This window comes from Miniopterus schreibersii, assembly GCF_964146895.1.
Source record: "Miniopterus schreibersii genome assembly, chromosome: 10".
Taxonomy (NCBI): Eukaryota; Metazoa; Chordata; class Mammalia; order Chiroptera; family Miniopteridae; genus Miniopterus; species Miniopterus schreibersii.
Window position 1 is genome coordinate 70,005,938 of NC_138110.1, and position 72,089 is coordinate 70,078,026.

Here is a 72,089-nt window from a genome sequence, read left to right on the forward strand (position 1 = left end):
GGATGTGGTGGCAGCAAGGATTTGGGAACCCTGAAACCATCATGTGAACAAGCCTGGGTTGGCCTGTTGAAGAATGAGAATGAAGAATGAATGGACCATGATGATTTATCCCAACCGAGATCATTCTAGACTAGCCTAAGGCAAGTCAACCACAAAACATACCAGTAAGCCAAGCTGAGATCAACAGATTCTAACCAGGATCACCAGAACTGTCTGGTGGGTATGTAGATTCAGGAGAAAAGGTAAATGTTTATTCCTGAATGCTGCTGAAGTTTTGTGGTGATGTGAAATTGCAGCATAAATGGGGCAGCAGATAACCAGTGCCCGGATTGAGGATTCTCAGCCAGCCTGCACCTCAGGGTGCAGAAGATGTGGAACGGAGCTACAGCCAGCATACAAAGGGCATGGAGTATAAACAAGAAAGAAATCTATGTTCACCAAGTTAAGTACTTGAATGATGACAGGCAATATTTCTTGAGCTTGTATAAGGTGCCAGGTCCTGTTCTACATGCTTACATACTTTCTACATCACAACTCACCATTGCACAGGTGAGGAAACAGAGACTCTGAGGTTCAGAGAATGTCCCAAGGTTGTCCAACTTGCAGATGATGAGGCAGCTGGCTCGAGCACCTGAAGTCCTAATCATCACAATACGCCAGCTCTTACATGCTGTATCATTTAATCCAGCGCTTCTCAAACATGCCTGCATGGGAGTCACATGGAGGGCCTGTTAAACAGATCTGAGCACCTCATCACTAGAACTTTGGATGTGTGGGACAGAATCAAGAATCTGAATTTCTAGCAAGCACCTAGGTTTTGCAGATGTTGCTAGTTCAAACACCACACTTTCAGGAGCAGTCATTTTATCCTCAAGGCATCCCCCTGAGGAAAATGCTATCACCTCCCTATTTTCAAGGGAGGCATAAGGGTTACATTATCTGGCGGGTGTCAATCAATGGATTTTGAATAAAGCCATGAACTGACTTGCTCAAGACCACATACGTTAATGGCTCTGTGAGGATTTACATTTACACTGCATCTTATTTTAGAGACAAGGCTTGCAAGGATTTCACAGTTTTCTTTTTACAAAATGTACCTCTCACATACTAGAACAGCAGGCCAACCAGGGAGCCAAAGCTCATGCATTCTCCAATCCCCACAAACTCTAGGGCAGCTTCCTGCATATAAAGAACACCCAGGAATCATTCGCTAAATTGAACTGAAGTTAGAACACAGTGCCTTCCCCCACTTTCCCTGGAGTTAAGATTCAATTCCCTAATTATGTTAGATTAGGAAATACTTGTTTGTTTTCTTCAGGTCCCTGGTCCTTTCTCTCATCTATCACAATTTAGTTTGTTTGCTACAGTTTGCTCCTGTGTATATTTTAACTGACAGCAGTTACTGTTCTCATTTAGGCTAACCCTGGAGGCCAGAGAAAATGCATAGCGGTTTCTTGTTCATTCCTGTTTAACTTGAGCAGTGTACTAATGTGATCAATATCTAGTTCAATTTCCATCGTTAGTAGCAATAAAACATTGCTGTCCAATTATATGTTTCCTCAGAGTAAGTGGAGGCATTTAATAATGCTTTGTTTCGATCACCCTCAAGAGGGAAAGTGAGTGAGACATTTTGGGGAAAATAAAAATCAATGCATTGAGGTAGAAAATGGAACCCCATCATTTCGGGAGCTTTGAGTTCATACAACGTTAGGGTTTTTGCATCACTTGGAAACTGTTCTAAATAATGCATTTATGGAAAATATAGTTTTCCACACTCTATTTCCAAAGCCAACCCCACCATCTTCCCTGATTTTCATCACTTGACCTAACTTTCCTTCTGGGTGTTCCTATTTCTATTCGTGGTAGCATCATGGGCCCAAGGGAAAGGGCTCAGACATTGGTGCTGCCCTCACTTCATTTCCACCTTCCTCACTGTCACATCCCACCACCGCCCTGTGCGCAAGCTGTACCATCTCCATACCGACACTGTTGCTGAGCTCCCAGATCTGCTGTGTCTCTTCTACCGGTTCTCCAGGTCCATCTCCCAGCTTGTGCCCATTTGGTTTCCAATGGTTTGTGCCTGAGGCCTTCTTCAGAGAACTGCCCTGACACTACTGGAACTCTTACCCCAAATGCCTAAGAGTTTTTATCACCCTGGGGCGGCCTGTACCAAATAAGTGATCATTCAGAAGTATGAAAGCCCAGCTCCCTTGCCTTCAAACTAAACAAACTCCGGGGTGACGTTTGTGATCTAGCTCCTTGTGAGATCGGGCTGAGGTTGGGACTTTCCCTGAAAGCTCACTCTTGCTTAGTATCTTCACCTTCCCTGTTCTGCTTCCTCCTACACCCTTACTGACTTCTCCTGGGAGCAATGCCTCTGCGAATTACTTACCCGTGGACCTTCCCCTCAGGGCTGTCTCTGGAGAACCCGACGTAAGAGTCTCACCTTTCCATTCCCAAAGCGACTACGTTAGCTCACTACCTATTGTATCAGCACTTCCCCTGACCATCTGGGCTGGGATTCTTCCCATTTACCTCCCTGATCACATCATTTGTATAGTCAAAATCTACCAATTGCTCCTCATTTGCTGTGGAGTTAAGGACAAACTCCTTGGCCTGAGATTTAAAGCCTGCCCCACCATGATTCCAACCTACCAATCCTTAAATCCCGCAGGTAAATTTCTAATGTTGTACAGGACTTGTCTCTGACAACCCCCTCCCTGTATTCACGACTCCCTCCTTTGTTCAAAGCTGTTCCTTCAATCTGAGAAGACCTCCCATTTTATCCAAGGAACAAACTCCTGCCTGTCAATAGAGTCCATCTCAAGTGCCTTTTCTATTATGAATATTTTACTGCTCCTCCTTTCTATTAGTTTCCTACTGTTGCTATAATAAATTACCACGAACTTAATGGCTTGAAACACCGCATATGTATTACCTTGCTGTTCTATAGGTTAGAAATCCAGGCAGGCGGCCTCTAGTGCCAAAGCCAGTACTTCTAGAGCTTTGATTGTTAGCTTCCCATTCTGTGGCATCTCCTCTGCCTCCAGCTTAAAGGGATCATGTAAGTAGGCTGAGCTCACCCAGATAATCCAGGACATTCTCCCTGTCTCAAAGTCCATAATCTTAACCATATCTGCAAAATCCCTTTGCCACGTAACATAAAATATTCATAGGTTTCATGGTTTAGGCTGTGGACATCTTGGGGGGCAATTCTGTATACCCGACTTCCCCAAATAAAAATGGTCTCTTCCTATTCTGAAATCTAATAGCCCTTCCTATCTCCCTTATAGTTCTCCTCACATACAAATTAGTAATAGCAAACTTGCTTTAATATGTTCCGGGCACTGTTCTAAGCATTTTACGTATATTGACTCACTTAATCTTCATTACAACCCTATGAGGTCAGGACCGTTACTATCTCCATCTTACGGACGAGGACACTGAGATAGAGAGTTTTATAACTTTGAAGCTATTAAATGGGAGAGCCGGGTATGGCAAAAATGATGCTATGGGTTTGCTAAACTGTTTGATTTTCCCTCCAGTGCCACAGGAAGAATTCACTTCCAACTGTCCCTTGCATCAAGGTAGGACCATGTGACTGATTCTGGACAACAGAAGGTGGGCAAAGGTGATGAAAAGCATTTTCCCAGCCTGGGACCTCCAATATGCAGTGTGATTTTCTATGCTCACTCTCTCTGAGTGGAAACCAATGACCCCCAAGTGGCAGAGCCACACCATGAAAAAGCCTGGACCTCTGAATCACCACCTGCAAGAGAGCACGTCTGGAGGTCTTCCCAAGTCATACTGGACATGGCAAGTGAGCTACGTCACAGTGTGTTAAGTCACTGGGATTTCAGGGATCTGTTACAGCAGCTCGTATCACAAGCCTAGGAAATCTGGTTCTACAGTCTGTGCCCTTAACTGCAGTGTTACTTCTTTCACCTTCCTTTTCTGATGATACTTCTAGAATTATTGGTTGAACCCAACATTCATGGAGATATTATAAGTGTGGTATAATGTGTTCATGGCATACCTTATATGGTGGTGGCTCAGATACTTCTATTCCAAGTACAGCAGGCTGGGGTCTGGTGTCACTGCCCTTTCTGCCCCCTGCTGCATGTACGCACTGTTTAACATACAGGTGATAAACACTTAATGAATTCAATGTAGAAAGTGAGATTTTTCTAAACAAATTAGTTATATAAAATATATATCAGAGAAAATACTCAGTGTACTTAAAGAATTAATCAAGCATTAAGAAAAGCATCCTATTGACACAATGTGTACAAGCTAAAGGGATCTTTCATGTTTTTTTACACCTGCTGTGGTACCTCCTCATAACAAGTCCATCAGGAAGAAGCTTACGTCAATTGGAAATATCAAAATATAGTAAAGATGTGATAAAGTGTTTTACTTAATGGTAGATGTGGTTACTTTATAAATTCAGTGTCTTTCCTGGGCAGTGAAATCAAGAAGGTCTTCTTTTCTAACAATGAAGATCATTACATAGAGTGAGCTCTTCTCTCTCTCAGCCAGGGGAGCATTCAAATAGAACTTTTATAGCTATTTCACTTTGGGCTTTTCAACAATTTACATGCAACATGCTGAGATTTGTTTTGCAGGAAAACCAGCAGAGTGGGATAACTGAACTAATCCTCGTCTAATTCCCCTGGCATCATACTACAGATTCTCGGAAGGGCCAAAGAATAGACATAAAACCAAAGGAACAAAATGCAAACTGTTTGCTTCTAGTAGTTCTAAGCAGAGGGAACAGCCAGTACCAAACTCAGCAGAGGGTGTTGCTGGGTGAGTTCAGGGAACAGGACAGCCAGTGTGGATGGCAAACAATGACTAAGGGATGACAGCAGAGAGGGAGGGGAGTGACCATGGAGAGCCTCAGTTCAATCTCTACAACCAAGGGGATCTATTAGAGAGCTTTAAGCAGGGAGCAATCTGGTCTGTATTATATTTTTAAAAGAATGACTGTGGTTGCTCTCTGGATAATGCAGCCACTGATATACACCCTGTTTCTATGAATTTGCCTTATTTGGGAAATAAGGGGAGAAAGTTGGAGGTTATTATCATCTTCAAGGCAAGGAATGGTACTGGCTTAAACTAGAATTTCTGCAGCAGAGGTGGTGAAACATTGTCAGATATGGAGCATTTTGCTAGAATGCTGAGGGTACTTGTGAATGGAGTATATGGGGAATGAGAGTGTGTGCATGCATGTGTGTGTGTGTTGGGATGGGGGTGGGGGTGACTCCTTCATTTTGGGCCTGAGCAGATGTTTCCCTCCCCCATGGTGCACACTTTAGGTAAGGTTCTCAATATCTCTAGCTTGGACAAAACTGCAGTAGCCTCCTCCTGATCTCCAATTCTACCCTCCCCACAGAATCATCTTCACAATTATCCTCTATGTTATCCCATAAATCTCAGAGTCATTTTCCCTAAAAATTGGGTTAGTCAAGATCCGGTTAGGAAAAAAGAATCCACACTATGTATTGTCAGAGAGGACTTAACAAAGGGGACTTCTTACTCAGGGCATAATGGGGACACTGGGGTAAAACCAGAAATTAGCAGTTTCAAAGCCATCGTCACTTCTAGGGTTGAGGTAATCTAGATCATTGACACCTGAAAGATGCAGGTACTACCCTGAAGGCTGAGATAAACAAGGGAGAAAAGTGAGGATCCCAGAATCCAAAGCTTGGACAGGCTCCTAAATATCCTGGATTCTAGCTCCATTATTCCCTGAAGCCATCAGGTTTTTTAGAACCTTTGCACCTGTCACTTACTCTATCTGGATTTACATTCCCCCTGCACAGGAAACAGCTCTGGAAAGCAATCCTCAAATCCTCCAAGCCAAGTAAGCAACACCCTCGCCTGTGACCACCTCGTGCTTGCACAGCTCTATCTCAACATGAATCATATTGCATGGTCACGAGTCTATTTACAAAGCTCTCACCCCCAGGACTGTGAATTCCTTCCAGGTAAGATTATGTCTTGAAGGCTTCTCTTCATTCCTCCGAAGGTGTTTATTGAATTGACAGTAGCCACAGGATCCACACTTTTTGAAGTTCAAATTGAAGTGAAAGATTAAATACTACTACTTCATCATCCATTAAAAAAAATGCAGAATAGATGGTGGTTATTTTGCATATATGCAAAATAGATGGTGGTCATTTTGCATCTGTATCAGTTAGTTTTAATGCCATAATAAAACACTCCTAAGCTTCACGGGGAGCTCAGATTCTCCAGGCCTGCCTGCCAGAGATTCTGAATCAACAGATCTGGGTGAGGCCCTAGAAGATGCATTTCTAGCAAGCACCCAAGTGATGCCGATGTTGGCAGCTTAAGGTCCACACTTTAAGTAGCACAGCTCCAACCATCTGGGGGTACCTTAATTGCATTGTATCCTTATTTTTATAATGGCAAGGTGTTAATAAATTAAAAACCCATACAAACTAAAGCCACTCTGTGAAAAAGCCCAAAATTATACCTTAGGACTTGACCAATTAACAACTGCAACCAATTTTAAGTACTACAAGGTTCCTTATAGATAATTCATGTTTATATACAGGAGGAAAAAGTTAATCTAGGCCAAAGACAGTAACCACCAGCCAAAGTCAGATATTAAAACATGAAAGCAAAATAAAGAATATACATTAGGCTTTAACTATTAGCCTGTATGCAAAATAAAAAAATCCATCTCAAGGTTTTCTTAAATTAGAAGGTTTTGCTTCTCCTAATTGTGCCATTTTCTAATTCTCTCTAAAATATCTAATAATGGTACACTCATACTCCATGGCTCAAAATAATTTTTATTTTGAACCACATACTCTATGGCTCAAAATAATTTATATTTTCCCCACTAATAACAGATTGCAGATGCTCTCCTGGCAGTCCTCAAGACTTCAGTCTGATCACTAGGGAAGCAGCTTACTACTTAGGATGTACCAGGTCAGATCTGTTGTGATCCAATGAGTGATATTTGAAAAGCATCCTATAATGAGCCTTTGTAAATTATTATAATTAAGCTGGTTATTAGCCTGCCCTTCCTTGATCCTAATTTAATTTCCTTTGGTGATTTCTTTCTTCTCCCCATCTTTCTACTTCATTGCTTAAAATAAAAAGAGCAAAGCACTTCCTTTTAAAATTGCATAATGTACCTCCATTTTATCTCGATCATTTAGATCATACTCCTGTTATTAGCAGAAAGCTGGCCTGAATAACATGTTGAGTCTACTTTAGATGTGGAATAAGCCTCAGAGGCAGGAGACTCTTAAATGGCTGTGGGAGAATTTACATTCACTTCAGTGTCCAGTCCGAAGTCACTGGGGTAAAAGTTAAGTGCTAGCCTCTGTCGTGTGGGACCGCAGAAGAGAGGCCTGGAACAAAAATCCCACACACTCCATGTGCAGACTCAAAGACTTATGAGCACTTACAACTAAACACACACCCACATGCTCTAGCAGAATTGTCCTCACATCTGGTGACATGTTCCTGAAATAAATCCTGTCTGCCAGCCTGGAGTATTAGAATAATGACGAAGTGCTTTGGATGTAGAAAGATCTGGTATACTTCCTGATTCTACCTCACTCTTTCTTCCTTCCTTCTCTCTCCCCCTTTCTCCCTTGCTCCTTACCTCCTTTCCTTTCTTTCTCTTTGGTGCAATTCCTTGAGTAACTTTCCCACTTTTTAGAGCTATAGCTCTTTCATTTTTAAAACAGAGATTGAAAATTCCTACCTTACAAATTTCCCAAGTTCTATTGGGATCACGGTTTGACTGAAACAATTTTCTTTCTACTTTTCTACATTTTCCAAATTTTCTACAATGGATATGCATTTCTAACATACATATATATATATTTAAATATATCATTATTGATTTCAGGGAGAGGAAAGAAGAGGGAGAGAGAGAGATAGAAACATCAATGATGCGAGAGTCATTGAGTGAACCCGCAACCTGGGCATGTGCCCTGACCGGGAATTGAACCCCGATCGCCTGGATCCTAGGTCAACGCTCAACCACAGAGCCACGCCTGGTTGGGCTGGACATGCATTTCTAGAATAAACCTGAGAAGCAATATATAGCATAGCACTGAGCAATATGGTCCTCTTCAGAGCTCCTGGGATTGGGTTTTGCTCCACTACTTACTGGCTGTGTGACACTAGGCAGCTAAGTAATCTATCCAGGCCTTAATTTGTTACTTGGTAAAGTAGGAATGAAACAAGCATTAAAAAGATTAAATTAATTAAATTAAGTGAAAGCTCATGGAAAATGCCCGATAAGTATTAATCATCATCATCACCACTTTTGTTACTTTGGCGATTATAAAATAGGGTGCTATGCATTTAATCCTCTTTGTCCTTGGCATATATCTTATCATAATGTAGAGCCCAATTCTTATTTACCATGTCCTCTGCCTCCTGGAGAGTCACATTAATAGTCTTTTCATAGTAAAGCCTTTGGTTTGATAAATGGTCAAGCTTTCTGCAATCGCCTACCAAATAAATACATACCTTTGAATCCTTGTCTCAGGGTCTGCTTCTGGGAGATCTCAGATTAAGTCATATATTTAAAGCTAAGAATATTAAATTGAAGGAAACACAGAAAAAAATAAAATTCATAAAAGACTACCTAGAAAATAGAAGAGAATTCACTGGAATGAAACAGATATTACTTAACTTGAAAAACAGCTTGAAGGCAAGAATGGGCTTGTTTAGTAAGTTCCTGTGTGCAGGGAATGGTGGGGGGGTGTCACTTTTGATCTCACTAGTAGTTCTGAGATGTAAACTAACTACCAGAGATCACAGTGAGTGGAAATATCATCAGGACTTTTCCTAGAGTACACTTGGTACTATTATCCAGTTTTTTTAAAAAAAGCAGGGAATGTTAATAGGAAATTCATAAAAGCAAAACAAGATGAGTTCATCTGCAGAAGTCATGAGAAACACATAAATTTATCATAAATTTAAATGCCTTTAAAAACAAATGCCTAATTCTTTTCCTGGCAGTATTGAAACTTGTAAAACCAAACTGACCTTAACAAAAACAATTTAAAATGCTAACTAAAATATAAATAACATATTTGTACATGTAAGAATGAATGGGTGAGAAAGTATGGCATTCTCAAGGGCTAAACACTAATTAAGAGCAGAAATCTAGACAGGTTCAGGTGAAGGACATTTGCAAGTCCAAGAGAACTTGAGAACTGGTGGTGGCTTTCACAGCTTGCTTTAGGGATAGGGTTGGCTGGCCTTAAGAGATAATGCCAGAGCTTACCCATATAAAGTGGGGTCCACAAAGGACTACTTTTAAGGTGAAGATAAATGAAAATAATTGTCCCTCCCAAACCCTCCCATGCTTCACATCACATGAATCAGCAAGGAAAGTGAACATCTCAGACTTTGGTATTGGGTGAGAAAGAAAATATCCCCTGAGAGACTACAGTCACAAGATGTTCCTCTCATAGGTTTACAATCTAATTCATATTACCAGAGTGGTCTGAATAGCTTCAAGCTGAGAATTTAGCTTAAAGTTGTATTTTTAGGGTAAGATTAGCAGCTTTAATAAATAAACCTTGAAATATCAGTGGCTTAACACAACCCATATTTACTGCTTGCTTATACCTCATCCAAGTGTCAGAGGGCAGAGGCTGGAGGTGAGGAGCTCTCTAAAAAGCTATTCTATCTTCATTACATGGCTCAGAAGGCTCCCTTGAGCATCTGTATCTACTTGTCAATGAAATAGGAAGAGGATTCTATGTGAGTACATTCAGGGATGATATGGTAGAATATTAAAAATGGCCTCCAATGAATCATGTCTTTTTGTGTCCATGCCTCTTTACAATGTGACTTTGAAGCTCATTCCATGAAAAGGTAGAATCTACTTCATGACTCGTTTTGTAACCAAAACCAAGGTTCAACTGCTGGCAGCCCCAAAAGCCAAACTCCTGAGACAGGTGTTGTTGAAAAAGGAAAGAGATTTATTCAAGTGCCAGTAACCTGAGAAGATGGGGGACTTTTGTCCAAAGCCCATCTCTCCACTTCAGTGCAGGCAGAGTGTTTTATAAGGAGGGAGAAGAAAAGCAAAACAAAGAAATCAAAGAGAGGAGGTTGAAAAATTCTCTCCATGCCAGCAAGTACAGTTTATTTTAATAAGGATCTTGAAACTGGTCAAGTGATGATCCTGGTCTTTGTTATCCTGATTTCAAGGTCGAAGGTCAGAAAATTTCTCATAACTGAGATGACTATAGTTAAGAGTCTGCATTTTCTGAAATTAGTTCCTAGGATTCTTATATAAACATGCTGCTTATCTACAAGCTACATATTAGTCAGAGCCAGCATTTACAGAAACAATGTCAAAAGAATGGTGAGATGGGTTAAATTCCCCAGTGTTACACTTGAATCTATGTTGAATGTAAGATTGTGATAGCTGATAGAATGTGATGGAGGCAACCTTCTGGGGTTTCTGAGCTCAAGCCTTAAGAAGCTAGGCAGGATCCACATTTTCCCTTTTGAAGCCCAACTGCCATGTTGTAAAGATGTCCAGGACATCCTGCTGAAGAGAAAGACCATGTAGAGGCTATGAGGGCTGGGATGTCACATGGACAGACAGACCATAATGGGGAGAATAATGGCATTCCAGACCACAGTGAATAACAAGGACCCTGGTATATGAGAGAGACCATCTTGGGCTTTCCAGCTTAGTCCAGCTTACAAGCTTAATGTAGTCCCATAACTGAGCCCAGGCAAGACTGGCAGAATACTGCCCAGACAACTGACAGTTTCATGAGAAACAATAAAATGGTTGTTGTTTTAAGGCACTAGATCTCAGTGGTTGTTTGTGACATAGCAATTGGGTATTCATTCAGTGGCAAGGTTTTTATGGGCCAAGGTACATGATTCTACTCATATTCCATGGGCAAGTACTTGGGCTCATGGCCACACTCAGCTCCAAGGATGGCTGGGTAATAGAGTCTAGCTCAGTGTCCAGGATGAGAAATACTATATTTTGGTGAACAATTAGCCAGTTCCTACTGCAGAAATGGTCCCTATTCCATAGTTTCCAAGCACTTAGAATAGGCAGAAAGAGAAAGTACATGAAGAAATTTACCTTTACTTCAGGCTTCAGATAATTAGAAAAAATGTTCTAAATAGACATAACTCTAGCTATTACAGTTATTTAAAAAGAATATAAGAGGTTTTCTGCAAAAAAGGAAAATAAACCAATAAACCAATTCCCCAAAATATGATGCATCAACATGGACTCTGAGTGGCCCTAGGATCATAAAGATAGGAATTAGCACTTAAGAGCTTTTCCACAAAGAAAATTCCAGATCCTGACAGATATGTGGGCAAGTTCTAACAAACATTTGGAAAAAATGATAATTTAAACATTAGTCATATTCTTCTAAAGAACAGCAAAGGAAAGGATATTCTTTAACATTTTATGAGGTGAATATAATGATGTCACAAAATCAAAAAGATACTTAGGGAATGAAAATTTATAGTATATTCTTACTCGTGAACATATGTCTAAAAATCTGAAAGAAAATTTGAGCAAGTTGGATTTATTCTAGGAAAGTGAGGCTAGTCTATATGTATATTATATTATTATATTATATTAATTATATATAATTTTTATATATTATATAATTTAACTACATTAAATTATACTCACATAATTCACTATATTGACAGATAAAAATAATCTGGTTTCTGATCTAGCATGTAAAGAGCTTAGAAAACATTACTCTGTCCTACTAATAAGTAAAAAATTAAACAAACGGAAAATCAACAGTTGTTCATAATCCATCAGAGAATTGAGGTCATAGGACAAACTGCTGCCCTAAATATTGGATAGACGGGCAGGTAGAGAGAGTCACAACTTATAGGAGTAGAGACTTCTTTGGGAACCAGTTCAGTGGTAGGAAACCTCAATCTCAACTGAAATTGATGAATTTTTGGAGGCTCAGTGTAGAGAAGACTGAGAGTTAAAACCTCCAGAGAGACACAGTCTTGGGCGAGGGGGAGGGGTACAGAGACCACTATGAGTTCCACCTCCTGGAACTCTACTCATTCTCACAGTGAAGAAGGGAGAAAAATCCCCTGTACTTCCAGCAGAGAGAGAGAAAAGTAGCCATTCTGAAATACAGCAGAACATTTCGTGTTTAACAAGGTCTACCCTGAGGAGAGGCTATTTAACCAGAGCCTAACCCACTGGGGTTTCATCCCAGCCTAACTGACCTGGAGGAAGGGAAATACCCATCTCCAGGCCCCGCTAGCCATCCTGCCCCATCTAAGTAAGGGAAAAAGTGAGGAGCACTTGTGAAGTTCACAGGCCAGGGGCACAGGCTCATTCAAAGACTGAGACCCATCATAGGTTTATAGAATGTTTTCTCTCCTCATCGCCACATTACAAAGGTCTACCTACTGCAGTTCCTTTTACCCAGTACATCATGTCCAGCTTTCAACAAAAATGACCATGCATATTAAAGGCAAAAAAAAAAAAAAAAAACCCACAAAAAACCCACAGTTTGAAAAGACAGAGCAAGCATCGAAACCAGAGTCAGATATAGCAGGAGTATGGGAATTACCAGAATAGCAATGAAAAGTAGCTGTGATTAATATGCTGAGGGCTTTCATGAGAAACAAGATGGGTAATATATGTAGAGAAATGGAAATTCTATGAAAGAATAAAGAAGAAATGCTAGGAATCGCTCATTAGTAGACACGACATGGCTGAGGGAAGAATCTCTGAACTTGAGACTATGTCAATAGAGACTAAAAAGCAAAGAGAAAAATGGGGGAAAAAAACAGAAGAGAATATCCAAGAACTGTGGGACAGGTTCAAAGGTATAACGTACCCATAATGGGAATGCCGGAAAAAGGAGGAAACACTGGAAGAACTACCTGAAGCTAAGCTGATAATTTCCTCAAATTCACGTCAGATACCACACCACAGAGATTCAGGAAGCCCAGAGAACCTATGGGAGTGTCTAGCTCAAAACCATTGCTCCAAATACACTTGAGTAAATGTATGACAGATATACAGGAGTCCCCCCTGATCCCCGCTTTCCAAGTTTCTGTTACCAGCGGTGAGCCATGCTCTGAACATGTTAAACGGGAAATTCCAGAAATAAATAATTCTTAAGTTTTAAAGTGCCCACTGTTTTGAGCAGTGTGATGAAATCTTGTGCCATCTCACTCTATCCCACCGATGATATAAATCACCCCTTTGTCTAGTGTTTCCACACTGCAAGCCCTACCCGCCCCTTAGTCACTTAGTAGTCATCTCGGTTATCAGACGGATTGTCTGAGTATTGTAGTGCTTGTGTTCAAGTGACCTTATTATACTTAATAATATCACATTCACATAACTTTTATTACAGTATATTGTTACAGTTGTTGCATTTTATTATTAGTTGTTAATCTCTACTGTACCTAATTTACAAATTATACTTTATCATTGATATGTGTGTATAGATAGTACTAAACCCTGCATATAAACAGCCTAGGTAGGGTTTGGTACTCTCCTCGGTTTCAGGCACGCCCTGGGGGTCCTGGAATGTATCCCTTCAGATAAGGTGGGACTGCTGGACACCTGGACACCTGTCTGCACTCATTCTCTCTCCCCTCTTCCAATTCATGGCAGCAGTGAATAGAGACTAAAAAGCAAAGAGAAAAATGACTGGGGAAAACAAACAGTCAACCAACCAAGACCAAGCCCTCAACCCATGCTTGAATTCCTAGCCCCTGCCAGTTTTTCGTTTACTCTTTTTTTTTTTTTAAAATATATTTTTATTGATTTCAGAGAGAGGAAGGGAGAGGGAGAGATAAAAACATCAATGATAAGAGAGAGTCATTGATCGGCTGCCTCCTGCACGCCCCTTGCTGGGGATCAAGCCCACAACCTGGGCATGTGCCCTGACTGGGAATTGAACCGAGATCTCCTGATCCTAGATTGATGCTCAACTGCTGAGCCATGCCAGCTGAGCTCTTTTTAATCCTTGTTATCATTACTCATTATCATTTACTCTTTTCTCTTATTCATACTATAAACCACATTCTTCCTTGAATAGTGTTCAAGTCTGTCCCATTCAAAACACAACTCTCCTTAAACTGACATTTCCCCTCCAGCTTCCATCTTTCTCCCTCTTGTCTGCTTCAAAGAATTCTTAAGGAATTATTTATATTTGCCTCCATATGCCCAGGAGAGTCTCCATCCATCCGAGTGGTACCAGCTAGCATCTCATTTTGAAGATCACGGCCTTCCCCCACTGCAGTCTGGCTTTCTTCACCACGACTTTGCTGATACTGTTCCTGGGTCAGGAATGCCCTACTTGGGCACAAATCCAGGAACTTTTTTTAACACCTCATCAAATATCACCCTCACACTACTCGGAGCTCTGGACTGTTTCCTCCTTCTGAAAATGCTATCCTGCCTGCACTTTCCTGGGTTTCCTCATACCCTTGGATTCTCCTTTTCCGACAGGTTCGTTCCATTCTCCTCAGCCAGTAAATACGGTGGTCACGAGGCTCCAGCCAGTTCCCCTGTAGTCCTACTCAAGCCTTACAGTCACAGTCTTAGTGAGTACTTGCAAGTAAGTGACTCACAAGGAGTTTTAGCCCCAGTTCAGGTCATCTCCTGACCCCCAAACCTGAATATGCCAGTGTCTCCCTCCTTCCTTGCATGCCCACCCGCATGTCGCCAAATCCCCCCAAACTCTAAAATCTTTGAGAATTTTGTCTTAGCCAAGTCAGTTCTAAATCAGATAATATATAGTAAAAGTAGAAGAGTCTATCCCTTCTCAGAGTATATTGAAATTTGCTTACAAAATATTGCATGTTGCAGTTTGCTCACCAGCAATTAGTGAAAATTGAACTGATATTAGCGGGACTGATAAACCAGTGTTAAAAGATTTCTTGGTAACAAAGAATATCCCACTCACATCAAGCCTGGGAAGTCCTTCCATCAGGAGCATGGAAAGGTCAGTAGGAATCTATGCAAACCTCACTCCCCATGTTTCATGTCACCAAGTTCTACAGCTGGTTCTACTTCCATCACCTCCTTGCTCCTGAAATCGACAACAGTCCATCACTCACTTCTTTCAGTGACAAAACTGAAGGACTCTGAAGCACTCTTCAAATTCCCACCATAGAAACAAATCTAGAAGCCAAGGGGTCCGTGTACCCTGCTTTCCTTTCTGTTAATTATGGATGACATTTCTCCTACTTTTACTTGTGGTCGACCCACTGCTTGTTCACTAGGTGCCCATAATTTTCACCCTCTCTCCTGTATCCTGCCTTTGCCATACTCTTTATTGAATCCCTCTCTTCAGCATTCAAACGTGCAATTTCTCCCACCTTAAAAACATTTTCTTGGCCCCATTTCTCTCTCTATGTAGCATCTCAGTTTCGTTCCCCTTTGTAGCAAAACTCTATGAAAAACTTGTCTGCTCTTCCTGTATACTGCCTCCAATTTCTCCTTTCTCTCTTGAACCATCGGAATTAGACACTCAGTGGCCAACGATACTGGTATTACAAAAGTCACCTGTAAAGTTTATGAAGCAGAGCAGCATCCAGCACAGGAGAATGACATGCCGGTCAGGTAGGAGAAAAAGCAGGCCCGAGTGCTGTCCTAGAAACCAAGAGAAGAAAGCCGTCCAAACGCAAGAGCGTGATGACCTGATTCAAAAGCTGCCGAGCGGTAGAGGTGACCTTTGGGCTGTGCAGCTTGGAAGTCATGGGGGACCCTGACAAGAGTGGGTTCCACGGAGACACTGGAACGATAAACTTAATGGAGGGCAGTCAAATGAGAATGGGAAGTGAGAACGACAAAGAGCCTCCAAGGCCCCCCACTGTTTCAACCATCTGCTGAGAGTATTCATAGGGCTCAGCACAGTTGTACTCACATCTGTGACTTATTGCACTGAAAGGATACAAAAAATCAGCAAAGGAGAAAGGTGCAAGGGGTGAAGTCGGGGTGAAACCAGGCTCAAGCTTCCAAGGGTCCTTCCCCAGTGGAGTCACACAGAACCACGTTTAATTCCCCCATCAACGAACTGTGACAACATGTGTGAAACTGCCAAGCAGAGCAGCTCATGAGAGGCTCAGAACCCACCGTTTTCAGCAGAGGCTGACCACGCAGCAGTCTCCCCCTGGCGTGTACCAAAATCCCAGGCTCCCAGAGTGAAAGCAGGTGTCTGGTGTAAAACATACTGTTTAAGCAAACAGTTTAGACACAGTGAGCCACTCTTGTAATTAATGGTGGAAGTAACCCCCCGAGCACCAAGCTCCCTTGGAAACAGGCCTTTTCAAGTCAGGCCTGCTATCTGAACATTCTTCACGAGGACAGAGACTCAGCAAGGAGATTATTCCTTTCCCGAATTTGCTGAACAGAGGATAAGAGATATCAGCTGGCGGCTGAAGGGAATATAGACTATCGAAAGCTTTTATTTTCTCTTTCACAGGTGAGATTACAGGACGTTTCAATGCTAAAGAGAATGACCCAGTTAGGACAGACAGTCGGATGATGCAGAAGAGAAAGGGGATACCTAAGTGGGAAACAGGCATGAGATTCAGCACAGACCTGAATAGGGGACCATGGGAAGTTCACCCATCCTTTGAGAGATTATGATGGTTGATTGACATACTAAAGATGCTCATCTTAGTTATAAACTTGATTAACAAGAGAGTTCAGTATGATGACAGCTTATATAATTAAATATACAAAATCATTAGCTGTCCTATTTCAAAAATTTTATAAGAAAAAGCCCCCATCCCCAGTACCAATAAGAAAAATCCATCTAGATAGCATAGACACAATATATGAAGGGCTTTTATGAAAAACACTATAAAGTGTTACAGAAGGGCATACAAACAATATATGGAGAGACATATCAACCACTGTTCTTGGAAAGAATAAATATTGTAAAAGAGTATTTTCTTCTCAAATTAATTTAATCAAAATAAGTCATTCAAATCAAAACCAATTTCATTCTCTCTCTCTTTCTTCCCTTCTCTCTCTCTTATTATCACTTTCATTTTAACAAAAATGGTACCATAACAGAAACGTTGTTTTGAACCCTACTTTTTGGCTTCGTATATGATATATTATTTCTATGAAAAATATCTCATTGACTGACTGTGTCAACGTTTATATAATGACCCATATTTAAGAAAACCTTTAAGTTGTTGCTTTTTCTTGATGGTATGAACACCTCTGTATGCTAAGGATGCTTCTAACTTTGGAATCCCCAGAAAACAAAGCAGGGATTAATAGACACTGGTTAAGGGATGAGGTTTTTCTTTTTTTTTTTTTCTTTTTTTAATTTATTGATTATGGAGAGAGAGGAAGGAAGGGGGAGAGAGGGGAGAGAGAGAGAGAGATTCGTTTTTCCACTTATCCATGCATTCATTGGTTGATTCCTGTATGTGCCCTGACCAGAGATTGAACCTGCAACCTTGGTGTATCAGGATGGTGCTCCAGCCAACTGGGCTACCTGGCCAGCACAGGGATGAGTTTTTGTTTTTGCTTTTTTAACTCACCTGAGGATATGTTTCTATAGATTTTAGAGAAAGAGAGAAGGGGAGAGAGAGAGAGAGAAAGATTGACATGAGAGAAAAACTGATTAGTTGCAAGCCGGGATGGAACCAAAACCTAGATATGTGCCCTGACTGGGAATTGAACCTGCAACCTTTTGGTGAACTGGGTGATGCCCCAACCAAATGAATCGCCTGGCGGGAGCCAGGGATGAGTTTTACACAAAGTAAATAAGCATAACACTGAGAATAGACAGATAGGAGAAAAAGAGTCAATATAACTTAAAACTAAATAATAAATCAAATTTATTTCAATATCAAAAGGTTACTTATAAATCTTAATAGAATTATAACATCAAAGTTAAGCAATAATTTCATGCTTTATTCTGTGGAGAAATGATGTCCTTACTATTTATGAGGTTAGGCCAGTACAGTGGTTTTTAAATAATTGACAAAATTTTAATACTAGAAGTGTTCAAATTGCATTTTTTCTTGAATCCTCAGAAGGTCTGATAACACGAGCCCCTTTATTTCCACATGGCAACTAGAGACAGGGACTGAACAGTAGCTGCTTCCTTTATGAAGGGGCAAACTTCATAGTCCCTAGCTCACCTTCTTTATTCATTTATATCGCCTGCCTACCTTTTGCTCAGGAAAGTAAATCAATCTTGAATTTCCCTATACATTTATATTACTAGGGGAAAGAAATGAGAACTTATTATGGACTCTGATTAACATATCCATTATGGGACAGCAAATATGTTTATCACTCTCTTTAGACATTTTATTTCAGGAAATTATTTTTTCTTTAATATTGCTCTGTTAATTTCTTTCTGACTACCTGCCCAGACAGATGACCTCATGCTGAAACGCTGAGTTAATGCACCATGTAAGGGTTCCATAGATGCCCACTGAATTTTCCATGGTCCTACTGGAAGCGCTTATCTGACCTGTAACATGTAAAAGGAAGCCCTCATCCAGGGGAACGAAGATGATATTCAGGTCTGCCTGAGGAGGGGCTTCTTGATGTTACTTGGTGCCCCTGACTGCCTGGTACCTACTTGCGCTGCCCTGCTCATATGCTTCCCTTTCCGGTACAAGGTGCCTAACTTCCAATTGCCAGCAATTGAGATTCTTTCACTTTATTTGTGGCCACAGAACCACTTTCAGCTCAGGAGCAAGGGCTGACTGAAAGTCTAGGGGAACTGAGTTTCCCTGGGAGCAGCCCTCAGCCTGTGACAGACTAGACAGGAATTGGTGGCCAATGACTCTGGCTCTCTCGTCTGGAATGAAAGGGGGTGAGTGGACAATGGTCCCAGCTCTCTGGACCCTCCGCTGGGATATCCCTGGGGGAAGGGGGTGCATTCCACACTGGCTCCCAGAGCTCCCCTGCAGGACTGAGCCCCATCTGGTAACTTGGCTGCCTCCCCTTCATTGTTTCACTTCCCCACCTCATCACAGTGTTTCCTCAGATCACTTCCAAATAGACTGCTTGTGCCTGAATTCTGTTTGGAGGCTTGGTCCCGAAGAAATGCAAGAGGGTCTGGTGGGATAAGGCTTTGTGCTGTCACTTTAGGTTCCAGAGTATTGCAAACCCACAAAGCTAACCTTGGGAGAATTAAACCCACAGGCCTTCTCCTGGTCCAAGTTATTGGATCAGAAAAATACCTTCTGTAGCTTTCTGGGGAGTTACACAGTAATAACCCTTTTTAAAAGGGCAAGCAGCATAATATAAGTAGGTAGAATCTCTCAGTCTATTTTTTGTCATTTGCTCATGTAGGCACAGAATGTTGCAGGGTAATTCAAAGCTCTATGAACTGTAATTTACTCATGTGAGGTTATAATCTAGCAACAAACAATTTACAATGCCTGTGTAAAGGAAAAAAGAAAAAGGGTTTCTATAGGACTCTGAACCTCCACAGATGCCAAACATGCAACCTCAAAGAAGAAAGTGTACTTGTTTTATTTCTTAAAATATAGTTTAGTCATACACCCAACTGATAAAATACAACGCCTTTTACTTTAATGTCTGGGTTTAAGAATCTCTCCATATATTGCTTTTTAGTGTGTTCTCCTCAAAATTCAACTGAGAATAGTTTGACATGATGAAATGAGCCCTCAGCTGTGAAGGAATGCAGTCAAAAACACACGTGCGAGCTACAGGTGTTCAATGGACAGTGGACAAGCAGGAAGTGAGTGTTTATCAATATTGCATGTATATAAGCACTTATTTACTTGATCTTTTGAAATCAAATTTAGAATTTTGACAAAACATATAGCATTTAAAACCTTTTTGGCTCTCAAGACAATGCATAGTCTTTTAAACTCATTGTATCTGTTTACTGATTGTTTCGTCGATCACAAATTATATTCATTTTTATTTATCCATATAATCAAGTTTAAAAAGAAGTTTAAAAACATAAAATGACTAAACCACGAAGAAACATTCTAAAAAACAGGACACTAATGAAACTTAGAGAGAGATCCCATTTACAACAGGGAGAGATATTCAACACTGCAATAGCTAAATACATATATATATATTTAATGTGGCTGAGTAAGAACAACTGGAAAACAGACTAGAATATGATAGGGCTAGTCAAATAAAACACTGTGCATGGCAGATTGAATGCACTCTGCCTGTCTCCAAGCCCTTTAGTAATGCCTCCTGCACTGACTCTGGGCATGCCCATGTGGCTTCCTTTGGCCAATGAAATAAACACTGTCAACTTGATGCACATATCCTCAGGTGAGGATTTAAAAAAGAAAAAAAGAAAAAAAATATATATATATACACACACACATATATATAAGTTAAATCCTCACCTGCAATTGTCCATGTTACATTTGAACTCATGGAAAGATTAATCAAAGCTTTGGAATTTTATTAGCAATTATTAATTATATTAAAAAATACTAGTGATGTGCATATGCCATGTATGTGATATAGTCTACACCATTAGTATGTTTCAGCATGATTTTTAAATGCTACTGGTTTCAAATGGAAAACAATTGCCACTGGTTTCATTATATTAAAGTTTTGATAATGCTTTTTAAAAATTAAAAATAAGTGAGGCTAGTGATTCCCAAACTTTGCTGCATATTTGAATCACCTGAAGATAGTTGTTGTTTTAATTCCAATACCCAGGTGACACCCCAGAACAAATACAGAAGAATCATGAGAGCATGACCCAGGAATCACAATTTTTTTCAAGTTTCTCAGGTGACTGCAATGTGCAGCCCAGTTCGAGAATCAATGACCTAGTCCTAGATCTGTGCTGTCCATCCAGCATGATAGCCATTTGATTAGTCAAAATTGAGATGAGCTGGAATTGAAAAATACACACTAGATTTCAAAGATGTAGTATTAAAACAAACATTACATATGTCATTAATAATTTTTATATTTATTAGGTTAAAGTAATATTTTGGATACTTGGATTAAATAAAATGCATTATTAAAGTTAATTTCACCTGTTTTGTTTTACTTTTTAATGTGATTACTATAAAATTTAAAATTACATATGTTCCTTGTATTTGTGGCTACCATTTCTTTCAATTAGATAGCACTGTTCCACTAAACTTGAATATAAGGTATGTAAATAATTATTTTGATATTCATGTGACTTTACAAAACCTTGCTTAAGGAAGTGTTTTCATTCTAGAAAACAGGATGTAATGTTCTATAGGAGGCTCATTTTTAAAGAAAAAACCCTCTGTAACCCAATATTGGGTTTGTTGCACTGTTTTTGTCATTGCTTATGCAAAATAATTTATTGGTACTTAATTTTATGATTATAGTCTATTTTCTATTTTAAATGCCATACTGATGTAGTGTATTTAGAATTCAAAATTACAGGTATAACTAAAATGTGCAAAAGTAAGCTTATTGAAAATGTGTGTCAATCAATCACATTTTGTCAGTGAGATAAAATATTAAAGGGGAGAGGGAGGTAGAACCTGTAAAGAATAACCAATATTTTGCCTGCTAACCACCTCATTAAATTTTCACTTCTTCTGATCAAATATGCTTGTAGTAAGAAACCCCTATATTTCCATTCTCTTTACTGAGTAGACAACATTCTACTTCCGATATTGTTCAGGCTGAATTCTTTTGAATAGCATTAATTAAAAAATCGTGGAAAAGAGAATGCTGCATATGAATAGTGTTGTTAGTCTAATTTTAAACCATTAAATTTACAAGGCACTATTGCAGGACTTGTAGCTTTTTAAAAAAATCTGGCCTAGGATGTATTTTAACTTATTTCACATCTATTATCATCATTATTATTCATCAGATGATAATTAACATCCATGGCTGGAGGCCATTCCTTTTGATTTTATTAAAACTTTTCCTTTTCTGGTATAGAGTTTCATTTAATCTCAGATTAATTTATTTTCCATTCACTGTGCCAAAGCTCCTGAAATTAATATCTGCAAAAATTCTCAAAATAATATCCTGGTTACTTAAAGTTTACTAAAATGCTGTGTAATTCCCCCAAATCACTTTCACTTGCTTTTGTCAACCCTGGAGTTGGTTTACTCTCATCCATGGTGGAATATTTCACTCAGCCAAAAGGAAAAAGGTCACATTATGACAACACAGGCACAGAACAAACATGACGGTCATTTTTGTCCACCTGGTTAATGGTTTCCAACTCAGTCATTCCTTGTCCTTTTATAAACCCAACGCCCCACCTTTTGTTATTTTCGTGTTAGCTTTTATGTACTTTCCTCATAAATCTTCATTAGGTCAGGGAAATTTATCTCAGTATTTTTGTAACTCTAAAGTTAAATTTTCCTTTAAACAAAACAAAACAATACAAAAAACCCAGCCAGGACAATAAAGAGAAAACAAAGAACAAAGGAGCTTTTACATTCCAGTGGGTTGTAAATTCCTCTCCTGCCCGTCTCTTACTGTATCCTATAAACTATAAAGCAAGTGAGTCCGTGGAATGAAAGTGTTATTTTAATTGGCATTTATCAACTTTGCTTGAAACATCTTTAAAATCCACTGTTTTGCACTGTACCAAACCGTGCAAAGCTGGTGGCAAGAGTGGAGGCAAGACTGGGAGAGTGAGCCCCCATCACCAGCTTCCTGAACAAGATAAAATTGGCTCATTCCTTTATGTTCCTCCCCTGGCACTTGCCACACTCCGCCTTAAGTTACTGTTAACGGTCATTCACTTTTTCTAGGCTATTTGATAAATGCCCCACGGGCAGGGATGTTGCCTAGGACATAATAAATGGCAATATTTGTAGACTAAATGGAATATTTTACCCATTTTTACATGCTTCCAAAAGCTACAGGCATGCCCCAGAAGAAATTCAATAAACACACTGATTGAGTGCTATATTATGCACCTACTCTGAGACTGGAAACTATTTCAAAAGTAAGCTTTTCTTAGGTTTCTCTTTCTTAGTAGCAAGTAAAGTAAATTGAATTGGCACATATACTGGAATAAAATGCTCAGATGTGAATAAAAATGTTCACATGTGCTTTGCATGTTTGGTGTTTCGAGCGTACAGCTAGAGTCTGTATTTACTTAATGACTCGTTTGGCATTTATTTCCAAATAATTAAAATATTCATACGTTACTACCTTTTTAGCATGTCAGAGCTAAGGAGACCAAAATTTTCTGTTATCTTTTAAATCTGTGTTTTAAACTTAATGTTATTACTCAACAAACTGAGAAAATGCTTTCTTAGTGCTAATATCCATCCTATCGCCTCTTTTGTTTTTGCCTCTGGTATTGGTTCATACATAATAGTTGCCATTTATTCAGCCCCTACTATGTATTGGATGCTTTATGCAGTTTTGTTTAATTTTTCATAACCTTACAAGTTAAAGATTATAATCCCCATTTTTCTGATTCAGGTGATAATTAATTTATATAATCTTTTTAATCTTGCAAGGTATATTAGGGTTCTCCAGAGAAATAGACCAACATCTTTCTTTCTTTCTATCAATCTATCATCTATCTATCTATCTATCATCTATCTATCTATCTATCTATCTATCTATCTATCTATCTATCTATCATCTATCTATCATCTATCTATCTATCATCTATCTATCATCTGTCTATCTATCATCTATCTATCTATCTATCTATCATCTATCTATCTATCTATCTATCTATCTATCTATCTATCTATCTATCTATTATCTATCTATTATCTATCTATCTATCTATCTATCTATCTATCTATCTATCTATCTATCTGTCATCATCATCATCATCCATCCATCCATCCATCCATCCATCCATAGAGAAAAGACACTTATTTTAAGAAATTGACTCACGTGATTATGGAGGATGGCAAGTTCAAAATCTGAAGGGTGGGCTGGCAGGCTGGAAACCCAGGGAAGAGTTGCAGTTCAAGTCCAAAAGCAGTCCACTGGCACAATTCCTTTTCATTCATGGTAGATCATTCTTTGTCTATTAGGGCCTTCAATGACCCAAAGTCCACTGATTTCAATGTTAACTTCACCATAAAAAACTTCCTTCACAGTAATATCTAGAATATGTTGGACCAAATATCTGAATACTGTGGCCAGCTAAATGGACACATATAATTAACCACCAACAAGGTAAACATTATGGTTCCATGCCACAGATGAGCACAGTAAGGCTCAGGATATTAAGTAATTTGCACAGTATCAAACAGTTTATTTTGAAGCATCTGGACTTTATAAAAGGGGTTTCTGTTTTCCAAATCCCTTTATAAAAGGGGTTTCTGTCTTTCACTATATATACCGCCTCTCAAATTAAGTTTTTTGATTGAGTAGAGATAAGTTCTTCCAGGGCCAAATTCATGTGAAAAGAATAATTTAGAGACTGTAGCTGAGTATTTTAGAGGTCTAATTTTATCCACTAATAAATATTTACCAAGGATGATGACCGAGAAATAGGGTCTGTCATAAAGCTAGGAAATCCTCCTGTCCTTCACAATCAGTGAAAACTTTTCCATGTTTTCCATTCCTGGTGCCAACACTTAAATTTTTAACCCCTCTACTTCTTACCTAGAGTATATACGAAAGCATTTCACGTCTCTAGTCTTTACATTCCTAAATTCTGCATTTAATCAGACCACCACAGGCCCCTCTCTACCCAACTTTAGTATCTCTCAATTATCCACTAAAGAAATGCTAAAATTTTGAAGGTAAACATTAAGAATCACTGCCAGGTGAAATTCAACTGCCCTTTCAGCTGTCATTTATGCATTCACTATGGTTAAATTTGTTCCCAACAGGGTTCATGAGCTCACCTATTATTTGATGTCTGGTTGTTATTATTATTATTTTTTTTGCCATTTATGGCTTTGTATTCACCTTTCTTCCCAGGTGGTCTTATCTTCGGACTCTAGCTCTGAGTCCTTCAGGCTTCTCAAGTAAGTCTCCCTCTTCGCCCCGCGAGCAGCAGCGCCCAGACCCGCAGGGCCTGAGCGCAGTTGGGGTTTGCAGCTTTGGGGGCCAGGCATCTCTACTCAGGCGCTCTCCCTGCCTGCGCAAAGGGCGGGTTAGGGGGTCCGGCTATGGGCCCCGAACCCAAATGGAACGGGTTCCCCGCTATCAGAGGGTGCCCTGTATCCTGCACACAGACTCTGCCGAAGTAGATGCTCAATAAATGTGTAACAGGTTAATTAATGAATGAACCACGCCAGGGAACTTCAGTCGGTGGGTCCAGGCAGACTCGCCTCTCCGCGAGGCGGACTCCGGCCTTTCCACCTCCCTCGGTTTCACGGGTCCAGGGTCACTTGCCCCTTTGGCACTGGACCCCCGAAGGGGCAGGCAGCGCGCATGCCCCGTACCCGCATCCCCCTCGGGGAACCCCGCCCGCTTGGCCCCGCCCCGCCCCGCGCTCGGGCGCGCGCGCGCGGCTCCGCGGAGCGTACCCTGCGTGCGGGTGCCCGCTGAGCCCGCCGGGCGCTAGATTCCCGAGTGCCCGGGCCGGGGCCTCAGGAGCGGGCACCGGGCGGGTGGCGACCGGCGGACCGCGAGCGGCGCGGGCGTCGGCGGCGGCGGGGAACGCGGGCGGTGAGTGCGGGCGCCGCGGGCGGGCGGGCGGCGGGGCGCCTCCGCGCGTGCGCAGCGCCGGACCGCGGGCCAGGGGCGCGCTCTCGGCCGCGGGCCGGACGGGCCGAGCGCGGTTCGGCTGGGACGCGGGCCGGTGGAGGGCCCGGGGTTCAGGGGCGCCTGGAAGCCCCGCCGGGGCGTCGGAGGCTCTGGGCGCGCGGGCGGGCTTCCCTGGGGTTTGCAGGCGGGACAGCGCGGGGCCCGCGCGGGGTCCCGGCGCCGCAGCCCCAGGGCCGGCTGCAGCCCCGGGGAGGGCAGAGGCGAGCCCCCCGGGCTGCCGCGGGGCTCGGGCTCGGCTCCGGGGGTGCGCGGGCTCGGGGGGGGGGGCAGGTCCAGCGAGGGGGCGCGGCCGGGAGCCTGGGCGCCGCGCAGGTGGCGGGGCCGCGACCCTCGCCCGGGGAGGGGACTCGAGCAAACTTCCCGCAAGTAACTTTGTGGAGGGGCCCCGGGGACCGCCGCCCAGCCCTGGTGGCCGCAGCACCCCGGTGAGGGTGGTGGGACACTGGGGGTGCGGGCTCCTTCTGGCCCGGGGCTGGTCCCCCAGGCTCTGGGCGCCTCGCGTGGCCCGTTCGCTGTTAACATCGGCGGACGAGCTCGGTGTTTCGGGAAGAAGGGGTTTTGCTCTCTTGGGAAGGAAAGACTGAAACTGCCCGGTCTTTTTATCACAAAGAAAGTATTGTTAGGGCGTGCTGGGGACTCCTGTTTATGAAGCGACCTATTGTCCTGTGCGTGCTGGGGAAAAGCTGGCTAATTCTATTATTAGCCTTAAAAAGACAAAGGGAGATCATCGTGCTTCCTTCTTCTTTTTTTAAAAATACTCTCAGCCGCCTCGCCCCATGATGGGATACAGGAGTCCCCAAACTTGGCTGCCAGGGGGACCACTCGGGAGTTTTGAAACTCTGCTCACGTCACGCCCGTGAGACTCAGAGTGTGTGCGAAAGGTCCCTGGGTGACCCCTCTACGCAGCAGTTCGGGGACCACGGGTTTAATAGAAGAAAGTCAAGGTTTTCGCTTCATGAAGGGTCCCTCGGTTTGTGGTCGGTGCGATGGAACTGCAGCTTCGTTCTCCACGGACAGGGACTCACAAAGGGCGGCTTGTTCCCCACGGGGACGGGGGCAGCGTCTCCGCCGCCCCAACTTCAGCTGCGCCCGGAACGGCGTGCCCACCGGGGTTTGAATTTGTTGGGGTCCCTAAGCCGCTTTCCCGGGCCCCCGCCACAGCCCGAGGGTTTCACCTTCCTTCACCCTCCCTGCCCGCTTCCCTCACGCCCCCCACTCCCCTCTGCCCTGGAGGGTCCCCCCCCCCCCCCGGGCTGGCCTGGCCCTCGGGGCTTCGTGCGCGTCCCCCCAGCCACGGGCTCTCCCCGGGCAGTAGTGGGCGGGCCCGGAGCTTTGGGTTTCTGGAAAGGGCTACCTTTCCCGAAGGTTTTGAATCACCATTTTCAGTTCTTGGTCTCAGCGCAGGTAAGGGTGAGCTGATCCAGGTCTGGTTTTTTTCCAGGTAATCGCAGAATTATTTAATAATGCTGTCGCGCGAGGTGGTGTGCTGGCGGCGGTGCTGTTTCTTGAATATTCATCTCCCCCCCCCCCCCCCGTCTTCGCTTTGAAACTTGTTTAACAAAGTTCCAAAATAAAGTGGAAACAATTTTTTAAAGAAACCAACAGTCTTCCTGCGCGGCACACAGACCTAAGAATGGTACCGTCATTTCTCTAAAGTCCTAAAACCTTAACATTTAAGACATTGTAAAAGTGAAATGTAATCCTGCAGCCATGCAAAAAAAAAAAAAACACCTTTGATAATGTGTAGCCACCCCCCCCCCCGGCCCCCCAAAAGGCAATGTCAGTATCAGCTTTTAATTTGTTTTGTTCCTAGAAAGCACTCTGCCATGATCCTTTACAAAAAGTTAAACGACTTGTAACGTTGTACTCTAAACTAACAAAGGAAAGGCACAGTTTGTCCGCAGATGCGCCCACTCCTCTTCCCCAGGGCGCACACATCCAAACAGAGATACTTTAAAAATGTTAATTCTTTCATGCTCAAAACAGGTAATTGGTAGTCCTCTAATCCCAGTTTCCATTGCAAGGAACGCTTAAAACTGTTCTCAACAAAATAGTATAGAAATATGTCACTTGTCTCAGGCTCATTGTTTTTTGAAACCTTTCTAACTTTACTGTGTAAATAATAGTCGGAGTTCAATCAGTGAATTCCAATAGGCTTCTTAGTAGTCCACTGATTTGGAGCATGTATTGGGTGTTGAAGAGGTTTTTCTCTTGCTAATCTCTTGCTTTATGTGCTAGTTAAATTTCAGTTAACTGGACTGCCAAGCAAGTTCTGTAAGGCTAATTTTTCCAACTTCACTCTGAGAAAAGAATAATGATGGAAAATCCTCTCATTTGCTGGACCTCGTAGTTCAACAGTATTGCCCTCCTGCTAAGATAGTAACATCTCGCCTGATCTTCCCTGTTTTCATTGCTTGTTTAAAAATTAAGGCTTTCTAAGCAGGCACAGTTAAGAATTTCTGTTGTTTCTGTTTTTTAAACATTTAAAAACAAAAAGCATTTATCCCTGTTGTAGACATTTTTCAGAAGTAACCCCCCCCCAAAAAAAAAGGTTAAGAAAATAAAAATCACAACTGCTCATGGGATGAAGTTCTTCCACTTGTCCATTTTTATTTGTCTGCACAGACATATTTTTAAACAAAATTGGCACTTTAATTTCACCTGTAATTTTAAATATTGCCTTTTCATTTAATCTGTTACAGATTTCCTATGCCCTTAAATCTTCTTTGAAAATAAGTTTAATGATGGATATGCCCACGTTTAACTTGTTTCCTGGTGTTTGACATATTTCCATTTTTAGTAGTTGATAATATGGTATTAAACGCTGGTTGCAAATTCTAGCTTGGCTACTTCTGATTGCTACTTACCTTAATTACCTAATTTTTCATTGCATTTCTTTATGATTGCAGGGTAGATTGAGAGTAATAAAGGTGGCCACAATGTAGAGTTTTGGAAAGAGGGAATGAACAATACAGGAGGGTCCTCCACAGAGTCTGACAAAGGAGGTAGGCTCAGAAAGTAACAGACATGCAGGCAGAGCTGGGATAAATGCCCTTGTCTGAAAGTCTCAGTTTGTCTGACCTATTTGGGTTAGATTTAAAGAGAATTCCTCAGGCAGAGGTGAAGTCTTTCATGACTCCTGAGGCATGTTGCCAAATTGCTTATTCCCGGACACACTGATTCCCTTGAGCGCAGAATGGTCTTCCCATGATGTCACCATTCCAGTGTTAAATCTTTCCTAATTTTCTATAAAAATGGGGTCTTATTTTAATTTATATTTTTTGGTAGCTAGTGAAACTAGTATTTCGTTTTTTGTTTTACCCTTTGAGAGTTTATTCAGGTACTTTGCCCATTTTACTCTTAATTGATGATTTTTAGAAATGATTTTAAATGCCTGTTTTATAAAATGTAGAAATGATTTAAATGCCTGCCTTTATATTTGTAGTGATCCCCCCACCCACCCTCAGGTCATAATTGTCTTTTACTTTATGGCATTTTCCAAACAACAAAATATTTTCATTTTTATATAGTCAGCTCTCTATATCTTGTCCTTTATGATTTTTCCTTGTGAACATTTGTTTTTGGAAAACCCAGAGGTGAAGTAAATGAAACAAAATTTTGGAAATATATTGTTTTTACATTTAATTCTCTATTAGTGTATGGATATGAGTTGTCTTGTGCCACCTTCTCCCCTTCCCCACTAGCCAAGTCTATCAGCACCATTTGTTAAATATAAATAGTGTATCCTTTCCTCACTAGTTAGTAGTCTTTCCTTTATTATATTTTAAGATCTTAACTAGTTTTTGGGTCTAGTTCTGTTTTGGGCCTTACTCAAATACACATTGATCTCTACTCTTAATCAATGCCAGATCTTTTTAATGTAGATTTAGAATACATAGAAATACCTGGTAGAGCAAATCCCACCATTTAAAAAACACACAACATAGTTACATGCATCTGTCCTGAGATAAAGAATATTGTCTTGTTATCATTAACACATGCATGAAGTTTAAATCTAAGAATACTAAAAGGGAGGCATCTGTCTGGAATGCTAGCAATCTCTTTGTATAGTCACTTTGGGAAGGTTCCCATGCTTTCAGGGTTGAAAGACTTACCTGTTTTATCTACTCTCTCAAGAGTCACTGTGCAGTCTTGCTGGGTTTGGGACTGTCATCCAGAGCTCTACAGTGAGGAGGTGGGAACGGCAGGCATCCAGGGATGTAGGACTTCTGAAACAGCCTTTACTAACCTTTTATTAGCCTACCCCCTTTCCCCTCCAGTTTTTGAGTAATCTGGAGTGCTGCTCAGCTTTCCTTACTGAAGAGTAGTAACTTCACTCTTTGGGCTCTGCTAAGTTGCTAACTTGTCCCTGCTTTTCACTTCCATGATTGTGTTTCAGTTTCTACTCCAGTTCTTTAATTTCTTGGGAGATGTCCTCTATTGGGTCTGTGTCTTCTATAAAGAACTCTACTGCCATTTTAGTGGAGTTTAGAGAGAGGATGTACTTGAATATTTTGTTAAACCTCCCATCTTCATCTGGAAGACTCTGCCAATAAATCCTTGGAACTAAGAAATGCCCAGTTATGTTGCATTTTTATTCTTTGGCAAGGACTGTCGTCTACAAGTAGAGTAGTCAGTGTTTCTATTAAGGGTCATAAAAGGCTATTCAACCTATCGCTCCTAGCAGAGGTATATATACCTCTTTTCTCCCCCCCATGTAAATCCTAATATTTCTTGTCAAGATTCTTAGGTATTTAAGTTTTTGTTGCTGATGTGATGGGTGCTTCATATTGGCTATTGCTGGTGTAAGATGGTGGTTGATTCTTGTGTATTTATTTTATAGCTGGCTCTTATTCCAAGAGCTTTGCAGTTTACTCTCTTGGGTTTCTAGTTATATAATCAATTACAGATATTGACACTCCTGTCTACTTTCTAATAATCACACCTTTTATTTTGGTTTTATGGCAGGCTGCATTAGCGTTAGCATTTTGGAACATAATCAAACAGTAATGGCGATAATGTACAAAATTGTGGTGTTCTTTATCTTAATAGGAAAAACAGTGCTATAATACTGCCTTTTGGTTTTATCATAACTCCTCATGAGGACAAAAATTATTCTTTTATGTCCAATTTACATAGAGGTATTTTCATTTTTTTTAAGGGACAGGAATTGCATATTAGCAAATTGCTGTTAGTATCTGAAGTTTATCACTGATATTTCCTAACAAACTGCTGATTTGAGTCCCAAATATTAAACTGGAGTGAATCCTTCCTTTTGGTTAATTCTTTAGAAAAACAGATGCAATTCATGCAAAAATTGAAAGATAACACATTCAGTGCATAATCATGTCTTTTGGGGTGGGGTAGGGTGGATTGGGGTACAGTCATCGGCCTTTTTCCAAAGACAAGATTCCAAGTTGCTAAATCTAACAGTGAGTTCTTCATCTGTACTGTTAGCAGCATTGGATACGATGGGTCATCCCCTCTTTTTTATGACATGCTTTCTTCATTCAATTTTGAGGACAACACACTCTCCTGCTTTTCCTCCTATACCACTGGCCTACTGGTTTCGTTTCAGTTGTTTCTTAAAATTTGTGTTTTCTTTTCTCACCAACCTGTTATTTGAGAATGCTTTAAGGCTCAGTTCTGGTAGGATGCTTGTCCCAGTTGTAAGACTTCCATAAAATGCATGTAGTTGCGTAAAACTCCCAAATGTGTATTTCCAGCAGGGATACCTCTCTTAAGCTCCAGTTGCACGTACCTAACGACTTTTTTTACTTCTTTACTTGAGTACGTAAGAGATACCTCAGTTTTAACTGGACTAGACCTGAATAGTTCTGATCTTCCTCTGCAAACCACTTCTTCCTGCAGCCTGCTCTATCTTGGCTTCATTTTTCAGTTTATTCAGCCAAAAACCTTGGAATCATCCTGATTCTTCTTTTCCTCTCTCACTCTACATCCAGGCTGTTAGCAAATCCTGCAGTTTTATCTTCAAAATGTATCCAAAATCTTGTCTTCAAATAAGTTCAGGAGTCCAACCCCTTTCCACCTCTGCTGCTAGCACCTTTGTCCAAGTCTCCAGGACCTCTTGCCTGGATTACTGCAGTGGCCTCTTTCTCCTCTCTGGCTTCCTTTTGATTTATTGCCAGCGTAATAACCAGAGTGATTTTTTTTTTAAGAAAATATAAATCAGATTACACTTAAAATCATCAATGGCTTTCCATGTCACTAAGAATAAACGATTTCTCCTAAAGGTTCACAAAGCCCGATACAATCAGGTTAGCAGTAATTCTGATCTCTTTCCCGCTTCTCTCCCTCTCACCCTCTCCATTCCAGTCATCCTTCCTTACCTCCTTGCTCATCTCCAAATGCGTCAGGCATGTTCCCACTTTTCAATGTTTGGGCTTGATTTTCCCTTTGCCTGAAATATCTTCTCAGATATATTTGTGGCCAATTCCCTCACCTCCTTTGAGTCTTCACTAAAATAGCACCTTGTTAGTGAGATCTGTCCTATTTAAAATAGAAAGCTTCCCCTTGTATCCTTATGATACTTTTCCCATGGCATAGGCATCTATTATTTTCTAAATTATTATATGACTTGTTTGCTTTTGGTGAATTGTCTCTTTCCACCACTTCTAGACTGTAAATTCCAAGTCTGTTCATTAATGTGTTTCAAGGGTCTGGTATGTAGAAGTTGCTCAGTTAATATTTTTGAATGAATAAATGTAGTCTGCCTTCTTCCCCCCACCCCTCACCCATGAATTTCTCATCAAGCAGCATCATAGTGCTTTGGCATTTGTGGCTCCAACATTGATTATTTAGCATCCCACCGGCAAGGGAGAAGTTCCAGAACATGTAAAATTTATAATGGATATAATACATAGAGTGGTTGTGAGGATTAACTGGGATCCCATCTGTAAGGTGCTAAACGGTGCCAATATGTAGGAAAAGGTCACTTAACTGTCAGGAAAGCGTAGCCAGTTGCCTCATTTCACATCTGAATGATGTGAATTGTATTCTACAACCTGCTCTCTTTGGATTTCAGTTTTTAGCCAAGGGTGGGCAGTGGCCTCATCTTGGGAACTTTTCAAATTCATGCCTGAGCCTCCTGGTAAATAGCAGTGATTTACCATTACAATATTTATTCTTTAACCAGCCTGTTAAAGTGGAATGTGACCATTTGTTTTCTCCTTTTGTGCTTTCTTGCTGTTCAAGACATCTCTCCATCTCTCATGTCCCCTTTAATCCTTTTTTCTACTGAGGTTCTAGCTGAAGTAAGTTCTTTTATTAGGTGATTTTGAAACCTTTCAGAGCCACAGAGAATCATATAACTGTACATGAAACTAAATCCACAAAATCAAAGGCTCTCAGTTCTTTACTTTCAGTTTCCCAGACAGGAGTACATTGCAGTCATCCATCCCTAGAGCGGTCATTTTTAAGTTTTGCTTACTGTGTTTCTAGAGTCTCCTTTTGTGTCCTTCAAGCCCAAGAATATCTCAGAAACATCAGACTCCCTTTCCTTCTTTTAATAGAGCAAGAAATGTTTGCATGGTTTGTACAGTTGCAGTCCCTGTGCAAATAAGTGGTGTCGGTGTGCAAGAAAAGATGGTTATTAGAGAGCGTGTAATCGTAGAATAGACAGTAAACCAAATGTGTATCACTATAAATGCAGTATAGCTGCTACGTTAAAGCACAAAAATATGAAAATTACCACTTTTTTCCCTCAAAGCATGTCTAGTTTCTTATTTTTTAAATCAATTTAATTTTTCTGTAATAGTATGGGATGGGGCAAAAGTAGGTTTACAATTAGTATGGAAAAATAATACAGTAGTAAATAATAATACAAGAATAAACTCTGGTGTATTCACAGCTGTAAACTGCTTTTGCCCCACCCTGTGTATGTGCAAGAGCAGCCCCACATTCAGTTAGAGGGTGTAAACATTCTAGTCATGGTTACCATACAGCACCACTATTTGAATGCATCTACATTATGAGTTTGCCTTGCCTTTGAAACTGATTAGCATTGTATCTGGGTTTTGTTATTTTGAAGACTTATTCTTTTGCAAATATCCTTGTTACTGTCTTATTTTATTTTGAACACTTTACAATCAGTCCTATTGGCCAAAGCTGAATGGAAAGCACTGACCTGCATTTCTGTGGCTGAATCACAAAATATCCCTTGTTTAGGCTATTAATGGGTAGCCCAGTTAGAATACACACCTTGCTTTTATAGTTCTATACCTGGTTTGGGGACCTGTGTAAGTATTTGTTTTGTATGTAGATTTTTAAAGATTGACACCTTTCTTATATTCACCCAGTTTTTTGGAAGTGTGATCTTTCCTAACCTGCACCAGCAAACATACCTACTCTGTCGTGAGGGGCTACTTTCGGCCATCACCTATTCTATTTCAGGCGCCTGGATAGACTAGGGCTTTCATATATACATACAGACTGCTACCTATTTTCATACCTTCTGTTCATGGAAAATGTAGTGAAAAGTTGAGTGTAATAGTCAAACTACATTTAGATGTGTTATTTAGGGGCTTATTCGGGAATGAGCTATATTCCTAACTCTTAACTAAGGTTACAGCAGGCATCTCTTCCCAAAATATCTTATCGTCAACATTAAAAATGTTAAGAAGCTACCCAGTAGCACCTCCTGCTCAGTTCAGGCTCCAAACAGCTTTTGCTAGCGACCCCCCCCCCCCTTCTCTTGCTCAGCCCTTGCACCCACTGCCGTGTAAGATACCCATTCTGGCAGGGGCATGTCCCAGAGTATAGCTCTCCCTTCCCCCTCTCCTGTGGCCTCAGGAGACCGAGGAAATGCTAGGAGCCGGCGCCCCCCTGTGCGGAGTGGGCACAGCAGCGGGGGAAGGAGGGAGAGTGCACAGGTGGGTCACTTCGATGCCCACGTCCTCTCTGGGGAGACTGCGCCCCTCCCCCAGGTGGTTCCAGCACATTTTCATAAACATTGTAGACATTCTTTAAGTTAACTAGTAGATTTGCTAGCTAATGTAATGCTATTCAATAAGTGTTTCTACTCAAAATCCTCACCAGGCAGTGATGATAATACACTCTTACCACGTGGACGTTGGCCAGGGATGTCAGCGTGCAGTGGTGGTTGGGTTGGGTTATAGGAAAATCGGGCGCTCAAGATGGCGACAGCCTGTATTTTGATTTTACAGTCTTTCTAAAATAATATATAATTATTGAGTGTAAAGTAATTATGAGGATAACAATCCTACTGACATGCACATCTTCTAAAAATTTTTTAAGAATAAAGCTAAGAATGTGTTTGAACACCAGCTCTTTAGATAAAGGCGACTTTAAAATGAAAAGTTCTATTGACAGATTCAATATTTCTTTTGTGTGGACTTCTGCGAATTCCTAACCTAAACTGTATTTCCAACAAACTGTTTTCTGTTTAATAGGAAGGTTTTGATGTTATATAAAATCAAACATGGTACTATATAGAAACAGTTTATAGGAAGTGTTAAAATGATGTGGAAAAGGCAGGTTCTACCTAATGTGCCTCTCTTAAGTGAAGGAAAAAGTGAACAACAGATTCTTTAAATGTTAGCAGCCTTGCTAGGGGGACAGAGAGGTTGCTATGGAGATGTGATACAGGGGAAAGTAAATTATCAGAGAGAAATATTTGCTTTTTTGCTGGTTTATGTGAAGTTTCTAGGGATAGTTGTCTACTCAGTGTCCATTTAAATTTTTAAGGTCTTTAAAGAAGGTATCATCTGTTGCTGTGTCTTGTACCTTGTAGCCTGTGAATTTTCTGAGGTTGGGGCTAAGCTAAGATACTAAACAATGTCATAGATCAAATAGAATTTAATATGTGCGGCAGAGATTGTCATGTCCCTCCATTCGGTCTGCCTAATGCACACAAAACTCTTAGGATTGAATGGTTGAGGACTATGCTTTGAGAATCAGTCATTGTTTTGTAGAAGAGTAAAACCAAAACGCAGGGTAATGTGTGGAAACCTGGCTCTGATCACTTACACTTTTTATATTTTGTAAGAATCTCTTTTGAAAACCCCTAGTGGCTTACCACCAATCACACAATAAAACCCAAGCTCCTTATGATATCAGTGGTTGAGATTTGATGAAATCAACAATTTCTGCTGCTTCTCTTCCATGAAACAGTACATTGATTATGGCAGAGGAGTGCACAGTACGTAATCTGCACTCACCTACGCTGCTTCACCACTGTTCCTGAATCCCCCATGTGATTGGGGAAGGAAAGGCGACTTGACTGGCCCTTCAGTGCCTGTGTCCTTTGGCTGCTCAGGGTCCTCTGGAGTGACCTTCAAGTGGCTTAGAAACCAGTAGCTTCAACAGTAAAAAAGAAAAAAGCACAGAGCCAGACCATGGACCAGTCCTTATACATAGTTTGGAGCAGAGGGCTTTTCCCATGAGGGCTTTGGTTATATGCTTTACCACTTCCACATGGCATTGGGAGATGTCAGAGGGCTTCAGCCACTTGTGCCAGCTTCAAATACCTTCTTAACCATTGCGATGCAAAACCTAACGTGAAAATCATTCACAGTTTAAACAGCAGGCACAAAGCAGATGTATTTACCTCATTGCACTTTCCAAAACATACACTTTTATAAAAAACCAGTTAAGCTTATTTGGAAATTCACGCTGCCTTTTATTTTTTGCCAACACACAATTCAAGCCATTACTTTACAATAGTTTGTTTACATTATCAACCTTACTAAAATTTTAAAAAATCATTGCTGGTGGTAAAAGTTTCCTTTCATAAGTACGTCAGCCAAGCAAGAGACTTTCCAGTCATGGCTAGGATATTCAGCTATTGATACTACTATTGATATTGCCACCTCCTTTGATTCTTACTCTAATATTTTTAGAGAATATATAGATGGAAGTTGAGAATCCCTTATTTTGGGGGAAAAACACTTGATTACTTAACACTGGTTCTGCATGACCTAGACATACCTGTGGGTGTGCTTTGCTACTTGTGCTGTGCTCTGACATAATTAGAAATGTGACATTGCCCATCCCTGGCAGTGAGGCTTGTTGGCGGGGTAGGTGTGAGTTTCTAGCCTATTCATGTACTCAGCCCTGTACACACAGCCTGCTTTATTACTTTGTTTGAAGATGAGGTGTGTCTAATGTAGTGGAAATTCAACCATTCAATGTTAAGGTCAGATGAAACACATTTCAAAGCCACATATTAAAGTCTCTTTAATTATCCATTTTTTTAGATTATTCATATGACTGTTTTCCTCCTTTTACGTGAATTGCATTTATTACCCTTTCCAGTTCATTAAATCACTAAAATTATCTACTGGTGCTATAAATAAATATGCCAGACCATGAATAGAGACTAGTTGATAAAGGCAGCTTTGTCCTAGTAAGGGAGTCTTGCTCCTGATTTACCCACACTTCTCTTTGAATGTGTGAATATATTACATTAAGTTTTAGACTTCTGATGAAGCAGAGCCTTGCTTTGAGTACATGTGGAGACTTGCTTTAAGTCCTGCTTTAATACTTTCAGTTGGCCTAGCTGCAAGTTCAGTGCAATGTTATAAAACCACATTTGTGTTTAGACGTGTTCAGGAGAGCCTCAGGACACACTTAATAGATGTCTAGATTCTTTACCACTGTACCTTGTGTAGACCTGTGTCTCAGACAACTGGAAACACCATAAACCTCAGTTGCAGACCATTTTAGCCCAGGACCAGTTGCACTCCACAAATGCAATCTGGGGTTCTAGGTGGACTTGGAAGTATTGGCCTTGTTCCTTCTTCCTGTTACTGATTGGAAACCAGGTATGGTTGTGGTGCAGTTAGCTCTTGTCGGGAGATAGGGAGATGCAGCCCTCGGAGAACTCAGTCTACTCATAAGGCAAGTTGAAGATGAAGTGCTGCAGGAAATCTGAAAGTGCAGGAAAACCTTCCTTGAGGTGTCTTTGGACTGCACCGTGAAGGATGCACAGGCTTCTGTTAGGTAGGGCCTGTAGGGAAGGAAGGGCAGTGAGGATGGCAGGAAGCAAAGGGCTCATTCACAATATGGGAATACAGTTGACCCTTGAACAACTCAGGGGTTGGGTACCTGCCCTCTGTGTAGTTGAAAAATCTGGATGTCACCTTTGAATCCCCAAAACTTTACTGTTGACTAGAAACCTTACCAATAACAATCAAATAACACATGTATGTTAAATGTATTATAAACTGTATCATTACAATAAAGTAAGCTAGAGAAAAGAAAATGTTATTTAGAAAACCGTAAGACAGAAAAAATAATTTACGGTATTTATTGAAAAAATCCACATATAAGTGGACCCACGTTTTTCAAACCTGTGTTGTTCAAGGGTCAACTGTAGTCTTGTTTGCACTGTGACTGAATAAAGAGCTTAGAGCCAGGTCATGGAGATCCAAAATTCATTGCAAACCATGTGTCTTCCTCTCCCTGAGAGGTGAGGCAGAGTTCCTTCTCTTCCTGGGTAGATGCTGATTCTGCAGTCCTGGCAAGCGCCCGATAGAGCAGGAGAGACCCCCCCCCCTCACTTAACATGGTAACCTCGAGGAAGAGCAGCATGCAGTAAGTAGTTGGTTAAGACTTGGCCACGTGACCCTTAATAAATATCCTCTTTTATTTCCTTTTTGTTGTGATATTTTAAATTTTATGAGAGAGTGTTATCTTACGAAAATTGACGTCAAACAGGTCTCCCATATGAACTTTTATAGTGGATCATGGCATCCTGACTGCTGGCTAGTAAACAGAGACTGTTCTGCCTTGGCCTTGTTCCACCCATCAGCATACAGTGGATCTTGTATGAGTCCATGTAGCTCATGACTGTGGTGAAATGGTTGCTTCTCTGTGTGTGATTTTTTTAAAAAGTGCTAACAGTTGAGTTCCAGTTTTTTAAGATATAATTTGACTTCAACCCTTTTATCCTGGTCATTATAGTTAAGGCACATACACATGTAAGTACTGTTTGCGTATGGTTTGTTACATGATGCAGAGATTACTTCCATGAATAGTTTTGACTTTCTAAGTGAGACTTATTTTAACATTATTTTGCGAGCAATTGGATTATTTCATTCTGTACCTCTGGGCAGTTCAAGTGCTGACCTACTTATATAGTAGCTTTTAATTAAAAAGAAGACTTGCTGAATATATTATTAGAATTGAATTTTTGTTTGAAAAACCTCATTTTCTTTGTTCTGACACATGCAATGAAGCTAAGTATAGAAGCCTCTCCGTTTTTATTCTGATTTCACTAGCATGAGGATGGAGGCAACAAGGGGGTACTAATCAGTGCAAATTATTTCCTGCAGCAAGTGGGGGCAGTCTCCGAATGTGACTTGGTGCTGAAATAGTTAAGGTTATTCCAGCATTTACAGGACAGTGTGCCTTTATATTGTGTCTTTCACAGCAGTCATGGGGCATTATATACTTTAAAGCTAATAAAAAGTAGCATAAAACATTTTTTAATTTGGACTTAGAACAGATTTTACTTCGAATTTTTGCCAGGAGCTGGTTTCTATAATAACCTTCTGTCACAGGCTTTTAATTCTAGTTGAATTTTTTTGTTAGGCAATATTTTTGTGACTCAGTTTAGAAATAAATGCATGTGCCTTTTTCGTTTTCATTTGGTGGCTTTCTACTCCAGAAAACAATGTCTGGAAATGGCTGTAAAGGTGCCTGTAACCTCATGTGTGTGTGTTTTCCTGCAGCACAAGTTTTCTCATGGTGGTAGATCTCTAACCTTTAGATGTTGTATTGTTTGCTTAAAACAGCTATATTCTAGTCACAGACATTATAAAAATAAAGGAAGGTATTTTATTAAATAGTAGTTAATCGAGGCCCTTTGGTGCATGTGCGCATAATGGTGGTCACATGGCTAAATCGGTAACTGATCTGTTCTATGTGGTTTTGCTAAAATAAGAAATGAAAGGATTTTTTTTCCTGACTTGCTTTTTCTAAGCCTATTTTCTTCATTCTTCATTGATAAAAATTTAAGTCAAAAATAATTTTGTGTCATCCTGTACACCAAGGGGTTTGTGGGTTCAGTCTCCAGTCGGGCGCATGCAGGAGGCAGCTGATCGATGTTTCTCTGTCACATCGATGTTTCTCTCTCTCTTTCCTCCTTCATTGCTCTATCTAAAATCAATAAAAAATAAAAAGACTTTTCTCTAAAAAAGAAAGACTACATTAAAAAATAATAATAAAATAATTTATGTCATAACTTCACGTGTTTTGAGGGGGTGGCACTAAGTTAAATGATAGGAGAGCAGTGTTCATTTCTAAGGCGTGACTAAGAGAACAGCACACACTTGTATTAGGGAGTCTTTATCTTGTAGAGCTTTTTCTCTAAGAGTGGTGGATGTTGGGAAAATTGGTCTGTGACACCCCATTAATAATCAGGATTGATATAGAATATCTGGTGGTTTGAGGGTTGTCTGGATTTTTTTTCTTCCCATTCCGTGTGCTCACTGGAAAGGGTGCCTTTCTCAAATAAAGCTACACATTCTTCAGTTGAGTAAGTGAAGAGGCTTTGGATATTAATGATCTGATTGTGAAGATGTTGTTGTTGGTTATTACCCTCCTAATATCGGAAAAAATAAATATCTCCAGCCAAAGTAAAAAATATCTATGAAAACAATTTTGACTAAAACACATTATTTCCCCATCAACTAAAGCCAAGAAACAACCAGGAGGAAGCCGCAGCAGGTATTGGCAAAGTTGTTCCATTCTAGCATTTCCAGTAGGATCATGTACCCATTGGATCAAAACAGTCTCCCTTTTGGCTTTCTCAGGAGAACCTCCTGAGGCCTGATTTTACTTTTCTTTGGGTAAATTGTTTTCAAGTATCTAGGAGGAAGTAATACATACAGTGATCATTGTAACGTGGTACTATTTCTCCCTCTTAAACTAACATTTTAATATACATTCTATTTGTTTGAAAATAATAATTTCTAAGGAATCCTTTAGCTCCAGGTTTAACCTATGTGTAGTGTTGTTGTAAGTTAATCTTTGATAGATAAAATATCTTTAGCAATATTACCCAGAGAGTTAATAGGCTTTCATTAATCAGTTTTATATACATGTATAAGCTGCATGCCATGAGAAAATATTAGAAACACATTGTATTAATGCTGGCTTTCTTACCAGTCCTGGCAATGGAAATTCTCATTTTGAAATTTTCATCTAGATTTTCTACCATATCATTGGTTGTCATAGTAGCAGTCTCAATTGAGAATTGTGAGTATGTACTTTATCAAATGACTACTTGATGAAAGCTCAATTATTCTAATGCTGTTCAGTCGGAATTCTAAGCCATCATCTTGCCTGGTTAGAGAAATAATTAACCAACCTAAAGAAGAGAGTCCTTTCTATCTCTTGAATTACATATTTCACTGTCTGTGAGGTGCCATCAGTTGTAAGACATGCCATTATTTTATGTACCAACAAGAAAGGCAAAAAAAAGCTTAATAGTTATACTCATGAGATGCCATCAGTTTTAAGAGAAAATCCAATTTCAGCTATATTAAAAAGATGGGGGAGAGGGACGATCTTAAATCAATAAAATATGGCACATATATACACAGTTCTAGTTGAATATTGGACATAATCATAGTATTAAAGTGTAAAGAAAACTATTTTAAATAAATTATTATTTCTGCTGAACATTATATAGATTCTTTAATTCTAGAAATCTAGAATTGGGAAAGATAAGAGATTATGTAGTCAACACTTACATATCAGGAAACTTACTGTGAGATCCTCTAGAGAATGTAAAAAATTTCAGTTGATTACTTTGTTTACCAGAGCATCTTAAATTTTGCAAAAGAATTCATAGTAGCATTTCTTTAAATATATATGTATATATACATATATGTGTGTATATATATATATACATATTTGTATATACATGTATATATACATATATTTCTTGACAAATTTTATGTATTCCTTTTCAAGATAACCCCTTTTAACATTCATGATAGAGAATGATGGATTTAGATGAGTATTCCAAAAGTATACAGACACAGCTATAATTACCAAATATCATGTTAAATACCATATAGAATTTTAAAAAGAGTAGTTCTTTTAAACAATTGTCACATTCTACCTTTGGGCATTTTTTCCAAATTTAAAGTACAATTCAAGGTTAACTGGAGCTCTGTGTGGTGAAAAGGAAATGACTTAGTGAAACTGCCCATGAGCCTGGTCCTTCCAGCCAGCACTGAGGTATGCCTTAGTCAGATGTTTGTCTGTCTTACCACTCTTGATGGTAGAATTCAAACTGGGTCCTTGTTGAGAGAGGCCAAATTGAGTGCTAGTGGAGACATTGCTGGGCGGCTAGATGGACTACCTGCAGCTCCGGGCTCTGAGGAGGTGGGTACAACAGGGTACCTGCAACCAGGTGATCTCATGGCGGTTTGAATGAAGCCCAGGGGACACACAGCTGGAGTGTGACTTCCAGGTACAGATTCAGGCATTGGGTGGGACCTGATCACCATGTACAACACAGATCTTGATTCTTGATTCTTGAACCTCCCCTGCAAAATCTGAGCAACCTGGGACCTGTTTGGCCCTTGGGTGGGGCTGGAGCAAGCCTGGGAATGGATGATATGTCAGTAGCTGTGAAGCCTGGAAGATTACAAGGGCAGGGAGCCAGATTAATCTTTGGGGTTTTTTTTTGTTTTGGAAGATTGTATCACAAGTGCTTCCTGCTTTGGGTACAATTGTTGCTAATAGTGAAAGCTTACCTTTGCAGAATGTTTTCAACTTTTATCAAAGTGCTTTCACAGACATGTAATCTTTCCTTGGAAATAAACCTGAGAGGGGTGAACTGGGTATAATTACCCCATTTGGCAGATGAGAAAATGAAGCTCACAGATACTGAGTAACCTTAAGGTAACTTGTTACTGGTTCTTGCCTTTTTTCACTATACCATGCTGCCAGTGCTTGAGTCCATATTTATTTTCAAATTTAGAAAGCAAATAGTCTTTTCCAGCAGCTGCTGCTCTCTTTAGGGACTGCTAACACTTTGCCGCTTATCTTTTTTACCTCCCATGGCACAAACATAACTTTCATGCAGTATTAAAAGCACAAAAGAAGCAAAAACAAATTACTCCATCATGACTTAACAGGTTAAATCTCTCTCCGCTGTTATATTCTATTAATGATTTGTGGGAGTGATAACTCATTTCTCCAGTCCGCACTCCCTTGTTTAAACCTCAGTGAACCTCACTGCTGCAGCCCTGTCGGTGTCTTGTAGTAAGCCACATGCAAGTCCAGGCAGAGTCCAGAGTGAGAACAGGTTAAACAAGAGCGGCCAGCATTGTCGACTTAGGATTTGTTGGTGTTAACTGGGAATGGCTGGTTTTCAAACTTTCATTTTACCTGGAGAGCCTCTGCTGTTTTTGAGAAGCTCGCTCCTCATGGCTCCTGCGCTTACATGGTCCTTGTTACACTTCCTCTCCATTTCTTTCCAGAAAGTGTCTTTCTAGCGTTCTTCCTACAGGGTGCCTCCTGCAGGGTGCCGAGTATGTATGGTCATGGTTTTCATGTCCCTCAGTTTTGCACATCTTTATTTTAAAGTAGAATCGAAATATGAAGATATAAAGCATTATGTAAAGACGTAGGGTAATTACTCTGGGTGAACATCCGAGTGAGTGGAACAGACAGAATTGGGCAGGCAGTCAGGAAATCTGCATTCTAATCCGGACGTTGTCCCACTACTTAATTGTGGACTTTTCACAAATCTTTTAATCTTTTGGACACCCAGTTACCTTATCTGTGGGCAGAGTTGCATTAAATGATTTCTAGAGTCTCTTTTAGTTCCAGACCTTATTCAAGACCCCAAACTGAACATACAAGTTTCTACTAAATAAAGGTAGATGTCTGGCACACCTCCCGGTGGTGGAGAGGATGATCTAATTAGCTTAAATTGATAATTTTGTTATTATTGGGAATTGAATGAAAAGAGATAAAGGTGACTGAACTTTCTTGCAATTATAACAATCATCTGAAACACTGTTATTAGCTAATAACCTTTTAAGCTTAGTTCCTAATCTTGCTCACCATAATGTGTCCAACACCTAATACACTGCATGATCAGCATGTTGTGTTTTGAGAATACTCTCGTAAAAGATTGATGGGCTTCTTGACCTATTTACTTCATTAGAGCAGATTAACCATGTCTCCTAACAGCCTTAAAATTAAGGACATGTAGGAACAAGTGATACAGTGTTAGTTGGAAAGAAATTTTAGAGGTGACATTTGACAATAGATACAGGGCTGGTATCTTTTCTTACCCTTCAACCCAGTGGGCGGTGTTTCTGGGTTACAAATTTCGTAAATGGAGTTTTAACTATTTATATTTAATTCCAAGAAGAGGGAGAAGAGGCCATAGTTTGTATTTAATGAGGTAGACTTATAGAAATTAAAGCAGAGAGTAAAGTGACATGGATATTTTGTATATTCAAGTCAATCTTAGATGTTTTTATAACATTTTATTGTGTCATAGATTACTCTGAAAGACAGATGACAGCTATGCTATGGCTTTTCTTCCAGAGAAATAAATGTAACGCTCCCAATTTTGCATGCAGTTTGAGGGTGTGTGGGCTCCCCTCAGTTGGTGCAGGCCTGCCTTGTTCCTCACTGGCTGTCCCAAGTGCAGGTGCTTCGTAGAAAAAGACCCTGGGATGTTAAACCTTAAAAGCCTTTAGAAATAATCTAGGTCATTGTTACTTAGACTGTGCTGTGTCATGAAATCAGTGGAAGGAACCAACAAGACCAACATTAAAAAGAAAATGAAGTAGAAAATTTCCGAGTGTATCATAGCATGTTAGGAGTTAATTTTGTGAGCGGTCCTTCTATTTGTGTGTGTGTATTTGTGTGTGCACATGCCACACACACCTTAGTACCAGGTCCAAATATAAAATGTATGTCTTGAAGGTAAAGTCAGAGAAACACTCATCTATTCTTGATGAACCTCTTTGTTTTGTAGCTGAGGAAATTGAGGCGCTTACAGGCTAAATGATTTTTTCAGGACCTCCACCCCCCAACACACACATACTTTAAGTTTCAGTGGCTGAGCCAGGGCTGAAGCAGTTACTTGATTGTTAATTTTGCTGTGCCACAGCACTAATTGTTTAAAAGAAAATTGTGAAGTAGATTATTTTAAAATATTAAATAGCATCTGTTTCACACTTGGCATTTTTTAACCCTTTTATTTCCCACTAAAATCATCTTGGTGGTTGTCCTGGAAAATAATCTAGGCTTCAGCTTCTTCTCCAGAGAATTGAAAAATGTTTGGGGGCCTCTCAGCTGGCTGTTTACACACCTGAATTTTGACATTTAGGGCCTAATCGGAAGAATTTCAGAACAAGACAATGAAGGTGGTTAGGTTTCATGTACAAACCAAATTAAATTATTTTGAATTATTTCTTCATTCACTTGATAATTGAATGCAAAATGTGATGCCAGAGGTTGATACAGGATAATTGGGTAGACCCAGTGACATTCCTTAGTTATCTATAAAAGGTTTTCTCAAACGTGAGTGTCCTACAGTTTACCTGGAGGGTCTTGTTAAAATGCAGATTCTCATCTAGAACCTGGCAGAGACCTGGGTTCTAACCGGCTCACAGGCCGTGCTCCAGCTGCTGTTCCTTGAGCTGTACTTTCAGTAGCAAGGACCTTGGTACGTTTCCTATTGCCTCGATTTTATTAACATTTTCATGCTTTTCAAATTGGCTACAAGACTGTAAATGTCGTTCTTATTTTTTAATTGGGTTACTTTTTGTAGTCAAGACCGTATCTCTGTCAACAACCGAGCTCATCAGTCCCCACATCCTGAGTAATCATGTCCCTCCTCATAGCACCTTTCCCGGGCTTTCGCATTCAGCACTAATTCATGTAACTGGCAGATCTGAGCCTTTCCACAGAACTTAACTTTCTGCTTTCAGAAAGAGCATTTTCTAAAATAGGTAATTTCCTTTCTTAACGGGCTACCTGCACATTTTTCTTTATTTTACTGGAGTCAGGTAACACCGGTGGCACTTGTCGGAGGCTTTCTTAGTAAAGAGTGTTGAACTGTATGCAAAATGAATAAAAATCACAGAGCCTTCTAAGTTCATGTCTGCCTTTTATGCTGTTTCTATTTTGTCTGTCCAGCTGCCAGTTTCAGTGTGTCAGTCTCAAAGCAGCTCATTTCCCTTTCCATTCTAATCGATGACTGTCTGACCTGTCAGAAGGCCCTCCCTGTCATTGTGGCTTTCCTAGGTGGGTAGTGGTCACAAAGTTTTAGTAGCAGTTAAGTAAGAGAGAAAGCCTTTGATTTTTAAAAATCATATCCTCAATACTTAGCTCAAATAGGAACTCACTTGTTTCTTTTTCGTGGTTTTAAAAACTAGTTTCTATATCTCTCTCTCATTGAGTATTAAAATGTTTGAAGGAGACTTGGAAGTGTGTATTTGTGTGGTAGGTAGCCCTGTGATTGGAAACATAATTGTAATAAATAAGCAGCTTTGTAGGGTCCGGGTAAGATGGGGATGAATAACCTGCTAAAAAACCTCAGCCCTTTTACATAGCAGTGGCTTTGCAGACAGTTTTAAGAGTAACAATGACAATAAAGAGGGTATTCCCTGGATCAATTAATGATTTAGGGTCCCAGGGATCTAAGGTCTGATTTCTGGTGTGTTATCTTTGGTAGGTCATCAGTTACAATAGCAGTTGAAACTCCTGCGTGTTGAGCCCTCACTCTGTCCTGAACGCCTTATTCAGATGAATGTGCAACCAGCAGGGCTGTGCTTGTGAAGGGTACATTCAGTTGGGGGGTAGAAACGGCTGTTGCATTGGGGACAAATAGATAGGGGTGAGATTAAATCTCATTAGTCCCTCTTTAGGAAAGAATAAGCATGTGTGGAACCTACAGCAGGTGTTTTTGTTTTTTCTTAGCCATTCTTGCCTATAAAAAGCACATAGTAGTTTATAGTCTCTTGAATCAAAGCAGAGAGAACCTGTTTGCATTTTAACTAGGCACCATCAGAACATTTATCATGTTGAATTAGCCATGTTACAGTTTGTTCTGTTAGAAGTTGTGGATTATATTATTTAAAATCATGACAAGGCTAAATGTAGCCATAATATTTCAGTTGCACTTTGAAACCCTGAAAAGGGGCCCATCTGACATATTTTTAGTGAATTACAACCTTTTTCCCCCTTTATTTTCATTTTATTTTATTTATTTTACTTTACTTTTTCCCATTGCCATTTGTCCCCCCTGTACTCTCTTCCACCTCCCCTCACCGCCCTCTGCAGTCACCACACTGAATTACCCCCTTTAAACACTGATCCCTGGGTTTGGATTCATCTCACTTCAAGCTTATTTTTACATCTAGAATTCATCTGTGTTTCAGTGCAGTTAAGCCTACTGGTATAATCTTAGTCTAATTAACAGTATGTCGTGATCTGGGACTCCTGTCAAAAATCATTACGGGAGCTAGGAAACACCGGGAGGTAAAGTGAATACATGACCTCATCTCTTAGTTTGCACTAGATTATAACTTACATTCAAAGAGGCTGGAAAAAGAAAAAGAACAGTTTTTCCATTAAGCTGTGATAAATGTGTTTAGTATGGTTTTGCTGTTAATAATTCCTCCTAGCTGGTAGGGTGGAGGATTTTGTTTGAAGTATTTGAAAGTAAATGCTGCCGGGATGAAGATTTTACCGGTGATAGAGAGTAGACATCGGCCCCTACCCTTTGTTAACTGAGCCTGCTTGTGTAACTGGGGAAATAAAAGTGTACTGAAGGAAATCTGTGAGCACAAAGTCTTCCTGTTCCCAAATGTATTTCATAGGTTGTTTATCTTATTTAAATATACAGTAATATAGTACACGAGAATGCAACTACTGTTTCTTTAATATCAGAACTGTGCACGTTACAATAGGTGTCACTGTTTTGCTTGGTCCAATCATGATTGGTGACTTCAGCTATTGGCTCCGAGCACTGGCTGTCTGACTCCATCTGCAGGGCTGTAATACCTACTCTGCTCTGAGCCATTCCCCACACAACTTCAGCCGGCTGAACAGACTCGCAGACTCGCGCCGCTCCGGCACATCTCGCTAACCTAATTCAGAAAACAAGTGTTGCGGCTCTCTGCCTGTCGTCTTCGCTCACTGTAGCCTTTTCAGGTGATCCAGGAAACTAGGCTGTTTTTATGAGCAAATAAGAGAAACAGGAATCATGCCGGGCATGTATTTAACAGACCCGGTACTGGATAAAACTTAAAGCCAGTAACTATTCAACATAGTGAAAAGGTCACCTTGCCTGGCTGAGAAAAGAAGCAAAATACCAGCTTGTTGGTTTCTGTTAACATCTTAGCTCGTGCCGGCCTCTTTTCTTTGATGTTTGTACCATCCTGGGATATCTAGCTCTAAAGAGAGACATACTGTACTCATGGTAGATGACAAGGAAAAGAACATGAAATGTCTCACCTTCTTCTTGATGCTTCCAGAGACGGTAAAGAACAGGTCCAAGAAAAGCTCGAAGAAAACAAATACCAGCAGTAGCAGCAGCAGCAGCAGCATCAGCAAGTTGCCTCCAGTTTGTTATGAAATAATTACCTTGAAGACTAAAAAGAAGAAGATGGCTGCTGATATATTTCCCCGCAAAAAACCAGCAAACTCCAGCAGCACCACTGTCCAGCAGTACCACCAGCAGAACCTCAGCAACAACAACCTGATTCCAGCCCCAAATTGGCAGGGGCTCTATCCTACCATCAGAGAGAGGTGAGTGCCGGCCAGCCTGCGTACTTTAAAAGTTTTCCTGTGTTGAAGTTTCTGCTTTTGCACAACCCATACTGTATTTTAACATAAACCTGTGTTTCCTCTTTTCCCGGCAGCTTTATTGCTAATGGAAAACTGCCTTGTGCCTTTTCCAAAACAGTACAGCTGTTTTCCTCTTAGATAAAAATGTTTTTGCAAGCTGTAACATTTAAGTGACAGGGGTATGTCTGTGGGCCGTAGAAGACAGAAACCTTTTATTTATCCTTAGTCTGATGAAAAGTTTGGATAACTTTTTTTTTTTTTTTTTTTTTTTTAGCTTTAGTTACTTCCCATGTGCTTGCAATGATTACAAACACAGTTGTTCAGTTGGAACCTTTATGTGCAGTTTTACCCTGAACTTATTAAACTGTTGCTCAGCTTGCGAATCTGTTTTGGGTTTTGTATATTGGGGAGGGGGTATTAAAAACGCATGCTGCTGTGAATTAATGATTGCTTCTGTTTATAGAAATGCGGTGATGTTCAATAATGATTTGATGGCAGATGTACATTTTGTGGTTGGGCCACCAGGTGGGACTCAGCGGTTGCCAGGACACAAAGTAAGCAACAGCTGCATTACCGGTTTAGTCCTGAGATTTACCGAGAGGGACCCTCTCCTCCCGCCTAGAATTTGGGGTGGGCAGCTTGCTGATGGCAGGCAATGCATGTCTCACCCGATGGTTATAAAAGCTCAGCCTCTCCAAAGGGCTTTGGCCACGCTTAATTTTTTTCTTTGTTCCTTTTACCCTGCCTTATAGCTCACACAAAAACATGCCCTTTTAACTCTCCAGTCATGGGGACTTGTTGTGACAGGTTAGGAAAGTCATATGTTTGCTCTTCCCCTAGAAGTCAGTCAGATAAGCTTTTCTTTTATTTATTTATTTTGTGATGAGGGAACTTGTGCATTAATCTGTTAAAGCCTGGAGATAATTAGCAGCATAGAGACTGATTTGCATGAACATCTATCTTATTACTGTCACAGCAAGATACACTGTACCTTGGCTTTGACAAAAGAGCAGGTTGAGGTGCACTGTGTCTACTAAACCTGATTGTTTAGAGTTGTTTTTCTGGGTTGATTTGCTGAAAATGCTTCAATTTAGAGCATGAAATAAGATTTCCTTTTCTCCACAGTATGTTTTAGCTGTTGGGAGCTCTGTGTTCCATGCAATGTTTTACGGAGAACTTGCTGAGGACAAAGATGAAATCCGTATACCAGATGTCGAACCTGCTGCTTTTCTCGCTATGCTGAAGTAAGCATCATTCGTATGTTTGTAAAGAGTTTGTTTATGCTGTATTTGTACTCTGCCTATTTCACAGTTACATTTAAGTTCTGTGTAACAGAAAAGGGAGATTGATGAAGAAAGAAAGAGGGAGCTGCTTACCTTGTAAATGTTTTTGGAGAAGACTGTGCATCTTTCATTGGAAAGCATGTGGAATGATGCCGGCATTTATAATCACACCTTGGCATAGGATTTGGGCACGAGTGGGTTGTGATTTGATTGTTAACAACTTAGAATTAAAGAAAAATAACTTTATGGCATAGGCATTTTCTAATAGAGGATATCATCTCTGAAAGCATTGTATGTGAAAAACTCTAAAAAGACTAATTTTTTCTTCACAATTCTGGAAATATATACCTTGTTTAAATACCACCAGTTAAGAGATTCCTAAGTTTTTTAGGAGTTAGTGTTCCTCCCAGCAAATGTGAAACTTATTATCTGTTGAAATCATCTGATCTTTGTACACGCACATTCACACACTCCTGTATAAAATCGGATACCCTTTCTCAAGGGTACGGAGCACTTGCATTTGATAGTTGAGGGTATATTTTTGAGAGAGATGAGTAGTTTTCTATAGTTTTCTATGTATTTAAACAGAATAACTTTTAAGTGGTAATATAGCAATATAAAGCTATAAGGTATGTATTTATTAAAAAATAGTTTTATATCTCATGGGTCTTTGAGAATCCAGTACATGTTAATGAGGTAAATAGAACCCACTTCTTTACATGTACTGGGGCTAGGCAGTGATAGCCTACCGTGTTGCTGAAGTCCAATGATTATTCTAAATCATATTTTTATAATTTTTTGTTAAATACTCTAGCACACCAGGTATATAGGAGTTCAAAGTTATCAGCTGCTATAGGAATTTTGGTTCACTAGAAAATAAAAATAATGTGTGTGAAAAAAAATTATTCAAGTTGGTCAACAAGTTGGACAATAACCTCACAGATGGTTAAAATGTTGTTGTGTATCGTCTGCTGCCTATTGAAAAATAAGCAGTATAGTTAATTTTGTAACCAAGTCAAGCTTGGTGCATGGCAGCCAGGGATGCGAGTGACAAGGAGTTAGGGCAAAGAAAGCGACTTTATTCAGAAAGCCAAGAAGATGTCAGACTGACGTCTTAAAGAACCATTTTAAGAAAGTGCAGAATTCGGGCTTCTTTTATGTCTAGGGAAGAGGGAAACAGGAGAGCCAAGAGGTGATTGATGACTATAGACATCTAGGTACCAGCAGGGGTTCAAGAAAGATTGTGAAACTTCTTTTGTTTTTTTGCCTGTTGACTCTAGTTGATGTGAGTCCGGTCATAAGGTTAGGTTCCTGCAAATCTGTGGTAAACATTGTTTTTGTACATACTTCCTTTATCTCCTCGGGAGAGGCAATTTCTGGTGAGGGGCTGTTTTTGCACAACTGAAGCCACAGCCAAAGTCCTCTAATGATTAGGCTGTCTGTATGCAAGACCAAGCAGAAGCTATTAACCTAAAAGCCATGGGAACAAAGCAGGTTTGAACACGATGGTGTCAGAGATGCCAAGCAGTTCACTGTTAGAGTTCTAGAACTTAAAAGTATTGAATTATTTATTTGCATTATAGTTTTGAAATCTAATTGCTCCTGACTTAAACTTTCACAGTGGAAGGTAGGGAAGTTAAAAGCAAGTGAGCGTGTGAAGTTCCAAGATGTAAACTAATCTACCACTTTTTTTTAACCAACCAATACTTTATGATTTCTGCAATTTTTAGAGATATAAGTACAGGAACCATTTTTCCCCCAGTCAAGCCAGCTTTGTATATTTGACATTGTTTTAGAGGGTAATGCCAACACTGATTCAGCATGTTGGCTTCACTACAGTTGAGTAGAGTGTTGTGTCATTCCAGATATATACACAATTGGGAAACATGAGTGATAATCACAGAATTACATTTTACCTAAGTCATTTGACTGGTCACTTGACAAGCATCTTTTCTCACAAATGTATTGCCTAGAATATATCTTGATACAGCTTTTTAAAATTAGACAGGCCATCCACATAAAATGAGAAAAATAGTAAGGTGCCATTTGCTGCTGTTGATCAGTACTGCATTGTCCCAAGGATACAGGAGGCCAGGCTTTCCTTATGCCTGTGTGTTGGGTGAGTAGCTAGCCTTTCTGGAAAGGGGTTGTAAAGAAAAAGGGAAGACTGCTCAGGTGATAGAGAACTCCAGGGTAAGAGCTAGAGTGCTGACTATGCTTCAGAATCCTCCCCAGGGTTCTGACTTTGGCTGGAGCATCTCTAGTGGGGTTTTATCAAGAGGTTCTTACCAGTGGTAGATGGCTTAGCCTATCAGAAGAGAAGGGGCTTCCTGGGAGTAAAAATGCCAGTTCAGTTTGGGGTTGTGGACATTTTTCTTATTGCCACTGCCATCAGGTGTGGGTGTGTGTTTCTACCTTACAGAAGCCACTGCTAATTTTTTGTTATGTGTATTTCACTAAGTTGAGATATAATGAATGATTAAAGGAGGAAACTTCATAGTAGCTAACCTTAGCCAGAAAGATTTTAAAGTGAAGTTTTATCAGCATGTATTTTTCACCCACATGTGGTTCTCTCTGAACCACAGCAATGTAAAAGCAGCAGGTGATTTTTACCTTTACATACCATCCTAGGACTGCACTGCCCCTGAAACATTACAGAATCACAGAAATAGTACATATATAGGCTTTCCTACTTTTTCTCAATTAAATACATCCTTTAATTCTGAAGGTGGAAAGAATGTGGGAGGGGAAACAGGAGTTTAAGAGTTTAAAAAAAAAAAAAAGCCAACTACCAAACCTGTATTAGATTCTGTACAAAGGCAACTGGAAGATAGTGTTGAAGTCCATATTTGCTAGCCCTTTGAACTTAGAACTACTTGAAAAGTATCTTATTTAATCTCAGGTTTTATTTTGTGTTTAGGAGAAATCCAAGTCATACTTAGTTAAAAGTATCAAGATGGAATCATTGCTAACATCATAGTATTAAAGGCATTTTTTTCTGTCTGTATGTACAGAAAGTTTTTAAAGTAAAACATTTAATGCTTCTAAAACACTGGGGTGTTGTTCTTTTCATTAAATATAAAAAAGTACATGTAATAGAATTTTGCTGGGTTTTTTTTCTAATATTAACTATCTGATATGCCATCTTATATTTTATTAAATGCAGCTTATAACATAGAGTCTAGAATGATAACACAAAGTTAATGTCTTTATACAAAGTTACTACTGAGTTGAAATACTAATTTATGAACATATTTCAGATGTTTTTTTAATCCCTAATCATTTTTGTAATTGCCACCTAAGATGACATTTTTTGAACTAGCTTGAAAGTAGTTGCGTGTTTTCTTGCTGGACACACTCATTTTGTGAAACTTCCATTTACATGCTTGCACTTTTTTCTTCCAGATACATCTATTGTGATGAAATTGACTTGGCTGCTGACACGGTGCTGGCTACTCTCTATGCTGCCAAAAAATACATTGTCCCTCACCTCGCCAGAGCATGCGTTAATTTCCTGGAGACCAGCCTGAGTGCCAAGAACGCCTGTGTGCTCCTCTCCCAGAGCTGCTTGTTCGAGGAGCCAGACCTAACCCAGCGTTGCTGGGAGGTGATCGATGCCCAGGCCGAGTTAGCTCTTAAGTCTGAGGGATTCTGCGACATCGACTTCCAGACACTAGAAAGTATCCTCCGCAGGGAAACTCTGAATGCCAAAGAAATTGTTGTTTTTGAGGCAGCCCTCAACTGGGCTGAAGTGGAATGCCAGCGGCAAGATCTAGCGCTGAGCATCGAAAATAAGCGCAAGGTCCTGGGAAAGGCACTTTACTTGATTCGCATACCCACCATGGCCCTGGATGATTTTGCAAATGGTGCTGCACAGTCCGGAGTCCTAACTCTCAACGAGACCAACGACATCTTCCTCTGGTACACTGCGGCCAAAAAGCCCGAGCTGCAGTTTGTGAGTAAAGCCCGCAAGGGCCTTGTCCCCCAGCGCTGTCACCGTTTCCAGTCGTGTGCCTATCGGAGCAACCAGTGGCGCTACCGGGGCCGCTGTGACAGCATTCAGTTCGCAGTGGACAAGAGGGTGTTCATCGCCGGCTTCGGGCTGTACGGCTCCAGCTGTGGCTCCGCGGAGTACAGCGCCAAGATTGAGCTCAAGCGGCAGGGCGTTGTCCTGGGCCAGAACTTGAGCAAGTACTTCTCAGATGGCTCCAGCAACACCTTCCCTGTGTGGTTTGAGTACCCGGTGCAGATCGAGCCAGACACCTTCTACACAGCCAGCGTGATACTGGATGGCAACGAGCTCAGCTACTTCGGACAGGAAGGCATGACAGAGGTTCAGTGTGGCAAAGTGACTGTCCAGTTTCAGTGCTCCTCAGACAGCACCAACGGCACTGGGGTGCAGGGAGGGCAGATTCCAGAACTTATATTCTATGCTTGAAAACACTTTCCGAAGCAGTGTGAGCTCTGAGGAGCACATCTGGTTCCTACTTGCTTGATGCTTAGCTCATCTGCAGATATGTGATCAGTGCAGGTAGTTTGTAATGAATGGAGCTGTAAGCAGTTTCTAATTTCTTCCAACCTTTTAATTATGTACAGGCAAAAATGCAGCATTTGGCTTTTAACTATACGCTTAAAAGAGCCAAGTTCTTATTAGGGCTTTGTGGTTTTTAGAATTGCATTCATCTATACAGCTGGGGAGAATGTGCTTTTTTCCCTACTGCCCCCTTGACCTCCCAGTTTTATCCCTCTTAAGACAATTTTTGAATCACCTCAAATTTCCTTCAGGGCTTTATTTTGACAAATAGAAGTACATAGTCTAAAATAATAATGACAAGAGTTATTTTTAAACAGTACCCCCCCAAAAAAGAAACAGATAAACCTCAGTGTACAATTTTGAAAGAAGTTTTGTTTTATAATAAGTAATAATTTAGAAAGTAGACAGTAGTCATGTTTAGCTTTTATTTCTTTTTAAATATTTTACTTCTGGGCATGGCTTTTTCTTAAATCCCACATTCATAAGATTGTTCCATATTAACCACTGCAAAGTGTCAGTTTAAAGCGGGAAAATAGGAAATTGGATGTTTGTTCGGCCATGACTTCTGCCACAAGCAGACTTGTTCTGTTAGATTAGAAAGAATATTGCAGTACAGACACTTTTTTAGAAGTAACTAAATTCTAAAGTTTTGTTGTCATTAGGAAAAAGTTGCAGGCCTATTATTTTAAACTAAAACAGTTGAAAAAGGAAACCTAAAAAAGCCCCATCCTACACGTGGATTAACTGGTGGCTCAATAAAAGGAACAGTTTGAAAAAGTCATGCTTTCTGCCCCCTTAGCGCCTGACCCCCACCGCTGGCTTGTGCTCGTGCGTCACACTGTAGAGTCCCGTTCCCTTTTCATGAAGAGAGGACCAAACGACGCTTCCGGTGAGCAGAGACAATGCGTAGCTCTACATGCTAGTACAGCGAGACACCTTTATCCACTGGGTGTGTTTTTTTTTAATGTGGAATATACTTTACCTGTTCTACTTTGACCACATACTGTCTTCTGAGTTGATTGTAGTCCTGTCTTGTTCCTGGACTGCTAGAATCTGGCCTCTGGCCATCTTCAAGTGCCAATGTGTTCCTGCAGGGTTTAAAAAAAAATAGTCTGGAGCGATACACCTGATCATACCTAATAGTCACTGCATCAGCATCACATCCAGCTCTCATTTTTCCATGGATAATGTAAGCAAAGGCGGGAAAAGCTCATCAAAACAATTCTCCTTCAGTGATGGCTTATGATGGTTTAGTGCCCCTGACCCTGGTAGTGTCCCATGTGCTCACTTCCAGTTGAAGCTTCTCTGTGTTTCTGGGCAGCTTTTCTGCTCAGTGTGTTCCTGAGATGGCTCGCTTGCCACCCAGAGTGTGGTCCCTGGCCGCCTCCTTCTCCTGCTCTGCAAGCCCGAGGCTGGCTTGTCTGGAGCAGGGGTTAGTCCTGGGGTGGGGTGTGTGCGTGGGCGCCCATGTGCACGCAAGCTGTGTGCCGACTCAGGAATGGTCTCCTCCCTGCCTGGCCAGTGAGAGGGGGGACAGAAATGTTCCCTCCTCTGGCCCCAGCAAGGCCCGGTGAGTGGCTGCCCTTACCGTTTTCACTGTGTTTCTGGGCCACTTCTTCCCCTGTAGACAAGGGCTTGTTGCTTTTGGCCGGCTTCCCTGATGGAGGAGAACACTGGATTATGGGAAATGTTTTAATCATCTTTGCCATTACCTATGTGTGTTAGCATAGAATCTGGATGATCAAAAGCTGTTACTGGCGATTATAAATGAGTACTCCAGGACAACTTTCTAAAATGACCTAACAATTATTCTTATTAGGGAAATGGCACATAGTAGTGTTGGCAAAGTTTCTATGAAATAAAGGTACATTTTCAGTTTCAAAAATACTTGTACAAATGAGTTTGTTTTTAAATTATGATTAAACATTTCAAGAATTCACAGCTACCGTGCAAATTGGTAGACTATATACCTGATTAGAAGGCACTCATTTTTAAGCCAGAGGAGAAGGAACTTTATTTAGCACTAATGTCATCATATCAGATTGTGAGGTGGGTGTGGTAACCTTAGAGTGAAGATTGTTCATTCAGTAACACTCACTGTCCCTACCCGCTAGCCTGCTGCCCTCCCTGTGGCTAGGGACCTGCTGGGTGAACACCAGTGAGACCCTGTACACTGGGTGTAGAAGAATTGCGTGTTAATTCCTATTACCTAAAGAAAAAGACACCTTTACTACCTGATTGGCTGGTGCTGAGGGCTTGTGGGTTCTATTTGGAAACTGTATTTAAGAATCAGAAATTTTATATTTTAAACCCTATTCTCCCTTCTGCATTTTCAGCAGCGTGGAATGAAGGCTAATGTGCTTGCTTTATTTTCTTCGGTAATCTTAAATTTTGTAGCTTTTAAAACTAGAAACTATTGTTCTGACAAGGCAGGCAACTCTAGTGTATAAACACAGCTTTATAAAATGCTCTGTAGATGCTTTCCCCAATGTACCTGGCAGTCTTGGTCGTCGTTCATACTGGGGGTAACGGGGAACTAGGCTAGCAGTTCTGATGTAACATTCTTTAAGCATATCTTAATATAGTATTTAAGTAAATGGTCTCCTTTCTACATAATTATTGCACTGAACTGTCTTTTTTGTTTTTTAAGGTGTTGAAATAAGCTCCACTAATTCAAGCCACTTGTGCATCACAGTGCTTGAATTTAGTAGCTTACAGCGTTATTTATGAAGGAAAATATATAAATATGAAGTACCTCATGTTGAATGTTATTGTACTGTATTTTTAATGTCACAGTGCAGACCTTGTTAGACACATGAATGTGTATAATCATGTTAAATGCAAATAAAAATAAAAACTGGTTCATAGATTTGTTTCCGTTGGCATTTTTGTAGGGCCCTGGAAATAGTAAAAAGTTTCATTCTGACACTTTGAGTACCACTACATTTTACAGAGATGAGTTGGGCAGGAGCAATTGTTTGCTAAGTATTCAGATATCACGGATCCCTAAAGAAGTAAAAATTTGAGGCAAAAGCATGAGAGAAAAATGCTTATGTTAATTAGTTGCATTGTCCAAAGCCTGACTCTAAGTTAATGAGAGGGAGGGCGTGGATGCATTTATATTCCCCGATGGAATCTGGGATTGGCTGGCATTCTGATGCTGTGATTGCTCAAGTGTCTGTGGATCTGGCTGTACAAGTGGGTGATAGTGCGTCACGTGTAGCTTTAGATGACCAGTGCTGCTTGTTCCTGCCAGGTTCTAATGGCTTACGTCTAGGAATTAAAAGAAACAGTCATATGAGAATTTTGAATACAATTTTTATGTGCTCAACTAGTTCTCTGTTATATTTCCTCATATCAAGTACATTAATACACACATTTATACATAATTATATACACATGTACATATACTATTTCTTTGTTGCTTTCATTCTAGAATTTACTGTGAAACCTTGTATATTTGCTTAACCACCTAACCACTTCAGTTTCTGTAGCATCCCTGCTGAAAGGACTTCTGGAATTATTTCCAAGAATAAGGGAACTGGAAGTACACATTCTCATCAGCTTAATTACAGATGCAACCTGAATTGCAAAGATCTTTAATCCAGGAAAGTCTTAACCCATTCTCTCTTCTCTGTTGCTATTTAAACTTAATCCACATGTGTTTGTTTTTAAAATCCCAAGACAGTTGGAAATTATCTTGCTCCTTTATTGGCACTCAGGATCAGCATGTCATTGAAATAACACTTTACCAGTTGACTGGGGCAAGCCTGCAAAAGTTATGGACTTAAACTTGGGCGGGGCGGGGGACACACCAGAAAAGAGGAAAGCATTCCTGGGAACTAAATAGTATGAAACTTAGAGGCCAAAACAAGAGCAAGTGGCCCTGAAAACCTGTAGTAATCATGTGCTAGAGCAGGGCTTTGCCTGACATTGAGATGCTTCAGTAGGCGATGACTGCACTTTCGATTTCTAATTCCTACATTTCAGCCTTTTTTTCTGAGCCATTTATATTTATTGACCAGCTACTCCCTTTGCTCAACACTTTGTCTTATGCTCCACTTGTTAGAACATATCATCTCACAAAACTAAAACGGGCAAATTTTCAAAAATAGAATTTTCTCATTTATTCAGCCATAACCAACATAAGCACTAGTGAAAAGAGCTTCTAAACCAAGACATTGTCAGGTAAGTGAGATGAAAATACCTGTGAGGGAGATGAAGGAAACGAATGGTTGATTCTCATGTGCACCCCACCCCCAAGCAGTGTCAGACACCAGCAGCTGTGGATCCACCTCTGAAAAATCTTTGGGTGCATTTCCCCAACTTGGGCAACTTGCCTGTGTTGCCTCTTCTGCACCTTTACTGAGGGAGGGCCATGGGGAGGGAGAATTCTTTTTCATGCAGACTCTATCTTTATAATCATTGTTTTCTATTTACCTATTTACTTAAATGTCTGCTGGACAGCAGTCTCCTAGCAGACACTGCCATTTTATATTATACCATCTAAAACATCCCTAACCTCAAGATACACAGGTATATAAAACACACACTCCTTACTTCCTCAAATCTGTACTTAATCTGTATACAGGATATAATTAAAGTATCCTATTAGACTGCTAGTATTTAAGCATTAAGTTTATTCCTACTGACTTCCCTTTAAGCTGCTCTTGGCAGTAACCAGTCTAAGTGGTGTGGAGGAGGGGCTGTGTCAGAGACTTCGAGGATGATGTCCTTCATGTAACGAGTACATAAAGTTATTTCAAAATTAAGGCATACTTTTTTTTATTAATTTGGTGAATAGTTTAATAGACTATCTCTTACATCAATTTGTTTTTAGAGGGGCAAAATTATACCTGAATATTTGAAAAATAAGTCATACTAGTGGTCTTGTTAATTCTAACTTGAAGTGCTGCAGAAAATATTTATGAGCAACATAGAGCATAAAGACTTCTGAGAAACCAGAGAAGTCTATGAGATAATAGTTTGATATGTAGCAGGCTTTACTGTGGCTGTGCAATTTGCATTTTGCTCCCTAACCTACTATATTCAAGATATAGTCGAAAGAAAATTACTGTTTAAAGAAACTGCAAATAATCTTTGAAAGCCTGAAGCAGAGGCCATCACTTTCTACTACACAGTACAATACATAAAAATGCACTTTTGAGAGACATTCTATGCATCTTAGGGAACTTTCATTTTTGTGCCTGTCTTGGCCACCTCTAAACTTTAAGTTATTGCAGTACTCCTTATAATAGGGCTGAAACAAACAGTGTACTTGAGTCTTAACCAATTCAAAATTAAAGAACTGTTCCAGTTCTGAGAATATCTGGAGGCATTTATGGACTAAAGACTATTTAGTGTTTTACTGGATAATTTAGCTGCCCAGGAAGGAAAAGTAAAACAACATAATTTACTGCATCAAAGGGTTAACCCAACGTTTGTTCATTGATCCTTTGCTTTATGCCAGGCAGTGAGAGATGTACTGGGGAGCCAGAGACTGCTAAGGAACATGCTGTGTGCTTTTAGAAGCTTATGGCCCAGTGCAGCGCTGCTCTGCGCTTAGCACACAGGGCCATGGATTGCTGGCCTCCACCCCTAGAAATTGTGATTTGGGTGGGGCCTGAGAAATTGCATATCCAATCAGCCTCCACGTGACAGTGAAACAGCCATCAGCAGATCAACGTTTGTGTAGCCCTGGGGTCTGAGTGTGTGGGGAGGAGCCTGTATTGCCAAGGGGCAGAACAGAAATGCCTTTTACTACATGAGCACGGAAAGGGGGCATCTAGATCCATTCTTGGGTGGAAGAAAAAAAATGACCCTTGCTCTGGATTGTGAAGGGTGCGTTAGAATGATCTAGTGAAGACTGGCTTTGCCAGTTGGAGGCAGGGGCAGGGATGAAGGGAGCTGCAGAAGGGAACAGCGGGAGGGAGAGAATGGCAAAGAGCTCAGCTCAGGATGGCTCGAGTAAAGGGCACCCGTGGAACAAGGCCACCTGCTGTGTGCCAGGTTGGGGCAAGATAACGAAGGGGGCAGGAACAGAGAGTGCTTCATCTGTTAGGCTAAATCATCGGGCTTTTATCCGCAGAATAAAGCCGCGACATTGAAGAGATTTGAGACCGACCAGACAACAGTTTCCTGTTTTAGAAAGATCTTTCTTGAACTCGGAGGATAGACTGGATCAGTCTGGAGGCAGGAGGAAAGCTGAGGGCTGTTAGGAACACAAACGAAGACCAGAGGGGCCAGGGAGTGCAGGGAAGAGAGAAGAATGAAGATTCTGGAAATGAGGCGGAATTCCCGGGGAACGGGATCTAACAGCCAGTTACAAGGGGCCTTGCTAATGTTGGAATGAAACCTCTTGCATTTCCGTTTCCACTCCATCATCTTCTATAGGTAATTGGTTTATAGGTACCCGGCCTTGATTTTAAGATTCTCTTAGGAAGAAGGAACAATGAGTGGCTCAGTGTGCTGGTTATTAACAGACTAGAGCGAGACGGCCCGGGTTTGGAGCTCAGCTCTAGCTGTGTGTGATGTCAGGCAAGTTACTTAATCTCTCTGAGCCTCCGTTCTCTCAAGAAAGACAACAGCAATACCAGTGCCTTTCTCGCAGGCTTATTATGACAATGAAATAAATCAGTATTTCCAAGCACTCGTAACAGTACCTGGCAAACGGGAAGAGCCATATAAGGATTCAGTGAAACAATATAAAAGGCCCCAAATTAAGCCCATGCAGTTTCCTCTTAGCTCGCACCCACTTTTAACATATTGTCAATACAGACAATTAAAAAGAGTCATTTTGTTGCTGTTCCTTTAGTTCACTATGGTCAATAGCTAGGGAGTATATAAAGCTACCAAGAGCCGTATTGTTGGAGAATTCTCATATTTTAACTGAATTCCTAAGAAGTATTTCAACGCTGCCATGTTAATACGAGGCAAATGGCGTAGATGGATTCTAGCACATCAGGTGCCTTCTGTGCCAGGATATTACCTAGATTTTCTCAGAAAATTACTCTGTAAGCACTGGCTGCGAGAGCACATAACGAGTTTTTGAGAGACCTTTTGAAGACGTTTTCCAAGAAGAGTCTATTTTGCAGGTAAAATAATAGCCCTTTTGCTAGTGCTAGTTCTGCTAGAGTCGAAATAGGCTCTTTTTCTTGGTCTCCAGTCTTAGACAATTTTGTATATAATCTCGTCTCAGAATATTTTGGGATTTAAATCAGTTTGGGGATGAAACGCACGTTGAGCTTTGTAATGAGCCATGTGACTATTAGAAGGACAGTTGTTTTCATTCAAGCAGACAGGTGTGCCAGAAGTACTGGTAACTCTCGGTGGCACTTCACCTCCCGTCTGCTGCCCACCCCGTATGTGGTCCTCCATCTGCAAGCTCATCTTGTCCTGAGCTGGTGCTGGGGCCTCATCTGACAAAGGCCCTGAGTTCCTGGATGTTAACTTCTGGTTGCTTGTTCTGGATGCTGTTTTGCAAAATCAATTTTCAGGAGCCTCGCCCCCTAGAGATCCCCATGCAGGGGCAGTCACTTTTATTGGAGCTCAGAGTGGGTACATGGGGATTCAGATACACATGAAAGGTTGAGAGCTGCTGGTGTAGACAAACCTCTTGGAGCCTTTCCTCACACCCACGGGGACACCTCGCTTAAGCACTGTGTTCCCTGATGGGGACCCTGGTGCTACACACTCCAAGATACCAGCCTGGTGCTTATGCCTGAACCCATGAACCCTGGAGTGGACTCCAGACAAAATCACAGTCTGCAGTGGATGAAATAAACCAGGCGTATCTGGGGACCCAGCCCCTGACTCCCTAACTTCTTGACCCTGACCTCTGCTTGCCACCTCGCTTTTGTAGGTCTCCCTGTACCCCAGTCCTCCATCTGCACCTCAAACGCCCGTAGATCCAGTCCGTGCAGCAGTGTCCTCTTTCCAACTCTGGTCCCCTTGACCATGTTTAAGTCCCGATCACGATCAGCTGGTCTCAGTGTCGGCCCATGTTTGGGACTCTGGTTCTGAGCCGTCTCTAACCATTCTACTTCCTTCAGATATGTGCTGACCATGTCCAACAGACCTTCAGGGTCTCCTCTTTTAGCCTCCAAAACCAGGCTGATTCTTCTGCCCACTGGTCTTAATGGAGGCCCCTGCCCAGCCTGTTCATGGCCCCCACTCCCTGTGTATTTTCCTCTGACCTGACCCCCAGAAGGGCATGCTTAAAATACATTTGTGACAGCCCTCTGTTGCCCAAATGACATGTAACAAACACATAAAACCTCAGTAACACCCAGCCATGCATCGAAGCGCTCACATCTAGGAACAGCTGTGGCTTGGCTAGGCGGCCCTGCGTACCTGACCCAGCTCAGTAGTGTAGGGTTGCCTGCCTTTGGTTGGGGTGACTTTGTTCTGATTGTCTCTCATCCGAGACTAGGCATGGTCTCGTGGCAATGGCCAAAGCACAAGAAAACCACCTGCAACGGGGGGAAATGTGCAAGGCCTCGAGGTTTGGGCTCAGAACTTGCATGCCCTCACTTAAACACTGTATTCTGTTGGCCGAAACAAGTCACAGGCCACCCGGATGCAAGGGGGTGGGGAGTGAGCATTTCACCGGAGCGCTGGAGGTGCCTCCCTGTAGTGGCTGTGCTCCTTCTGAACCTGGACCCCAAAGTCAGTACCACTTAAAGATACCCACAGAGCATCTCCATGCCCCCAAAGCCTTAGTGAACATGAAGATTTCACTGACGATGTTACAGCGAGAGCAGGAGGCATCTCTCATGCAGCATAAACTGCCCAAATGCCCTTCTAGCAGGTCCCTTCCCATGTAACTAGTTTGTTCTGCTAACAAGCGTTTCTTCTTGGCTCCAAACTCCCAGGCACAGCTGTATCTTCTCATCAGGTCACATCTCACCTCCTAGCTCCAGCGTCTCCAACTGGAGCCTTCACCGGCAGTTAGCAAACACCTCGTTGGTGTAATATTTTTGTCTTGTCATATATATGATTTCCACTCTCATATACTGTCAGGTGGCATGCTTGTAAAGTTTCTCAGGAAAGCAGGCCTAGTATGGCAAGAAAAGATGGTGGAAGTGGATGGGAAGGACCCTTCCTGCTCTGCGTTTCTTCATCATCATTAAAGGCCTCACCCCTAGGAAACCTGAGATGGTCCATGAGCTTCTTCCAGGTACAGGACGGTAGGGAAAGGCTAAGTGTTGGCTCTCAGAACATCAGGAAGAGAAGAGGGAGATGGGCTTTGCTATAACAGCTCAGCCCACCCTTGGGGCCAGGGGACACTAAAGACAGAGGGTTGGCCAAAGCTGGGAGGAATGATGGGGTCTCAAGTAAGCAGAAAACCTCACACAGCTTCTCTTCTGGGACCTTCTCTCCTGCTTCCTGCCTCTTCAGGAATCCCTGACCTGGCACCCGCCCGCAGTCCGAGCTGAGGGAGCTCGCAGGTGGAAGGGTTCAGAGCAGGGTTCTTTGACCTCCCCAGCACGGCTGTGTTACCTCACGCGTCCCCTGGTCTTTGGGGAAATACGGCAGCGCTCTTGACCCTGCTTTTCTCCCACCCTGCAGAAACCTTTAACTGCGGGAGTGTCCCCTGTCCTGCATTCCTGCCTGAGGAATCATCCCTGCCTACAGTTAGGAACCCGGAGAATCTGGCTGCTGAAAGGGATGCGCAGCGTAATCACTCCACTCTCCAAATTTCACACTTACTTGCCACATGGCTTTATCAGAAATCAAGAAGCAGCCCAAGCCGTCTCATTTGCTTGTTTCCAACATTTATTTTCCTTAAATAAAGAAATGCCAAAAATAGAAGGGTTGTGATATACTGTAAATATTTCCTTGTTCACCACTTAATGTTGTTTCTCATTAAAAAAAAATAAATTCCAGGGGAATGGAAGAGATTAATGAAAGAACTTATATGCATATATGAGTGGCCCATGGGCCCAGACAATAGTGTGGTGAAGGCCTGGGGGGGGAGGGGGCAAAAGGGGAGAAAACTGGGGACAGTTGTAATACTGTCAACTATAAAAACAAAATTCCATGACTGTAGGTGTAGTTTGGGTTGGAGGTAACATTTGGGTTGGAGGTGAATGGGAGCCATGAGACATGGTGGCATCCCAGATATTGGCTCTGTCATCCACCCCAGCCAGAAAACAGGCTGAGTGAGAGCATCTCCCAGGCCAGACCTGGTCCCAGGTACAGAACATGAAGGCTTCTCACCCCTGGTACTCCCTCCTCCCCCTGCAGTAGGAGGAAGGCCCCTCCCCGTGCCGACAGCCCCCCAGGGGAGCATAACCCAGCCGAGTGACAGCATCCATTTCCAAGAGGACTCCAGTGTACAGACTGACTACATGTGTAAGAAAGCTCCGTGTGGGGTGTTTCCAGATGTCTGCGGTGGGTTTCATTGCCATTCTTTAATATTCCATTTATTCAGGCAGAGTTCAGAAATCAGGAAGGAAATGAACGGAGCTCTTCCCTGTAATTGCAAAGAAACACCCATGTCTTCATGTTGTTATTTGATTGATAAAACGCAGCTTCTGACTATGCAAGTTACCTTGGCCTCCAACTCCAGCTCAAGAAAGCTTCTGAAGAGAGTATGGAGGCGACTAGAGAGAGGATAGTGCAAGGAAAATAAGTCAGGGAAGGAGAGGAAAGGGGAGAGAGAGATCTTGCCTCGCCATTGCCTTTGAGATGCAAAGTCGTTGGGAGAAGAAAAGGAAAGGAGTGGCCTTCCTGTGGGTGAGGGAGTGACGTTCAGTAGTGACAAGCCACTGGGGTAGGGAAGGGGGCTCTGTTAGAACTCCCTGATCTGCCACCCCTACTCTGTAAGGAGTCTTAGTATGTTTGCTAAGCCTTTTACTCAAGTCCCATGAATGACCTTCTCAGGTTTGTTGCTTGGGAGCTTTTCAGCTTCTGGGCCTCCAAATAGATCGCTGAGTGCAGGCCAGACCCACCAGCCATTCCGGCTTGAGGAGTGCGGTAGGAAACCAGGTCATCCTAGACTCTTCTGCATGAAGTATTGCCCTTAGGCCTTGGGGCAGCTGAAAAATGAAAGGGCATTGCCCTTTGCCAGAAAAAACAAGTCTTGCTCCTGGTGACCTCAGACATACCTGGAGGCCAGAGGATGGTGTCCAAGTTTCCTTACTGTTCTGCTTTGCATGCCCCTCAGGCTGGGTGAAGTCAACCTCACATGGAGAGCCAGAGGTCCTCTTGGCTCCTTCTTTCTTTTCTACCCTTCTTGCCTCAGTGAAATCCTACTGCTGCTCAGTGGCCTCCAGCTATAGCCCTTGAACTTGGGCAATCCATCTATTTCCTGCACCACCCTCAGCCCCACATTCATCAGCAAAGATGTTAAAAATGAGGAAGCTTTTCTCTTGCAGAACCGAGTTCTTCTCACAACTAAAAGACTACTTCACAACAGGTGGGAGAATAGAGAGGGACACATCAGGTGGAAGAGCTCATGGATGCCGGGTTGTCACTGTGAAGATGGGTGGGAACAGATTGGCAACTGTGAGCAGATCCCTGACCCCTGACCCGTAGACAAGAAAAGACAAGACAAGTGTCTTCTTAAGCCTATATAAAATAAGCCAGTTGTCAGGATTTGCCTTGTGATTGCCATTAAACAGGAGCTGTGCAGTTTTCCCAAACTCCCACCAACATGTCCTGGTTAGAAAAACAAATTAACGGTGTGCGGCCAGAATGCAATCTTTCCTAGGTCATTATCAGAGGGGTCTCTTGTCAATACCATGCCTGATTGGGAGCATCTTTCAGACTCACTTCGTTTCTCTTGTCAGAGGAAGGCTTTTAACTGCTTCCCGCTGTCCTGTCATTTAGTGCTAACCCCAAAAGGCTGCATTAAATTGATGTCATCTTTCCTATTTCATCCCAGAAGCATTTCCCTTTCTGGGTAACAATGGAAACATTTGCACAATAATCGGGGAGAAGACTGGCCAAACTTGAATGCTGTGAAAGCTCCTGACAGGGATGCAGGCATTCATTTATCAGCAGGTCCCCATCCTTCCAGATGACACAAAGAAGAAGAATGAATCTCATTCAGGCAGCAGGATCAATAAAGAAAATAAAAGCAAGCCCAAACCAAGAAGAAACCCATTGCCTTTAGTCAAGAAGCAGTTTTGATTTGAGACTATTGTAGAATTACCACCAAACACGCAATTGAAGGGAATGTTGATAGTTGTTGAACTGGATGATGGATACATGAGTCTCATTGTACAACCTATGTTTGTGTATGTTTGAAATTTTCCATAATAAAAAAATTTTAAGTTGTGGTAGGAATTGGATCAAAGAGCTTATGCATGTCATGTAGTTCCTAGGCAGAGAAAAATTTTCTCCTAAATTTAATTTGCAATGCAAGCAGAACCCATTCCCATCATTTACAGCTGAAAGCCTGTTTGAAAGTAAAACTAGTCTGTCTTAGACACACATGTGGACAAAGTGTTCTCTGGGATCAGCCCACCTCTGGCATCATATAATAGAGACTAAGGTTTTCACAAATGCTAGACTTCTGGGTTTTAGGCCTTAAATTACGCATCCTCCTAAATGCAGGAATTGACATTTATGCTTAGCTGCTTAAATGAAGACTCCTACTTTATAAAATTCCTAATTAAATGGGAAAAGCATTCTAAAGTCTTGATCTTGGTTAATTATATCTGGGAGAAGCCTGGATGTTTAGATCATGATTTCATTAGGGCATTCTTACAGTTCCCCTGGTGGCAACAAAATCTAATTTTAGCAAATTTTAATTGCAAGTGCAGTGAGGGTTTATTCGAATTGGAGTTGAATCAGATATTCTGGCTTCTGGAAGTCACAACACCATTCACTCTACCTCAGACATTTAGCCATGACTGACCCTGACAGTTACAGGGCCCAGAGCAATCATACAGATGGCCATCTACACACTATATGTGTAAATATTAAAAGTTATAAATCAAGCTAACAAACCAGGTCTTGGAAAGATGTAAGTGCTCCATGAGCAAGTTTTTCTGCAGAGCCCCTGGATTGAAGTCATAGGCTGGGAGTGGTTTCCCAAACTCATAAAGGAGGTGGAAAAGACCTATCCTACTGCCTCTCATTATAGCTCCTGGAATGTGCAGGCGCTGGGAAGTAGATGGAACAGACACAGCCTGAGACCAAGAGCTGGGCCAAGCCCCCACTCAGTCTGTACCACCATCTGAGATCTAGTTTTGAATTGTGGGAGTGGAGGTACAGGTGAAGGCAACTGTAAAAATATTAGGTAGGGAGAGGTGCACACAAAAGGAAGTTGGTATGCATTGGGAGAGAATCTCCCATTTAAAATAAGCCTATAAACTAAAAGTCCCATATATATGAAATAATTTAATGCTAAAAAGATAATAAAACAAAAAGTCAGAATGTAAATTCACTCTTAGAAGATCTATGTATCAGTTAGCTATCGCTATGTAACAAATCACCCCCAAACTCAATAACTTTAAGGCACTAGGTTTATAAAATATTCCAACAAAGACTTTCAGATCTATCTATCAAGCAGATCTATCTTATTTGCACTAGAAAGCAAATAAGAATTTATGAATCACAATCAAGTTTTGGATGTATAGAGACACAACAGACAGACTTGAAGGTGAGGCAGTTGAAATCAGAAAGTGTCATTGGGGTCAAGAAGGGAAAGCAAAATAGCCATAAGTAAAAAAAAGTTATTGGTCATTTTCAGGAACTGGGCTGGGAGAGAGGAGCAGAAGTATTAGGTTTAGTGTGAAAGCTCCAACCAGTAGGGGTTCCTCTGTACCATGTTTAGGAGGGAAATGCAGGCTAAAATGGGGAAATATGTTCCACTAAGGGGCCATCCAGCTTCTTTTACACACAGCACTCATGCATGCACAGATGTGAAGAGAAAGAGAGTTCCTTTCCTTTTTCAGCCAGACAGGTGAGCAACAGAGTTCAAAGAGTGGCTGATGCCTCTGAGAACATGACCCACAGGAAGCCTGTTCAACAGGAGGGCATCGGGAGGCCTCTGGGGGTGGAGGTGCAGGTGGCAGTGGCCGCAGCAGCAGTGGCATCAGAGAAAGCAGGCGCCCAGAGCAGTCTGTGCAGAGATAGCTTCATGGAACATTGAGGTCAGAGATGCAACTGCAGGTGACGGAAGCAGAGATTAGACAAAATTAAACATGAGACAAAGAAGACTAGCCTCTGCCTACTCTGGTTCAGCTGGAGAGATAAAGCAAAGGGATGGGCTGAGATCCTGCCAGTTGGCTCTGGTAGTCAATGAGTTTGTAGACTTTAGGACAAACTTTTTTTTAAATGGATTTTTGAGACAGAGATCGATTTGTTGTTCCATTTATTTATGAATTCATTGGTTGCTTCTTTTATGTGCCCTGACTGGGGATCAAATCCACAACCTTAGTGTGTCGAGACGATGCCCTAACCAACTGAGCTACCCAGCCAGGGCGAGCTTTTAAGTACTATTCCCTTGGAGCTGCAAGCTGGTGAGGCCGAGAAGACATTCAGGTAACACAAGACACCGATCTGGAATGAAACATACAGTTCTTTGAGCACCAACTTGGAGATCTAAATCTATAAAATCATTTATGGTAGTCGGCCTCCAGAATGACCTACATGATCCCCATGTCTGTGGGGTTCCACACAGGTTGAATGAGCTCATCTGTGAAACCAATAGGATGTCACGCAAATAAAGGTATGATTTTAGCGGCTAGGCCATACAAGAAATCATAGCTCCTGAGCTACCTTTATGGATCACCCACTCTAGTGGAAGCCAGCAGCCATGTGGTAGGACACGCCAGCCATCCTAAGGAGAGGTCTGAGTGGTGAGGAACTGTGTCCTCACTCCAGGCTTGTGCGTGAGCGGTAGTGGAGGCCAATCCTCTTGCCCCAGTCGAGCCTTCAGCTGACTACAGCCTCAGCCCATATCTTAATTTCAACCTCATTAGAGACCCTAAACCGGAACCACCTCATTAAGCGGCACCCAGATTTCTGACCCACAAAAACTGCATGGAATAATGTTATAATAAGAATTGTTTTCTAAGCAGCTACATTTTAGGTTAATTTTTATGTGCCAAGAGATAACTAATACAGACGTTGGCATCAGAAATGAGGTCAGACAAAAGATACTTTAAATATTTTTAAAATGTGTCTTCTCACAGATTCTGTAGATTCAGAAGTCTCATGGGTACAAAATGCTCTCTGCTCCAGGTGACTCCAGCAGGCAAGCCTGGGCTTGTGAACTTGAGGGTGACAAGAGAGAAAGAGAAAACTTACACAAGCACTTTTCAAGCCTCTACCTGTGTAAATTTGCTGCTGCCCAATTGGTGAGAGAGAATCACATGTCCAAGTATAGAATCACATGGGGGGTTAATACTCAGGGGCATGGATATGGGCAATTGTGACAAATTGGGGTTATTAATACAGTTAATGTACCACAGTAATCTACTGAGGTTGCTTTAAATATGTCAAGTTATAGAAAAATGTTCAGGATGACAAACCTCTTATTAACATGACCCTGTTTTCCACCACTGTTTAATCTAATCCAATTTCCCTCAAGTTTTAATGAGTGATTCCTTAAATGTACACAGAATTTTTCTTGTTAAATCCTCTGAAATCTATTTGGCCAATTTTCACACCAAAACCCCTTAGAGTTACCTTCTTTCATCAGTTGCCAGAGGTTTCCCCTAAGCTTTGATATGCTGTCTAGTAATAAAAGCTTGACTGCTTACAAATACTATTTTTAAAATGCCATTAGATTATTTTCTTTGGACTTCAGATCACTTCTCCCAGAACACACATTCCTTAGCTCTTTTTCTTTCAAAAGCAGAAGAGAGATTCAAAAATGAAAATGCAGGGTGTTTGCTAGCAGAAACCCCAAGATTATCTCTTTCCCCAGTTGGAAAGAAATATTATTCCCCTTCCCTTAATGGTAACCCTTTGCCCTTTGAAGTCAACTGCCATTACTGATTTCATGCTGGATGATTCCTTTGCAGCATAACACCTGTTGGGTTAGCATGCTTATAGTACATGTGATTTATTTTCTTTTTTAAAATTTTATGGGTAATTTTTAATCTCTTTCCAGTTGCATTTCAAAAAACTTAGAACACAAAATTAAAAAGCATATTTAATCAAACCTTGATGGTGCTTTAACGTAACTGCAACCACAGTTACAAGGGGTTGTCATCACACTGACATGTATTGCGGGAGGAATCCCTTGTTACAGAAACACCTGGAGAAAACACAGAGTTACAGGCCTTGAAAGTCTACACTGGATGATTTGGGAAAATGTGCTTCTACTTAGTGCAGTCAGCTCTCTCCTTTGAAGACTTTCTGAGCTTCAAAGGCTTGGGATTTGGTCTCAATGTTTTTGATGTGGAGTGTGAAAAACCATTAGTACTTAAAACATGGGCATTGGTGGATTTGACATTGTGGTTTTAAGAATTTTCAAGCAACATGAAACTTCAGAGCAGTTAGTAATTTGTGATTTTGTTGAGATAGGGCATTTAATCTGAATGTGCTGCTTTAAACAAGAAGCATCGTTATAACTCTACAAGTCAGCTGTGTGGTCCTTCTGATCTCAGCTGGGCTTACCTGTGTGTCTATGGTCAGCTGCAGGTCAGGAAGTGGTTCTGCTGCTCCAAGCTGGACTCTCATGTGTATGGAAGTTGGTTGGCTGCAGCTTGACCCAGGTTGGGCTCAACTGAGATGGCTTGTTTCTGCTCCCTGTGGTCTCTCATTGCCTAAAGGAGCCAAGGCTTGTTCTTACTGTGGAGATAGGATTTCAAGTGAGAATGGAAATGTGCAATTCTCTTGAGGCCTCTGCTCAGAACTAGCACCTTGTCACTTCCGCCAGATCCTGTTGGCCAACTTAAGTCCTGAGGCCAGCCCAAATCCAAGGGGTGGGGAAATAGACTCCACTGCATCATGAGAGGAACTACGGGCTCATATAGAAAAGGGCATGGTTTGGGGGATAGGTGGAGAGTCAGGGCCATTTTTACAACCACTTACCAGTCAGAGTGAAATGTTAAGATCGACACTCTCTTTGGCTGTCTCACTTCTAGATGTGAACAAAGAAGTGGATGGAAATCCTCAGAGCTGCTGGCAGCCTTCATGAGGGAAGTGAGTGTGAGGACAAGGTCAACCTACAGGGGAAAACAGAATCACAAGAACCACAGAAGAAAAGTGCCACAACCCTCATGATCATGTGGATATCTGGATCATGCCGGGACTTACCCTGGACTTACAGATACTTATGCCAGTAAATTCTGACGTCGTCCCAGCCTATGTGATTGGAGTTTTCTCTTTGAAACAAAAAGACACCTGAATTATATTACAATTCAACAAAACAATAGCATTTTCTTCTCCCCGAAAATTGCCCCTCCCCCAAGAAATCCTATGGAAGTGAAGATTGGTAAGATTAGTAAGAGACTTTCTTAGAAGAAAGTCGAAGTTTCACATAAATTAGAGAGTGAAATATCGTCTTCAACAGAAATTCACATCTGTGATTCTAATCCTATATTTATGGAATATTCAAGAGTCTGAAAGGGTCACTTAAAACTTTCAGTTATAATTTACTGTCTCTTATAGAAAAAATTACATGTTTCAGTAGACAGTTACTCAAGCTGTTTTTTTTTAAAATATGTCTTTTGAAATTCTCTCTCAGTTTATTTTCTCTTTATTCCCACCAGTGAAGATTTGTTGACCTTTGTGTTCTATTTTATGTTAAAACTACTACTGGTATGTTGAATGTGCTTTTCTTAAACTATAC

At 41.2% G+C, this 72,089-nt stretch overlaps 1 protein-coding gene across 3 annotated transcripts; it reads left to right on the plus strand.

The window, feature by feature from the left end:
- The first annotated feature begins 25,435 nt into the window (after positions 1-25,435).
- On the plus strand, positions 25,436-57,195 carry BTBD3 (BTB domain containing 3). 3 transcript variants are annotated; one of them, XM_081148441.1, is made up of 5 exons: positions 25,436-25,591; positions 48,199-48,472; positions 48,975-49,065; positions 49,637-49,755; positions 53,200-57,195. In XM_081148441.1, exons 2-5 carry the CDS (start codon positions 48,330-48,332, stop codon positions 54,230-54,232), a joined length of 1,386 nt encoding a protein of 461 aa, XP_081004567.1. In that variant the 5' UTR covers positions 25,436-25,591; positions 48,199-48,329; the 3' UTR covers positions 54,233-57,195. The 3 variants fall into 3 exon arrangements, with proteins under 3 accessions (XP_081004567.1, XP_081004568.1, XP_081004566.1); XM_081148442.1 differs by lacking the exon at positions 48,199-48,472 and having other exon boundaries at positions 25,498-25,591; XM_081148440.1 differs by lacking the exon at positions 25,436-25,591 and having other exon boundaries at positions 46,970-48,472.
- The last annotated feature ends 14,894 nt before the right edge of the window (positions 57,196-72,089 follow it).

What these genes read in the sequence shown, in the direction of transcription:
- BTBD3 (XM_081148440.1), top strand. Translation starts at nt 48,141, where the DNA reads ATGGTAGATGACAAGGAAAAGAACATGAAATGTCTCACCTTCTTCTTG. An exon ending in TATCCTACCATCAGAGAGAG is followed by an intron (nt 48,473 to 48,974) that starts GTGAGTGCCGGC and finishes TTCTGTTTATAG; the next exon opens with AAATGCGGTGATGTTCAATA. An exon ending in AGCGGTTGCCAGGACACAAA is followed by an intron (nt 49,066 to 49,636) that starts GTAAGCAACAGC and finishes TTTTCTCCACAG; the next exon opens with TATGTTTTAGCTGTTGGGAG.